The 70,757-nt window shown below is 48.0% G+C and overlaps 1 protein-coding gene and 1 long non-coding RNA gene across 9 annotated transcripts; one reads left to right on the top strand and one right to left on the bottom strand.

Moving 5' to 3' along the window:
* Nucleotides 1-29,091: 29,091 nt before the first annotated feature.
* On the top strand, nucleotides 29,092-51,864 carry TFAP2A (transcription factor AP-2 alpha). Of its 7 annotated transcripts, XM_027128331.1 has the most exons (9): nucleotides 34,334-36,013; nucleotides 38,272-38,325; nucleotides 38,469-38,706; nucleotides 41,798-41,849; nucleotides 43,948-44,179; nucleotides 46,033-46,151; nucleotides 48,071-48,212; nucleotides 49,750-49,803; nucleotides 50,083-50,200. In XM_027128331.1, exons 1-8 carry the CDS (start codon nucleotides 35,340-35,342, stop codon nucleotides 49,781-49,783), a joined length of 1,545 nt encoding a protein of 514 aa, XP_026984132.1. In that variant the 5' UTR covers nucleotides 34,334-35,339; the 3' UTR covers nucleotides 49,784-49,803; nucleotides 50,083-50,200. The 7 variants fall into 7 exon arrangements, with proteins under 7 accessions (XP_026984137.1, XP_026984136.1, XP_026984132.1 ...); XM_027128330.1 differs by lacking the exon at nucleotides 49,750-49,803 and having other exon boundaries at nucleotides 50,083-51,864; XM_027128336.1 differs by lacking the exons at nucleotides 34,334-36,013; nucleotides 49,750-49,803 and adding an exon at nucleotides 29,092-29,219 and having other exon boundaries at nucleotides 38,272-38,706; nucleotides 50,083-51,864.
* On the bottom strand, nucleotides 32,731-34,339 carry LOC113631735 (uncharacterized). Of its 2 annotated transcripts, XR_003437542.1 has the most exons (3): nucleotides 33,559-34,339; nucleotides 33,309-33,388; nucleotides 32,731-32,983 (listed from the first exon to the last, which is right to left on the bottom strand). It is a non-coding gene; the product is annotated as an uncharacterized LOC113631735 (long non-coding RNA). The 2 variants fall into 2 exon arrangements; XR_003437541.1 differs by having other exon boundaries at nucleotides 32,731-33,388.
* Nucleotides 51,865-70,757: the final 18,893 nt, after the last annotated feature.

Below are 70,757 nucleotides of genomic sequence, written 5' to 3'. Positions count from 1 at the left end.
GCAAAGAAATTCTCGCCCACAGCACTACTGACAAGTTTCTTATCAAGGTCACCAATGACCTCCACATTGTTCATTTCAATTGTTATTTCTAGCAACTCTCGGTAGCATTTGAAACAGTTGATCTCTCTCTCTCTCCTCTACCCCCCCTTAAAAATCATACCTTACTTGGTTTCCAGAACATCCTATTTACCTGGCTTTTTGTCTACCTTTCTGGAGGCTCCTTCTCAGTCTCCTTTGCTGGTTCCTCCTCGTATCCCTGATCTCTAGACGCTGGAGTACCCAGGGGTTCACATTTTGGAGTTCTCTCTTCTATCTACGTTTACTCCATCGGCCATCTCATCCATTCTTATGACTTTTAAGTTCCAAAACTAAGGGGGCATTTATTGAGCACTCCGTTAGTGAGAGGGGACTAAACTAGGGTGTGGGCACCAGGAGGGAAGGAACAGTGGGGACCGTGGGGTCACCTTGAGGTCAGCCCTCTGCGGTGCTACGAACACGGACAGCTTGTCCCCTGGGAGGTGTGATGAGAGTAAACAGAAGAGCGGCAAGTAAGTAGAATCACTCTTTCTAGATTGTTAAAGTGTTTTTCATGTTCCTATTTAGAATGTTATCTCCATGATGGCAGGTACTGTATCTTGTCCGCTGAATTCCCCGTTTCTATAGCAGGCCATTTGAAGGAGCTCAGTGCAAATTTATTGAATGAATAAGTGCTCAGAATGAATAAATGCTCAAAATCAAATGCTCAAAAAAGCTAAATCAACAATTAGTGCTTTATTATCCATTTCCATAGAGGAGAACAGAATCACCAATAATAGAAAACTACAAATAACCTATCTATATGAGTCAACATCACGGCTACAGTTTTGAAGAATGGTACAGTAACCATGGCGGAGCATCTGAGCTCCTCAGGGGTCTCCTTCACTGTTTCAGTTTCCTGGTTGTTACTGAAAACAGAGGAATCCAAAGACAGACAGAGTGCAACAATTGCAAGGTTTTTTTGTTTGTTTTGTTTTGTTAATCTTCTGTGACTGTTGGCAATGAGCATCACCAATTCGCCAGGTAACCATCAAATTTTTTTTTCTAATTGTTTTTTCCTTGTGATTTGGAAAATTTTTCAAAGCCTACAGAAAAGTTGGAGAAAGTGTACAATCAACACCCACATACCCTTGACTTAAATTTATCAAATAGCACTTGCAAATGCCAGGGTAGTTCATCCCTGAATACTTCAACATGCATCTTCCAAGATTAAGAAGATTTTCTGCTGTAAAAGAACATTATCACATCTAAAAGAATTACTGTTAATTTACTATCATATGATAAAATGGTCTATATTCATATTTCCCTAATAATTCAAAAAATGCCTTTACTAGTTATTTTTTTAAAATCCAGTATCTAATTAAGGATCAAGGGTTACATTGGGCTGTTATGTCTCTTCAGTGTCTTTCAACCTACAACAATCCCCTCAGATTTTTTTCTTGTATGGAAATATTTTGAAAAGTCCAGCAGTTGTTTTGTAAAATATCCCACATTCTGGATTTGTCTGATGGTTTCTACATGATTTAACTTTATTTTCTTTGTTAAGAGTACTGCATAGACAATGTCAAGTATCTCTTCCAAGTCAAGTTAAGAGTACTGCATAGACAATGTCAAGTATCACATCCGATAGCACATAATATTAAATTTTCCTGCTTTTGGTGATACTAAGTTTGACCACTTGTTTAAAGTAAATACTCAGGCTCTTTTAATATTAATGAAATATCCTTCCCTTCTATTCCCTCTCTTCCTTCTCTTTTCAGGGAATCTACAGACATAAATCACTGACTCTCTGGCAAATGAACATTTATCTTTTTACCTTCCTGGCATCTGACCCATCCAGTTTTTCCTGTCCTGGGCCCAGCTGACATTCCCCAGACTCAGGGGGGAAAAAATGATTGCATCTTGTAAATACTCTCCTCACCCCTTGGGCTCTTTGCTACAGGTGTTACCCCAAAACCCAGACGTTGCCTGAGTGCTGTAATTGGCATTACTGTCCTGGGTAGCGGTCATTGTCTTGGGCCTGGGGACCTCAGCACAAATTCTTTTCTTAATTAAAAAAAAATTTTTTTTTTACATTTTTTTGGCTGCCCCGCACAGCATGTGGGATCCCTAGTTCCCTGATCAGGGATCAAACCTGCGCCCCCTGTACTGGAAGCACGGAGTCTCAACCACTGGACCACCAGGGAAGTCCACGAATTCTTTTCTTAACCATATGCAAATGGTTGGCTTCCTAATAGCCCCTCAAAAGATATCTATGTCCCAACCACTGGAACCTGTGTATGTGTACTCATATAGCAAAAAAGGACTTTGCAGATCTAACTAAGGATTTTGAGATGGAGAGATTATCCTGAATGAAACAGATAGACCCTAAAATACAATTACAATGTCTTTACAAGATGGAAATTTTACAAGACAGAAGAGGAAGAGGCAAACTGACCTCAGACAGAGATTGGAGTGATGGAGCAATAGGCCAAAGAATGAGGGCAGCCACCAGACAGTGGAGGACGGAGGGATAGATTCTCCCCCAGAGCCTCAAGGGACCATGCTGACACCTTGATTTCGGCCCAGTGATACTGATTTCAGACTTCTGGTCTCCAGAACTTCAAGAGAATAAATTGTTGTGTGAAGCCACCAGGTTTGTGGTCATTTGTTACAGCAGCCCTAGGCAACTGATACAGCAAGTGAGTCATTTGAGATTTAGGATTAACTGTAATTGAGACTTGGGATTGAATGTTGATCTGTTACTTGCTAGCAGTGGGATTTGGGGCAAATTTCTTGATTTCACTCCCAGTTCTTGCTTTTGCAAGATGGCAATAATAATAACCATCATTTAGGGTTAATATCAATATTAAAAGACACAATAGAAATGTATATGTAAAACACCTGGTGAAAGACTTGGCCCATAGTAGGCACTCAATACCTGAGAGCTTTTAGTATCCATTATTTAATTGAACAAATATATATTAAGGGCCTACTATGTGCAATACTGCTACCATCAAGGAGCCTGCATTCCGGTGAGGGAGACACATGACAAACTAACAAACAATGAATATGGAACATGCCAGCTAGTAGTAAACGCTACAGAGAACAAACACGAGGCAAAGAGAATTAACTGGTTCTAGTTTAGGCTTAGGATACATTTGCGAAACACCTCATAGACTGCTTGTTACAACACATGATAATATTAATAATAGCTACTGCCTTTGAACACTTTATTTCATGGATTTCTCCTCACAATGCTTAAAGTAAGGATAAAATTATTTCTGTTCATTAATAAGGACTGAGGCTCAGAAAGTTTAATTAAGTTCATCCTTTTTTTTTTTTTTTTTTTGCGGTACACGGGCCTCTCACTGCTGTGGCCTCTCCCGTTGCGGAGCACAGGCTCCGGACGCGCAGGCTCAGCGGCCACGGCTCACGGGCGCAGCCGCTCCGCGGCATGTGGGATCTTCCCGGACCGGGGCACGAACCCGTGTCCCCTGCATCGGCAGGCGGACTCTCAACCACTGCACCACGGGGGCCAAAGGAAGGAGGTGGAAGGAGGTGAAATCAGGTTTCCTGGAGCTTACTCTAGCCCAGACATCTGGTCCTTTCCCAAGATAAATAACATAAGGCTTCTAAACTCTCTTCAGGAGAGTGGGAAAAACACAGGCTCCTTGGGGATCATATCCCCCAGTGGCACCCAAGACCCACCCAACGTTCTAAAGTTAGTTCATTCCACGAAAAGAGTTAAGAACCGTCAGTCATAGTCATCTTGATAGTACCTAGTTCGCTGCCTATAACTTAAGGAAAATGGGGAGAAGAACTTTAAAAAAATAAATTAAAATGTACAGCAATTCAGACTTGACAGTGCCAAAAATCAATGTTCTTAGAAGTCCTTCTAACACAAGGGCAGTTGTATATGAAAGTCATAGACATTTTTTTTTTTTTGGCCACACCGCGTGGCTTGTGGGATTTTAGTTTCCCAACCAGGGGACGAACCCGGGCCCTCGGCAGTGAGCGTGCAGAGCCTTAACCACTGGACCGCCAGGGAATTCCTGACATTTTTACTTTTAAATTCCTGACTCTGCAAAGGTTAGAGAAAAGGCACGAAGCAGCAAAGACAGGCTACAAGTCACCACCAAGGAAAAGGCAGAAAATGAAGAGCGAGCGGAAAACAACCCGCTGGAGAGTGACTTTTCCTTGGCTTTCAGGATTCATTGTCATCTGATGTCACCCAGACCAAAATCATCTGATGTCGTTTTCATCTGATGTCATCTGATGCCGCCTAGACCAGACTCCTGAAGGAAAGATGAGCTAGGTCTTGATCTCCACTCTTCACGCCTAACCCCTGCCTGTGACCTGCTATCTCTGTCCTTTCAACACCCCCAGCAGAGACATTTTATCTCAACCTCTTATGCTAGAATTGGCATCTTTTCTCCTCCCAATGCTTACCTTGGCCTAGAACTTTGGACTCTGTTTAGAATCCCCAGTTGCAGACGGGCCCAAAGATCCCTGACAGCGTTAGCCGAGCAGGTTATGAGGGCATTTCTGAGGCACGTGAGTCTATTTCATAATAACGTGCCATGAATGACATGGACAAGCCTGTCCAAACGGTGAAAATTACAGGTGAAGCAACTTTCTGAAACTGCTCTCATGCCTGGCTTCACTCAGTCATCTTCCTGGAAGGAGACCGTGTCCACTGTTGACTCTCCATCCGCCAAGGACCCAGCCAGCGCTGCCACTCCTTGTAAGGGCCCGAAAGGGCACCAGAACCACCCGCAGCAGGGAAACGGATCCAGGGCTGCTCCCAATTCAGGAGAGCCCCTTCCACGCCCACTCTGCCCCTCAGAGCAAATGCCTCGTTGTAAAACGGTAGGAGGAGGAACATAACAGCAAAGTGTATACGTTCCCAGAGATGTGATGCAAGGAATGTGGGAGGCATTGCACCTCTTGACTCGTGCTTAACCTTGGTTTTGAGAGAAAATACGCCTTGAAATGTGGCTGGCCTTGCCACTGAGGACACCCACGCCCAGGATTCGCCCACGGTGTGAGGGTGTCCTCCTGGCATTTCCCATGAATTTCGGCACAGTAAGGTGCAGTATTTTTTTTTTTTTAACTGATCTCTTTTGCCTGGTGAAAGGTTGCTTGAATGAACTTCTCTGTTACTTACACAAATATAGGCAGTCTAGGCACATACTGTCCTCGAGAACAGATGAACAAAAACTGTCTTAGTGCTTGGCATATGGGACCAGGTCCTGGAGGGGAGATGGGCCGTGCACAAAAGGAGACCAGGGCCTTTTGGGAGGGGAGGGGCCAGACACTCAACCTCTGTGTCTTAAGAGTCAACTTCAGGATCTCTGGCAAGAGGGCCCAGGAAAGCCCCAATTAAGACCTAAGTTCTGGGAAGGGCAACAGAATGACCAGAATAAAGCTACTCCAACGTGCAAGAGAAATGGGATAGGCCAGCCCTGGTGTTGAGGGGACCCTGGATGAGGAAGTGTGGCTTCCACAGTGTCAGCTGCACCAAAGTGAATTCTTCTGATCCCTCCTGGGGCTGGCCTGCAGGAAGGGAGGGGACCCATGCACAGCATGAAAGAGGTTTGTTTAAAAGAAATAAGACAGAACACATGGGCCTCCTGAGGCTACAAGTCCTCCCATCTGAAGCCCAGCCCACCAGCCCGGGATGCAGACTGCCCATGACTCTATCAACATCGAAACTTTTGATTGGATATTGCTAAACTTCCTTCCTCAAAGTTTCACCAACTTGTACTCTTACCAAAAGCGTATCAGTCTTTTAAATTTTTGCCAGCCTGGAAAGGGTGAAGGGTTCTATTGTTTAATTTGCATACATGTGATTACTACTAAGAACCAATATATTACCACAGGATTTTAGGCTCTATTTGTTTTTCTTGGCCCTAAAATTCAATTTCTAGGAATCTAATCTAAAGAAATTCTCCAACATCACCACAAAAATAGATGTTCCTGTGGCGCTGTTTGTAATAGAAACAAAAATGGAAACAACCTAAATGGCCATAAATAAAGCACTGGCTGTACAAGTGGTCATGTATCTATACTATGGATCCTGTATCTATACTATGATCGTGTATCTATACTCTCCGTAGTACTGAGGTTGTCCAAAATACATGGACAGGGACAGATATTAGAAACATGTAGATAAAGGAAAAGATATGTGTAATGTATAACATACATATCCCATTTGTGTTTATAAAACGTAGTTAAACGCATAGAGCTACGTCAATTCGTAGAAGAGAAACTAAAAGGAGAAGTGAAAGTAGTGATGGACGTTAACTCTGGTCAAAGAAGAAAGTGCTCTGTAGGTTTATGGATTGCCTGATTTTTGACAAAGAAAATGTATCATGTATCACGTGTGCAATAACAAGAAAAAGAAAAGAAAAAGGGGGTGCATATAAAGTAAGCTGGTTTCAACCTCTGTTTCTTAAAGCTGTCCATCCACTGGAAGAAGTGTTTGCCTCAGAAAACTTTGAGTATCACCCCAGAGATAACTACGGACATTTAAGAGTTTGTTTTAAAACAGCGCTTCTCAAATTTTACCATTCAAACAAAATACCTGCGGATCTCGTTAGAATCCAGATTCTGAATCAATAGGTTGCAGTGGGGCCTGAGATTCTGCCTTTATCACAAGTTTCCCAGGAGGTCAGTCCTGCTGGTCCCCAGAGCGTACTTTCGGTAACAAGGTTTTAAGAAAGCCACAGTTCTTGTATTTCCTGACAGTCCAGGACATCAGTTTCTCCTGCCTTCCCTCACAATCATGTGCATTTACAATTATAGGAGACTTTCTATCCCTAGGGAATCAGAATTCATGTCGTGGAAAATTGGCTGAGTTGCATCAGAATGCATTGGTTTGGCCTGCGACATGTTGCCTGAGTCTGTAACTGCATTTCGGTTCCAATAAACACACACATGCGGGTCTCAGGTAAACATATTGGTTTAAATGAAAATTCACTGGATGGGAAACAAAAATAGGATTGCAGTGAACACACATTGTATTAAGTATTCTACATAATTCCCGTAAACAGATGTGAGGAAATAGATGTTTTAGTTTCACGGCAGTTCATTGAATTCATTGACATGCTATTTGTTTTGCTGAATATGTATGAGTTTTGATGAAAATGCATTGCTTGAAAGAAATCAGTCAGGCTCTTCCCATACAGCCCAGTTAGAATGTCCTTCTTAATTTTATATTGCCATACCATCTTTGCTCTTTTTTATGGATACATATTATTTTTTAATATTTCATATTGCTTGTTGTGGCAGTAAATATAACAACTTTATTCGTTCCTTGAGTTTCTAATGTGGTGGATATATACACTGAATATTAAGGAATATAAATGTGACTAAAATCTGTGTTAGAGTAACCAGAAGATTTTTTTTTTTTAAGGGGAAGAGCTAAATTTTTTTTTTTGTGTGTGTGTGTGGTATGTGGGCCTCTCACTGCTGTGGCCTCTCCCGCTGCGGAGCACAGGCTCCGGACGCGCAGGCTCAGCGGCCATGGCTCACAGGCCCAGCCACTCCGCGGCATGTGGGATCTTCCCGGACCGGGGCACGAACCCGTGTCCCCTGCATCGGCAGGCGGACTCTCAACCACTGTGCCACCAGGGAAGCCCAGAGCTAAATATTTTGGTGGAGTTTTGTCATTTTTATTTATTTATTTATTTAACATCTTTATTGGAGTATAATTGCTTTACAATGGTAGAAGATATTTTTTATCTCAAAATATTATTTCTCCTGAACCACTTTTTATAGTGAAACATGCATTCTAAAAAATGTTGGACTAAATCTAGAACCAATTTTGAAATCATAATACTGTACAGCCCGAAATATTTCTGTACTAAACAGAAATATTGGCAATATTTCATCAAGTAGATATTATAATTACAGTCACACTGCATTGAAAAGCAGTGTATTGAACTGAGGAATTATAATTTGTATCAAATCAATGCTCTGACAAGAACCTACATCAAACAGAGTGCTCATAAGTATATTGCTAATCCCTCTCGTGAACCAAGATATAAAGGCGAGGAAAGGGAAAGAAGCAAAGAAGATTTTTTTATATTGTGACAGTGTCCCAATACAGTACATTAGATACTCAAATGGGTGAAAAATACAGCACGTGCTCAGCCAACTGTGCAACATTATTCTTGATTCAATGTCAGAGTTTAAAGGGCGGTGGGTGGGGACAGGCAGGGAGTATAAGCTACAGAGCTACAGCTAGTTAGACGTATTTATTTTACTCCCCAAATACGGCTTGACAAGGCACTCTCAAACCTGAACATGCTTTCCCCAGAAATGAGCTAAATGTTACTCCTGGGCTTTAGGAATATGAGTGCCATTTTCTTGGGCCAGTTATAAAATCCAAGTCCAGGTCAAAACTGCAGGCTCCATGGCTTCCTGAACTCCAACCTCTCTTCCCCTTGTAATTCGATGCCCAGAATACAGTCAGTGTCTCTCAATGACCCAGTCTAGCTAAAAAAAAAAAAAAAGAAAGAAAAAAAAATCACTTTTTCTCTTCTCAAAATCTAACCGTTATGTATTTGTTTCAGGAGATGCGTTCTGAAGTATATTGGGATGATGTATCATGGTGTCTTCAGTTTACTTTCAAACAGCTTAGGGAAAAATGTGTACCTACCTTCTCTCTCTCATATCATCTATCATCTATGTATCTATCTTTATTATCTGTCTATCTATCTATCGAGAGATAAGCAAAAGTGGCAAAATAATAACACTGTTAAATCCATACGAGGGGTATTTGGATGTTTGTGTTCCATTTTCCCATCTTTTCTGATGATTTGAGTTTATTATTAGTAAAAAGTTGGGGGGAAAATACAAGGCCTTGATTGAGTGTGAGGTTAGAGAAGAAAGGGCTGAGTCTGTCTTGTTTCCTGATGTATCACAGTGCCTGACATAAGGTCAATGCTAATAAATAATTTTTAAACTTAACAATTTCCTTTATTTGTCAAGAAGGAGAGAAATAAAGAAAAGAAGGGAGGGAGGGAAAGAGAGAAAGAAAGAGAGAAGGAGTTCCTAACAGTGTAATTTGACTTGTGGAATGTCAAATTTGGACCAGAAATCGGTTAAAATAAAGAAAAAACTGAGACTTCTGGGAAGGAGGAATGTCTCGCCTTGATTTTCCATCCATGGGTACAGCTCCCACCTTAGTAAAGGGTGTCACCCTAGTTCCCCAAGATCTCTTATACAGTAGAATTCTCTCCTGTTATTAAAGAAGCAAGACTAGGGCTTCCCTGGTGGCGCAGTGGTTGAGAGTCCACCTGCCGATGCAGGGGATGTAGGTTCGTGCCCCAGTCCGGGAAGATCCCACATGCCGCGGAGCGGCTGGGCCCGTGAGCCATGGCCGCTGAGCCTGCGCGTCCGGAGCCTGTGCTCCGCAACGGGAGAGGCCACAGCAGTGAGAGGCCTGCGTACGGCAAAACCAAAAAAACAAAAAACAAAAAACCCAAAGAAGCAAGCCTAAGCTATTGCAAAACCAGGAAAGAAAACAACCTTAAGTGCTCAAGATGCTGAACGATTAAAGAGCTTTAACTGTATGACAGTCTTCATGTTACTTATATAGAAACCTACCAAAATAATAGGCCATCAAGTTTTTGTGAAGTAATGCATTTGGGGGAATGTAATGCTTGTTTACTTCATCCTCTGGGGGATAACACACTTTTTCTTCTAGATGCTCCCCAGCGTTAATGTAAAGATTTTGGTGGTGATACAAACGTGGCATAGATACGTTCTCCTGCCAAATGATGGGGGCATACATTCTTAAACTGGTACCCCAGCGGGAACGGATATTCCTCTGGGAATGGATTGCAGTTCTATTTCTCCTTTGCATGGCCACCTTTCCTCTTGTACGCCTCTTGGCCCTGGGCCACAGAAGTTTTCTCCTTAAAAGAGTATCTTTGTATCTCAGGGCCTGGCGCTGTGAGAATGCCCTACGTTGCGCTGTCTACACTCCCAGCTCCCTTTCTCTCTCAGTGGCGACAGCAGGATGCTGACTACCTCCCGTCAGCCTCTCTGGTATTCTACACGCGCCATTTCAGCCCCGTTTTCAGGGTCTTACCCTCAGATTTTAAGGTTTATCTCTAAATTGCGGAATGAGAGGGTTTATCTCCTGGTAAGGAATTTCAGGCATCGGCAAACAGGTTGGGGGCCAGTCCAGGCACGGTGCATAGCCTGGCTGTCACTCACTCATGTGACCCACTCATCCACGGGGTCACCCTTGGTTGAAGACCTTCCTCTTACTGAGCTGATACACAGGACAAACCTCTGAAGCTCCCTAAATCTTCCTTTTGGAGGAAAGAAAATTGAAGCGTTCTGATGTGCTCAGCTGATTTGGGCATTTTGTCCAGGTTGTCTGACTCCAATATTTGAATGTGTATTTTTCATTTGTGAATATATTGGTAACTGTGTCAGAGGGCAGGCACATAATAAGTTACCAATGCTGAAGAATAAATATTTCATTTTATCTCGCAGAGTTTTTCTTTTTCCTTCATGCTTGCAAACTCTCCTCAAATCTTATCTCTGCTGAGAAGCATGTCCTGGAGGCTCACAGTCATGGGAAAGGCCTGTGGGTCAGCCTGAAACCAGAACTCCAACTCCCTGCTTCCCAGTGGTCATAATGAAAACACAACTCACATTTCTCCAGGTCTTTTCTTCCACTGAAGGGACTTCACCTCTCCTCTCTACTTTATTTCCTCTAGGAACTTCTAGCTAACTAAGCAGGTTTAAGGTGTATCATCTCAAATTCGAATGTTTGCTTTTTGAAATATTATTGACACATAACATTGTGTCAGTTTCAGGCGTCCAGTGTGTTGGTTTGAGATTTTATATACTGTATTGTAATACAATTACTATAGTAGTGTTAGCTAATAACTTTTTTTTTTTTTTTTTGCGGTACGCAGGCCTCTCACTGTCACGGCCTCTCCCGTTACGGATCACAGGCTCCGGACGCGCAGGCCCAGCGGCCATGACTCACGGGCCCAGCCGCTCCGCGGCATGTGGGATCTTCCGGGACTGGGGCACGAACCTACGTCCCCTGCATCAGCAGGTGGACTCTCAACCACTGCGCCACCAGGGAAGCCCTGGATTTTGTTTTTTTAATTGGCACGAGAAAAAGCTTAAGCCGCTCTTATGAGGTTACTGACTCTTGCAGCAAAAGACAATTCCTAACAGATGTGTATTTCCTTTTTTTAAAATTTATTTTATTTATTTATTTTTGGCTGTGTTGGGTCTTCACTGCTGCACGCGGACTTTCTCTAGCTGTGGTGAGCGGGGGCTACTCTTCGTTGAGGTGCCCGGGCTTTTCACTGCGGTGGCTTCTCTTGCTGTGGAGCACAGGCTCTCGGCACGTGGGCTTCAGTAGTTGTGGCTCGCGGGCTCTAGAGCACAGGCTCAATAGTTGTGATGCTCGGGTTGGGTTGCGCCATGGCATATGGGATCTTCCTGGACCAGGGCTCGAACCCGTGTTCCCTGCCTTGGCAGACGGATTCTTAACCACTGCGCCACCAGGGAAGCCCAGATGTGTATTTCTTAGAATACTTTTAGTGAGGCTAAATTGAGAACAAAATCATCTGCTTTTATACTCATTAAAAAGAGAAAAACAAGCATGGTAGCGTGTAAGAATTGACAAAGGGCAGCACAAAAGAGCTTTGAACAAAATTCCAGTAGATGGCAGTATTGGCCAACTTTTTCCTGAAAATGAACGTTCCTTTTCAAGATGTTAATTAAAATTTGTTGAGCAAGTTAGATATATTTTTAATTTTCTAAACACAAACTGAATGTGTATACTCAGCCATAAAAAAGAATGAGATTCTTCCATTTACAACAACGTGGATGGACCTAGAGTGTGTTACGTTTAGTGAAATAAGTCACACAAAGACAACTACTCCATGGTATCACTTATATGTGGAATCTGAAAAATAAAACAAACAAATGCATGTAACAAAACAGAAACAGACTCACAGATATAGAGAACAAACTAGTTCTACGAGTGGTTACCAGTGGGGTGAGGGAAGGCGGAAATGGGATAGGGGATTAAGAGATGTAAAGTACTATGTATAAAATAAGTAAGCAACAAGGATATATTGCACAGCACAGGGAAACACAGCCATTATTTTGTAACAACTTTAAATGGGTATAACCTATAAAAACACTGAATCACTATGTTGTACATCTGAAGCAAATATTATATTGTAAATCAACTATACTTCAATTAAAAGAAGAATTGAATGTGTATTTATATTATGCTCTAAATTGTAAAACTAAAAAACCTTCAAGAGGTAATTACATAAGCAACAATCATATAGTAATTGCGGACTTAATTAACATTTCTGAGCGCTAACAAGGGCTAAGGGATTTGTCATGGACTGAATTGTGTCCTCCACCCCGTTCACATGTTGAAGTCAGGGTGACTTCCTTTGGAGACAGGGTCTTTAGGGAGATAATTAAGGTTAAATCATGGCAGGGGGTGGAGCGTAGGGAAGGCAGCTAACCTACTAGGACTGGTGTTCCTGTAAGGAGAGGAAGAGACACCAGAGGTCTCTCTCTCAGTGGGCACACGGAGGAAAGGTCATGTGAGGACACAGCAAGAAAGCAGGAGTCTATAAGCCAGGAAGAGAGCTGTCACCAGAAATCAACCCTGACGGCACCTTGATCTTGGACTTCTAGACTCCAGAACTGTGAGAAAGTAAATCTGTGTTATTTAAGCTGCCCAGCCTGTGGTATTTTGTATGGCAGCCCGAGCTGACTCATACAGGCTTCCCTAACATTATCTCTTTAATTCTCACCACCTGGATGTAGGAATTATTATACCTGTTTTACCAAGGAGAGCCCTGAAGGTCAAAGGGAGACGTAGACTGCTTAACAGAATCCAGGCTTTTCATGTGGTGAATCTGGCGAAAACTGTAGGGCTCCCTGATCTCAATGTCCCTGCTGGTTCCACCACGGTGACCTCCACGTGGCTGCAGCCACGTGTCTACTTTCTGTCTTCACTGAGCTCAACCTATCAGCCGTGTTTGACTCAGCTGTTCGCTCCCTTTTCTGGAAATGTGGCTTCCAGAGTCCATACTCAATGGGTTTCCTCCTACTTCTTTGGTTGTTCCTTTCTCAGCTGTGCTTTGTTGGTGTCCCTGGATCTCCTTGACGCTGAATATTGGAGGACCCGAGGGTTTAAGTCTCGGGCCTCTTCCCTGTTTACCTGTAAGCAGTCCCAGGTGATGTCAACCAGCCTCCTGCTAATTGCTGCAGCCTCCAAACTGGTTTTCTTGCCTCCACGCTTGAGCGCCCACTGTGACACGGCAGCCAAGGCATCCCTGTTAAAACGTGAGTCAGATCGTGTCATTTTTGGGCTCAAACGCCTCCAGTGGCTCTCCTCTACCTCACAGGAAAAGCAAAAGTCTTGATAATGGCTCATGAGGTCCTTCACTCTGTGCACCTCTACCCCCCTGCCCCTACCATTTCTCAATTTCTCTCTGGGCTGATCTGTTTTCCATCTTTCCTTTGCTCAAGTACCCCAACCACATCAGCCAGTCCTGTTTCTGCCTCAGGGCCTTTGCACTTGTTGACTTCTCTGCCTGGAATATTTTCTTGAGCTGAGGGGCTTTGGAGTCACCTTATCCTTTGCGACATCCCTATCTAAGTTGTAAATCTCAGGTCTCCCAATACTTCTTAACTCCCTTCTTCATTTAGGTTTCTTTTTAGCCCACACCACTACCTGACATACTATATATTTTACTTACCTTGTTTATAGTATGTTTCCTTCCTCTACAATATAAACTCCACGAAGGTAGAGATTTTTGTCCTTTATTTTCACTGTTCTAGCCCCCAAATCTGGAACAGTGCGTGGCACATTGGAAGATACTCAATGAGTATAGGTCGAATCATTGAAAGAAACATACCATGTTGCCTCACCTAGACATAGTTACTAAGAATAAGCACGGTTATTGTGCAAAGAATTCCCAGCAGCTGCCTACGTCTCACACAGAGAAAAACAAGAGAAGTTAGATGTAAACCACTACATGAAGGATTAGATGAAATAAAAACAATGATCGGACGTTGAGGATTCTTAAGCATTGCCATAAGCTAAAGAAAAACAATCAAACCTCTGGAGACATTGGAAAATAGGATAAATTGTAAATTTATTGGTTTTTACCATTGCAGTGTGGAGAGACAAAAGGAAGGACGGGTCAGCTTCCTGTGGTCTTCCTGGTCCAGGTATCCCTGGCTGAAGTAAATGTATTGTTTATCTGACTTTTGTGCATGTAAATATCCAAATGCAATCTTCTTACATGCTTAGAGGATTTTGTAGACAATGAATAGCATTGTAAGACTAATCCTCTTTTTAAAAAAATACAACACAACAAAAAAAAAAAAAAAAAAAATAAAAAAAAAATACAACAGCAGACTTGCCTGTAAAGATTATCGTATAGAATACACTCATAGTATAAAAAAATAAAATAAAATTCAAAAATTCAAAAAAAAAGAATCCACTCATAGGCTTGTATGAATCAGTTCCCTTAAGGAAAAGTCACAACTTTTATGATATCCCTGCACCATTATTGGCCTGTGTTTATATAGCTGTCTTCAATGAAGACAATAATGTGATTAAGTGGCATATCATCTCCATGTCAGGCGGAAGTTACCCAGATTTTATGTTCGGATATAGAGTGAAATACAAAGAGATGAAAAGGTTTTGCTTAATAATGATGACTCTGAAATAGGATTGAGTCTCTTACATACCAAATTGTTTACTTACCTAGAGTCCATCTGAAGGTGGCGAAATACATTGGACAATGTCTTCTAGTGCTGTGACTTAAGGTTTCTTAGCTGTATGTTTCATTTTTAGAAGCATCGTTTCCAGGCTGTGTTGTTTTGGAACTCATCTGACAGATACATGAATCTGACTCCAGGGGCTTTTAGAGCTGGAAGGGGCCTCAGATAATCGGAGCCACACTCCTGCTTTACAAGTCGGGAAATGTGACCTGGAGACATGAAGCAACTTGCCCAAGGATGTTACAGGTAGCTTGTGGCGAAACTGACACTAGAATCCCATTCTTCCAATTCCAGTCTCGATCTCTTTCCTTTATCCCATGCTACTCAGAAACCCCACCAACATTCCAAAACACTGTAAATTGAGCATTGCCTTACCTGTGACAGTAGCGATTTTTAGAGGGATATATGTATTGTATTTAAACGGATCATATGGCTTTGGGAAAGAATGGTCACAGCATGAGAATGGGGACTGACATCTGAGAATCATTGTAGAAACGACAAAACCCTCATAACGAAAAATGGATCGCATATAGTCCTGGCACCTTAATCCTCCACCAAATTGCACTGTGACTCTGAAGGTGATTACTTCATGCCTGTCACTCTGCATCTGGCTCTAAGGACACATATCTGTGGCTCTCACCCCACATTTCTGATTATAGTTGGTAAAAATGTTTATAAATTTCATTGGTTTCTTGGTACACAGAAAAAGTTGAATAACAGAACTCTTAGTACTTAGGTAAGGACACATGAATATTTTCTACAGCCTAAATCTGTTTTCTACTCAGCTAGATATTAGGCCATCTGGTAATGGAAAAAGTGTTTGGAAATCCACCTAAGTTAACCTTAAGTGTTGCATTGCCTGCCTTTGGGGTTTGAATTTTTAAGTTTCATATTGTAATAGATAGTGATAAGGCTGAAAGTAATAACTCCTATATATCTATCTATCTATCTATCTATCTATATATATATCTCCACGTAAGTGAGTGTACACATGCATATAATTCGCATAGTAAGGCACATGTGGTACTAACAAGAATGGTAGACTCAAGTTCCTCCAAGCAACTAGGGATACATGTTGTTTTATCAGGCATAGTGTGCTAGCATGTTAATATTCTAGCACTAATATATGATATTCAAAGTAGAGTTCAGAAATCTGAGTATGACTCAGAATCCTGTGCGTTAGATGCATAACTATTGCATTGATGTTTCATGTGTGCAAAGAATAAGATACAAAGGAAAAGAGTTAAAAGGGTTTCACAGTACATCAAGTGGGAATGCGTACACTAATGATGAAAATGATAACAAAAGCTAAAGTGCAAAAGAAGGCCTCAAAAGCACCTCTTTAAAAGAAAAACAGATTTCAGCAGAGTTTTCGAGCATTTCGACCACTAAAGCTAAACAGTTCTTAAGAAACAGTCAAGAAACTTTGACTTGATAGTAAAACCTTAATGATTTATATGTTCAAGGCAAGTGGTAATAAAGTTTGTATCACTAAAAATCACACAGAAGATACTGGTAGTAAAAAAATATATAACAATTGTACATATTAGGACAGTTTGGGAATTACGTTTGTATGAGTTGTAAGAAAAAACTCTTTCCTTTTTAGGTTTAATTTTACTCAGGTCAAATAAGAAAATTCCCACTTGTTGGTTATCTCTGCCCCAGTCCTTGTTTGATATTTACAAACAAACGAACTGCTTTAGTTTGAAGATTAAAGTGAAAGAAATAATGTTCTGAAATTATATTCTCACACATTTTACCATGTAAACATATACACATCCGTACAAAATCCTACTTACAAAATGTCCCTGTAGAATATTAGCAAAACTCCATGGGATCTTGCAGGTTCCAAGGATGTGGTTTGAAGAACCCAGTTTAAGATATGTGTGCCTCCTTTTTTCATAACTATCAGTGTATCGGTTAAGATGATTAGGGTTCAACTAAACAAAATGTCTTTTACTCACATGCTCAGATAAGTTCTGAGGTAGGATGCTACAGAGTCAGTTAATTTAGCAGTTTAAAAAAAAACCATTAAAGACTTAGAATTCTTTCCTTCTTTCCATTCTGCTATACCTTACTTGTGGTAGCTTCCTTCATGGTTACAAGGTGGCTGCAGCAGCTCCAGACATCACATCCCTCATATCCCCCAGGGTGACACCCAAAACCTAGAAGAGAAGTTAAGGGCATAACCTTATTTTCTGTTCCTTTCTAAGAGTGAAGAAAACTATCCCAAACACCCCACTCCCAATCGGATTGTTCCTTATAAGACCGAAATTTGCATCATGTGCTCATTCCTAAACCAGTCACCAAAGAAAGAAGTAGACTGATCATAGCTGGCTTAAATAAGTGATTCTCAACCCAGGCTGCACACTAGCATCACTTGGAGAGTTTTCAAAAACTGTCAAACTCTAGACCAATCAGTGAGAATCTCCGGAGGTGGGCCTGGGCATCAGTATTTTCAAAAAGCTCTCCAGAAGATTCTGATGAACAGAGGGGTGATCACGCCTGTTAGAATGGCTACTATTGAAAAGAGAAAAAATAACACATGTTGGCGAGGACGTGGAGAAAAGGGAACCTTTGCGCCTTGTTGGTGGGAATATAAATTGGTGCAGCTGCTATGGAAAACAGTCTGAAGGTCCCTCAAAAAATTAAAAATATAACTACCATGTGATCCAGTAATTCCTTGTCTGGGTATTTATTCAAAGAAATCTAAAACACTAACTTGAAAAGATATATGCACCCTCATGTTCATTACAGCGTTATTTATAATAGCCAAGATATGGAAATGACCTAAGTGTCCATCACTTGATGAAAGGATAAAGCAAATGTGAGATATATATAAATAGATATTATTCATTTATTTATTCATGTATTATTATAAATACAATATTATTCATCCATAAAAAAGGAAATCCTTCCATTTGCAACAACATGGATGGACCTTGAGGGCATTATGCTAAGTGTAATCAGACAAAGAAAGACAACTACTCTATGATCTCACTTATAAGTGGAATCTAAAAAACTAAGAAACAAACAAACAAACAAAGAGCTCACAGATACAGAGAACAGATAGACGGTTTCCAGAGTGGGAGATGGGGGTGAGCAAAACGGGTGGAGGGGGGCAGAAGGTACAAAATTCCAGTTATAAAATGAATAAGTCCTGGGGATATAATGCACAATATGGCGACTAGAGCTAATAACACTGAACTGCATATTTGAAAGTTGCTAAGAGTGAAGATCTTCAAAGTTCTCATCACAAGAAAAAAAATGTGTAACTGTGCATGGTGATGGGTGTTAACTAAACTTATTATGATGATCACTTCACAATATAGACAAATATCAAATCATTATGTTGTACACCTGAAACGAATATAATATTGTATGTCAATTATACCTCAATAATAATTTAAAAAATAGTAATAATAAAACAAAAACTTCTGAATAAAAGAAAATAGTGCAGAGTGAGAAGCAGTGAATAGTGTAACTCTTAGATGAATCAAGATTCATCCCCTTGGGTAAGGGAGGGACCAGCCTCCCTTCTTGAGACATGTTTGGGTTGTCTGATAACTGAACAAAACTGGGGCTCTGTTAACAAGGAAGTAAGGAGAGAATGGCTTTGCCAGGTTGATCGTGGTATTATGGACAAGATTTAAGAACTAGTCAGAGTTTTAGAAGCACCTCTCACTGATACAATATTATAAACACTGAAGATGATTTTCATTTTTGAAGTCACATCAGTCTACGGCATAATCATTGGCCATGAGAGAAAATGAATTCCTTCCTGTTTCTTGGGCTCAGAGTGACTCAGACATTGAGAAGCAGGTTTGTCAAGATGACAGAGGACCAAGGTAATGCATTTCAATGATGAAACAGGAAATTCATTCATGAGTATTGGGCATACCTCCAAAGTGACTGCTTAGCCAGAAATGGGATAGCTAGTTTTTCCTACTTCTGTTTTATTATCCTCAATGAGAATGACCAAATATGAGATTACAGAGGAACTTAGAGAAAATCTGGCTCCTACACTCCCCCCATCCTGCCAACCTGCCACCCATTTTAATATTAGAAGAGACCGGGGCACAGAGAAGTTACACAATTACTGGAGATTACATCAGGAGTCTGTGGCGAAAGTAAGACCTTTTCTCCTGCCCTGCACTTAGTGCTCGTTCTTACAATAATTAGAGAGTTTCTCTGTTGTAGTTCTGTCTATCTAAACTGCATAGGAGGGGCTAAATAAACATGATTTAGGTTTAAGACTCAGTTTTCTAAAGGGACACATGGGGGCAGCAAATGTTTAGAAAAGAAATTACACTTCTAACGTGCAGGCTGTGAATATATATTGAGAAAATGTTTGGAAATGGGATATTTCGGGGGGGGTGGTTTGTTTATATGATGGTATTGACATTGCTTGTGAGCCATATGTTACAACGTGGTATTGGGGATTTCAGAGAAAGTGGTAGTCACCATGATTCAGTTTTGCTTCCAAATGTGCCCCTGCTAAGAGATTATGAAAAGCACTGTTTATCACTAGAAAGCGTGTCTTCGGAATGTTTATTAATATTGAGCCACACCTTCCTCATAGAAGTTAATGAGATTTTGTGTCACACGGACTGGAGTAAGTATAGAAGAACTTACTGGTGAAGATTTCCTTTAGCTACTGTAATAACCCATTTTCATTGCTATGATTACTGATGAATAAAACGTTTTCTTTTTGCGGTTACTTCTATTTTTTATTTCCCCACTCATTTGTCATTTTCTTTCTTATCATCAGTTGTTTATTACTCTCAGTAACGCCCAAATAGTGATTTCTGAGGAATTATTCCTGTTCTCGTTCTATCACTCGTTATTCAAAGTGAAATTATCATATTGGAATTTTGTGCCATCACATACCAGGCATGTGTCTAGATAATGTTCAAGAGACATTAAACAAACAGGTAACTGCAGGCATATTCAGACCAGAAGTTTACATTTTCCGGTTTTCTTGTGATTTCAGTGGAGGTGGCACTCATTCATGGCAAAGAGTCACCAAGGAAAAGTCAACATTAGACTCAAGAGCCATTTCTCCAACGTCTTCCAGAATCAAGGCTTTGGAGGTCATTTCTATCAACACTGGTTGTTTCCCATCTGCACTTAACAATGGACACAAAGGTCATATTTAATCCCAACCCCTTTAAGGCAGACTGGACGCTTGAGTTTACAAAGATTTAGTCCAAAAGGTATCTTAAATCAGGCCTTTAATCCTGAACACAAACAGGACACAGTGTCATGGACTAAGTTAGTTGGGAACAGATGTGATGAAGAGAAGAGCTCCAGCCTGGACACCTAGCTCTTCTGACCCCTTTGGCCGTTAACAAGCTGAATGGTGCTGGCCTCCGTATACACACCTGTACTGGGCTCAGAAGACGTATATTTGTGGTGAAGAGCATTATGGTGAGAGCGCTAAGCCTCTAAAATTCTGTGATTCTGATTGTTTCTTTCTCAGTATACAGCTGTGGAAAGATACTGAGTTTTCTCTCTTTGGGAGGTTTGAGTCTGGTTGCCCTTGACTATCACAAGTCAGATTTTCTCTGTCTAGTGCTGGCATTGGGACACACCAGACCTGCCAAGGCCAGGAAATCCTATTGTTTGAAGAAGTTTTGCTTTGTGAGCTTCTCTTTCTAGTAGTAAAAGCAAAAGCAAAAAAAAAAAAAAAGTATTTAAAATCTTGTCAATATCCTGGGTTGTTTTTTTTTTGGTATAAATATTTGAATGCAATAATGTAAAATGGATATGTATTTTTTACCTATTTTACTTAACATGGATTTTATACAATGGTTGCTAGAATGCTCCAACAATGAAAAGAGAAGAATATGTATTTGGACAGTCTTTAGATATTTCTCCTTTATTCAGTACACTTGAGAGGATCATTCAAGTTGTAGTTTTTAAATTAAAAAAAAATGAAGATAACTGGAAATTAAAAGCAGTCAAATGCTATTATCATCTGAGTCTTGGTTCAACTAAGTGTCTCGACAACTTCGCCTTTAGAAGTTCCTGAGGCAAATGAAAACCAGTTTTTCAAAATTAGAAATAAAATATTTAAACCAAAGACCACAGTTAACTTAATACCCTGTAACTTTGGTAGTTTAACTAGTAATTCTCAAAAGGAAGAGTCAGGTCAGAAACAGAACTGTGTGTGTAAATTGTCAGGTTCTGGTGTTTGTTTTCAATCACTTCTCAAGGGAAAACTTCCTTTTCATTCTTCTCAGCACCACCCTTCAGAGAAAAATTCTATAATTCTCATATCCACAATGTCGGGACTGAAATGGTCTAATTAGAAAGGCTGTTCATACAATTTATGTTGTAAGATTCAGAAAGAATACATTTTGAGTTTGAAAACAGATGAAATGTACCACGTCCATTTTTTAGAAAAAACTTATATATTTGACCTGGCCTTGTTTTAAATTGTCAACTTAAATTTCGAAAGCAACTTGCAATGTTGAAAGGAGTACAGAAAAATACAATGCCATTTGAACAATGCCTCTCGAAGATTCCAGAGCCACGTTAAGTACTGTTTTATTTTGAAAAAATAATGATTTCCAAAAAACCAAAAAAACCAAAACCAAACACCTCGCTAGACTCAAGAAGAAAGATACCCGCACCTTTGACTGTTGAGTATGTAACTGGAAATCCAGAGGAGGCTGGCCTGTTATTTTGAGCTACTTGATAAAAAGTCTTGCACAAAACGCTCACAGCAGAGCACTTTCATGCAGCCAGCCTTTCGGCATCATGTGCAAAAGCAGTGAGGCTGCATTATTAGGAAATCACAAGACTTTAAGACACGGAAGTCTGGCAGGTTTTAATGGCAACCGACGTTTGCTCTTTTAAAGTCTGTGGTCGCGTGTAAAAGCAGTGGGGTTTGGTGTCTGCGGGTCCCGTGGAGCGCATCTTCGGGAGCTTCCTTCGGGAAAAGGCAAAGCGACTGTCTCCACTTTTTAAAGGAAGGCCTTACCTCGTACAGTCTTTCTAAATTAAACTGACAGATCCTGGAGAAAATCTCAGAGCACGCATTTCAGCCTGTTCCGCCAACAGGCAACTAAGACAAACTGAAAGTAAACAGAGCCTCGTCTGAGTCGATCCAAGACCCGGGACCGCTCCGGGCAGCGGGCGACGGGGCGAACTTGAAGGACCTGCACGAAGGGAACCGGGACTGAGCCCTCGGCGCTGCCCGGCTCTGCACGGCAGAAAGTTCGAGGCTCTGTTCCCAGACTTGTAGGAGACTTGCATCAGCTGAGGAGACTCTCTCCACCGGCCGCTAAATTCTGAGTGGGGATGAGCCCCATCGGCTCCCCGCCCCCGACCCGCCCGGGTTTGGCGCCAGAGCGCCCTCCCGACCGAGGGCCGCGCGTCGCGGGGACCGTCCTGCCGGCCGGGCGCCCCTCATCCCCGGACCTGGGAGCTCACCCGGGCGGCCGCGCTGAGAGGCGGCGGCGGCGGCGTTGCGATCCTGAGCGCGCGGCTCGCCAGCGGCCACCGCGCGTCCCCTCGCGCTGCCCACCTGTTTGCCCAGATGTGTTTCCAAGAAAGGCCACTTGTATGTAGCCAGAAGGGTGACCAGGCCCCACTCGGGCACACACCCTCCTCTAGATGTCATGGCCCGAGGGACAGCTGCGGGTGAAGCCCCGAGGGCCGGGCGCGCTCGCCGGGATGCGAGCCTGCAGCCAGTACCGTCCGGGAGCCGCTCCCAGCCAGCTCGGCGCACTTTGGGTCCAACTACCGCGAACTTGCCCTCGGGGAAGCTGGGGGAGGCCCAAGGGCGCTGCGACGGAGTGCGCACCTGCTCGGCAAACTTAACCCGATGAGTCTGGGGGTAGGAGGGAGGGAAGGGCGGAGATGTCCCTCCGCAGACGCAGGAAGAAGTCGGCGGCGACTGCAGGATTCGCGGTTTTCGGACTTGAGATTCACAGGACTCGCACGTGGCCTGAGCGAGTGAGACTGACACGCCAAGTAGGGTTCGAGGAGTTGGAAGCGGGGAGAGAAGGGCTGGACGAGGGAAGACTCGGGAAGAAGAGGAAGCCCAGAGCTCAGAGTCCCATCTGACCCCAAGAAAAACCCAGGTGTGGTTCTAAACCTGTAACCGGCGGAAACAGCAGATGCCAGCCGAGAGAGGCGGGGGAACGCTGTCTCGTAGGCTCTTGTTTAGCGGCGACGTTGAACTTGTTCTCAAGTTGGTGAATTCTGATGCAAGTTGCTTGAGAGATTTACCCCTCACCATACCTAGGACTGAGACACGCCCTGTTTTCCCGAAGACCGGACAGCTAAAGGTGGGGTCTCAAGTCCTTCACAAGGCCGAAGATGAAGGATGGCTGCAGATTGGAAAGTCAGCCCCCGAACTCTGCCTCAGGTAGAGAGGCACACATTTCCCTAGGCCAGTAGTTCTCAAGTTTGAGCGTGCACGAGCATCGTTGGAAGCTACTGTGCTCCTGGCTGGGCCCCAACCCTCACAGTTTTCAGTAGAGCTAAAGTGACGCCTGAGAATTTGCCTTTCTAGTAAGTTCCTAGGTGATGCTGACCTTGCTGGTCCCTGGACGGCACTTTGAGAGCCACTGCCTAAGCCATTGGCTCTCAAATTTGACTGCACAGTGCAATCACCTGGAATACTTAAAAAAATATTTATGCTTGGGTCCTACCCTCAGAAGTTCTGATTCAACTGATTTGGGTGCCACTTGGGTATCAGGATTTTAAAACTCTACAGGTGATTCTAACATACAGCAAAGTTCGAACAGTACTACTGCCTTAAATCGTCCATCGCCCCAGACAACTTTTGTGGGGGGAGAGGGGACAGGGACCTTCTCCCAGCCTGCTCTTGGTGACTTTGCTGGCTTTGAAGCTAGCTTCCCAGTCTTTGGAAAGGAAAAGCCTTTGCCTTACACATGTTTTGCCACTGACACAAGCACGATGTTGAATGTCCGCTTTTATCAACCATACAGGAATTATAAAGGATGAAACAATTCTCCCCAAGGCCTTAAGGACACAATGATAATGTAACATTGATAATTCTGCCTGCACTGTACGGAAGCCCCTTCAGCCACCGGGGCTCAGGATCTCCCGTGAGGAGCCAGAGAGATCTCTCAGGGTTAGTGATGACAGACTTTTCAGTCTGGACCTATGGAGAACAAGAGTCCCAAATCCAGGCTGGGTCATAGGCACTGCATCCAAACTGGCCAAACGCTGACCTGCCCCGTTAACATTGGCTGTGGGGAAATCTCACTGGCCTCTGGCTGGAAGAGTGAGAGTGAGTGGGCGTGGTATTGGGTGTCCAGGATCGCTCGTGCGCGAACCCAAACTCCGGCCATACTGTGTTGAGTTACTGATACCAAGACTGAAGGGTGGGGATGAGGGTGGGAAAGCGCGTTCTCTTCACCTTTCAGAAGGGCCACGCGAGAGGCAGAGGCACCCGCGCCCCAGAGGATCCCCCCAGAGGCACCCCGCTGTGAATGGGTTTGGCTGCCTGGAGGGTTTCTCACCTCATTCTAGACCAACCAGGACAGGGATGGAGATAATAACCCAAGAGACTGGGTCCTCACAGGGATTATAACTTCCCAAGACTTCTGCCTTTCCTGGCCACTTGGCGGGTACTTAACCCTCCCCCCATCCAGAAGCAAGTGCACGGGGGTCACGTGGGGGGTAAGGGGAGCAGAATCCTCCCCCGCTAGTCAGGAACTCCGGGAGACTATCCTTTGGGCCGTGCAGTCCCCCTGTGGGAGAAAGAGATCAAAAGGGACCCTGGAGTTTCCCAGAACGCACTCTTTTCCCTCTCTGCCCGTCTATGGCGGTGCTGGGGGACGTGGCTTTGGAGCGTCTTGGAAGACACCAGGAAAGTAGACATTGGAGTGGAGGAGCTGCAGATGGGCGGATTCCACAGAGTCCAGAGGGCGATTCGGCGCTCTGCCGGGCGCAGTCCCAGCATGGGCTCCCCTGTCACACCGCCGCGCCAGCGTGCGGACTACCCTCTGCGTCCCTGGCCTGGAGGGTCACGGCGTGTCCAAGCGATTTTCCCTGGAAAAGAGTTGGGAGAGCTCCCCTTTCCTTTGCGCGCTCACCGTCCCCCCGCTTTCCGCCCCCCTCCCCCGCGCGAACACACACACACACACACACACACACACACACACACACACTTCGCGCGCTTCTTCGCTGGGGTTTCCCTGCAGGGCAGATTACTTTATGACAGGGTGTGATAAGTGGTGATTTTGTTCCTCTTTTGATGGTAGGATTGCTTTGTAAACAGAAGCGCAAACTCGTTCCGATAGTGGTTCCGCACCAGTGCGCGGCGGCAGCCCTGGTGCAGCGGGCGGCGGGGGCCGCGGCTGCACCTGTCGCCTGGGTCCGGGAGGGACCCGGGCCGCGCTGGGCGGGGGCGCGCCGCGCGATACTCTGGCCTCCAGGCCGTCTCGGTTTTCGGCCTCTGGGCCGCCGGGCTTGCAGTACATCCCAGGCCTGCTGTACCCACTGCTCCAAGAACTCCCAGCTGCAAGTGCGTGCCTGGAGGGGCCGCGGTGGGCGCACGTCAGCTCGCGGGGCCGCCCTTCTGCCCTCTCCCTGGCACCTATGGTAAGAGGTTTGGCTTCTTTCTTCTGTGGTTACTGGTAACCTTATTCCTTTGCCCTAGTCCAACTGGAGGTTTGAGGGGGCTTTTGTGAGCTGGAGGGAGGAATCGCTCAAGGTGAAGGCCTCAGGTCTTGGCGCGGCAGGACGCAGCTCAATTCCCCTCAAACTTTTCCCCTGAGTGGTCCAGCCCTCTCCTTCCCTGTTCAGCCTGGGTGCCAGTTTACCCTCGGAGGGACCCAGGAAAGACCCCACGTTGACTTAGGCTCTCTCAGGCCCAACGGGCGTGGAAGGTGAGCCTCTGCAGGAGGAGAGGCGCTACGCACAGCAGGTGATCACTCATTATTTCCCAGTAATCCCGACTCCTCTAAGGGGAAGGCGAAGCCGGCCACCGAAGGCCTGAACTTCCGAGTTAACCCATTGCTCAGGTCTAGATTTCCAAATCCCTTAAGGAGCCTCAAGTGGGGCCCTGGGGGTCTGGCACTTGAATGAAAAGATGGGAAGATTCCTGGAGGTTCTGGGGTGGAGTGAATGCACCTCCAGCAGAGCTTTTGCCCTGAGGGAAAGATTGTTCCCGGTGCAGCTTTGGGGGTGATGGAGCTGGGAGCGGGGGTTTACGGGTACAGAAGTAGATTCCAGCCAGCTATCCCGGCACACCAGGGGCCTCAGAAAACCTGAGCTCAGCATTATCTGAAGCCGGGAGCTCTCTGCAACCTGACACCAAGTCATGCCACTCCTTCCCGAAGCTCAGGGCGCCCGCACTGAGCACCGTACAAAAAGTTTTGAGATTGGGCTGAGAGAGTCCCAGGACCTGTTCGCTGCGGAACCTGCTCTTTGGTAGCAGCGCCGGGAGGGGGAAGGGGCCCGGTTAAAAAAAAAAGAAGAGAGCGAGAGAGAGACGAAAGGCAAAGTTTTCCCTGATTTGCAAGAGGCCTGAGGCCGAAGTTCTGGAGACTGCTTGGGTGCTGTGACAGTCACCCAGAGCAGTTAGTGGCCGTGGGCCTGCCCTGGCACTGGGCGCAGCTGGCACATTGGGGAGGCTGACTGGAGCCTGGGCGCTGGATGAAGCTGTGAGGTGTCCCCTCCCTCTCTTCGCCCCCCAGGGCTCCTTCCTGGAGGCGGCAGGATCGAGGTTCGGAGCTACGGAGGAGGTCGAGGTGGAGAAAGGCCCCGCGGGGCGAAGCAGGTGTCTGTGGAGCAAGGGGGAGGGCGCACACTCGGGAAGACGGGGGTTGCGAGGAGGCAGTCGCAGGAGGCGCCCTGAGCCACAGCGCCCGGCTGCGATGCGAAAAGGGAAGCAGCGATGGCGTTGACACGAACTAGACGTGAACCGGTCTCGGGTGCTCTGAGCGGGGGGACTGGAGCGGGGCAGCACGTCCCTGGGCAGGCTCCGCGGCCTCGGCGCACCACGCGCGTGCCGTGCTGAGCGCTTTGCGTCCATTCTCCTGGCCAAGTCTCACAACAAATTCCCCATTTTACAAGGGAGCCAACTGACTTCAGACGAGTTCAGTCACTTGCCCTAGATCACTCATCTGGTAAATGTCAACGACTAAGCTGAGTTTGGACCCCAAGTGGTCGTACTCCAGAGCTAGATTCTCGCTCCCGGCCGCTCCCGGATTCCTCGCGTCCCTCCCCGCTTCTCTCCCCTGCCGCCACTCTGGTCCCCGCGCCCGGCATCTGAGCGGACACCAGTGGCCCTCAGGCCCAAGGCCTGGGCTGCTTCACTTCCAAGTCGTCCTGTCCACGTCCATGCAACCCTGCACAGCGGCTTGGCTTCGCACCTAAGCACACTAGAGGCTTTGCCTCCCCTCCCCCCCGAAAAAGTACCGAAGTTGGAGTTGGCACTCTTCTTGCCCCACCCCGGCCCCAGTACCAGCCCTCCGGGCTCTCGCCCAGCCAGCCGTGTCCCAGGTCCCTCCGGCTCTCGCACCCGTAAGAGGGAGAAGCCAGGCTGCCGGGGCCTGAAACCGCGCTCGTTTCTAAGGCAGCACAGCACCTCCCGCCGGAGTCTCGCAGAGCTACAGGCGGGTCCTACGCGTGTGTCCGGCGCTCTGGAGAACTCGGCTTCCCCCAAACTATTTCGAGAGCTAGAAAAAGCCGGAGAAGTTAAATATAGGCAGGAATGGGTTAAAAACGCCATAATTTAAGGTATTTAAAATTCGCAAGGAAAAATACAAAACAAAACAAAACACCTGCAAACAAAACCCACACTTGTTGAGCAAGGTTCTAAGGCAGGTCCAAGAAAGTTTCCAATCAACCAGAGAATCGGCACCGGGACGAGAGTCCCACAGCCCAGGCACGATTAATATGCCCAGGCGACACAGGAACTCCGAGAGACACCACCACACCGCCCCTGAGAAGGCCGGGAGGGTGCAAGGCCATCTGGGCCGGCCACCAGGGATAGAGGCTCTTGCGCGGGATTAGAAAGGGGAGGCTTTGGTGCGGGGACAAGTCTTCTCCACTCCTCAGCGTGGAGCTGGCCTTTTGCACACATTTGCCTGAGGAGTCAGAGAACATGATTTGAAACCGGTTCTTTGTTCCTCTCGCAGTGCCCGTGACGGCAGCCTGGCAGAGTAACTGGGCCTGTCCCAGGAGTCCCTGGCCCAAGCCCTGGGCTGGTGGCTGCCGGACTGGGGCTGGCGCAGTTGCAGCGCCAGCGGGGTCCGAGGCTGAGCTCCTGACCCTCCCTTCCCTCCCGGCCAGGTGTGGCTCCTACGGAGGTGAGCTCCTCGGGAGCCCCAAGTCCGGTGGCTTCTCGTGAAGCTCCCTTCTAATTAGAGCAGCGGTGAAATCATTTAGGTGATTTCATCTGTAATGGGAAAGCAACCTCCACCCCCAGCCCAAACCTCAGCTGACCATCCCGGAGCCACCGATGCCCCTTTCTCCCTTTAAAAAGTTTTAGTGGAAAAGATACAGAGCCGGGAAGCCACAGAGGAATGGGGGCGGGGCGGGGAGTCGTGAAAGTGAGAAGAGAGGGCGGACCTTAAATAGAAGTGTGAGTGTATGCGTGTGCAAGTGTGTGTGCGCGTGTATGTGTGCACGCGTGTTTGACTCTCTGCGGAGGGAGGAGACGAAACCTAGAAGTCAGAAATGAAACAGAATCGTGAATGTCTTCACCTACTGGGAAACACTTTGATCTGAGATCCGACGCTGAAGCAGCCCTGGGGGTTGCAGACTCGAATCCGCGAGGTTGAACCTCGCAGGCCGGCGGGGAGGCCTGGACCGGAGATATGGCTTCACCGCATGCATCCAGGTGCGCGGCACCTATCGGTTCTGACCCAGTCTCCGGGCCTTGCCCTCCCCCCCCCCAAGGGCTGGAGATTCTCCCAGCCCCAAAGTTCCGAAGGGGAAGAGAGCCAAGGGAAGAGCGTGTAGATGCCCCCATGGCTCGAGTGCGAAAACACACCAAGTCACACTCGCGTCGCTCCCAGCACACTCCAGCAGGCAGTCTGCCTGGGTTCTTCGGCTAGGGATTGACCGGGAAAGCGGGTTGGGGCTGCTGGGAAAAGCTGGAGCTGATGGCGAGATTGCCGCGGCTATAAATCCATCACTTCCCAGGTCAGCTCTGCGAGGCGCTGGGACTAGGGCTGGCGGAGTGAATTCCTGGGCTAGCGCGCATGCGTCGGCAGGTAGCAACCCAGCTCTTTATGACCAGGTGAGATGTTGGTGAGCAGGTAAAAAAGGAGGATTTGCCTAAGCGATTCCAGGGAGCGGGCCCGGCCGAGCCCTACAGCCCATGCCCGGCGGGGACCCGTCGCCAGGAGCGCCGAGCCGCGATGTCCATACTTGCCAAAATGGGGGACTGGCAGGTACGGGGGTTTGCCTTGGCCGGGGCTGAGGTGGGCGGGGGTGGAGCGGGGGAGGGGGCCGGGCGGGGGGAGGCGGAGAGGAAGAGCTGCGGCCCAGGGCTGCAGCGTCGTAGGTGAGGCGCGCCTGGCAGCGCCCAGGAGCGTTCCCAGGAGAGAAAGAGGGCAGGAAAACGGGCGCAGGCGGCGGCCGCGGCGCTGGGGGCCACGCGCGCCACCGGCCTGCCCGGTGCTGGGGAGAGTCCGGCGCACGCTCCACAGGTGGCCCCGGGGGTCACCAGTGCTTTGCGCTACGGACGCCACCCCCCGCCCGCCGCCAGTAGAAACTGGGGTAGATGACTAATTCAGGCGGGGGCAGGGCGCAGGCGGGCGTGCGGTGCGCCGCCAGGAAGGTTCCCTGCTCGCTACGCCTCCGATCTCGCCCTAGACCCCAGGGCGGCGCGTGAGATGGGGTTCCAGTGCACCTGTCTCTCTCCGCGTCTCCACGTTTGGGGGACCACAAGGGAGCGTGGAGAATAGAAAGGGGTCCGGCTGGACGGGTCGCGCCGGCGAGCACGTTCTTTTGGGGAATGCTCAAAAGAGTTTGCGCAAAGTTGAGCTTCTCGCTCCGTCTTCTTCCCGAAGCCACTTTTCACCGCTTGGGCTACGGGTTGGGGTGCCTAGACGGGGGCGGTAAGTGGCGAGTGATGAGGCAGAAGGCCTAGAACTGGTCGAAACCAACGCCTCCCGAACTTGGCCCTGCTAGGCCGCGGGTACCGCAAGGCCAGCTAGGCTCCAGACACTGCTCTCCCCTGAGCCCCGGGCCCGACCCCGGCCGAGGGAACCTGCATCCAGCGCTCTCTCCTTTTACGTTCCGGACGTTTCCCCTAAGGGAACCAGGGCGGCTCTGGCCAGGTTGGTGAGCATAGCAGCCTCTCCCCTGTCGCCGATTTCATAATGGGAACCGCGGGGCCTTCTTTTCGCCCTAGCCAAGCGGAGGCCTGGTTAGGGCGAGAGTCTATGTGCCTAAAAGCCCGCAGGCCGATTTGAACCAAACCCCCGATCCTCTCAAAGAAAATTTGAGGCCCTGCTCTTTCCGGGGCGAGTTCTTCGGCTTGTTTCAGATTTCGGCCATCAGAAGTAAAGTTCAGAGAAGTCCCGTCTTCCCTACATTCTCTGGAGTTGGGGAAAGGAAGTCATCTTGCAGTATTTATTTCTTTCATTGCACTTATTCTTTTAATCAGCCATGAGCTCTTTTAGACCTCTCCTCCCAATTAAACCTAAATAAATGCAATTTCATCTCCAGAGTTAGACTTTGTGGTTTAAGGGTGCAAACCCCACACCAAACTCAAATCTGGGGCATTCACACCTTTCCCTCCCTTGCCCCGGTGGATCTCAGGGCCCTTCTTCATTCTCTTCTCTGGAGGGGAAGACTAGGGGACTCCTTGACGGAGGGCTTTTGGTTTTCCCCTCAAGCCGGGAGAACTTGGCTGCAGAATTCCTCAGCGTGAGAAAACGCCCGCAGTGCAGGCTCGGCCAGGGTCTGGGCCTCCAGTGGGTTCGACTGAAGTTCGGAAGCAGCAAGATTCCAGCCTGAAGAGGACAGGAGTGAAGTCTGGGCCTGGCTCCCGTGGGTTCACAGTTTGGCTAGCGGTGGGAAGCCGGGATCTCGGGTGGGGCACGCGGATTTGGGGCCTGGAGAGGCCGGCTCCTCCGGCTTTTGCCTGTTGGGCTCCTGGGCCCACTGGGTGGCAACAGCTGGTGAAAATGGAGTCTTTCTCCTTCCCTCGTTGTCTCTCTGTCTCTCTCGGTGTCTCTGTCTCTCACACAGATACTCACTCTTCTCCCAACGCCCTCTCCACGCCCCCCTATCAGGCCTGGACCCCCGACTCCTGCCCCCAGGCCTGGCGCTGCTGTCCTGGGGTCCCGGCGAGGCCGGAGCATTGACATGCAATGAAGCGACTTGTCGTGGTAATGACGCTCACACACTACCGCGGCTCCGCTGGCTCCAGGGGCGACCGGGGCGCTTGCTCGGGCCTTTCTTCGGCGCTCCTAACGCGGGCTGCGGCGCGGAGCCCGCAAGCCCCAATCTGCACCTCAAAGGCGCCCTCGGCGGGAAAACAACAACAGTTTAGCAGCCCTGGCGGGTGTGGAGCCGGAGATCTGCGGGGTTCGGGTCAGCAAGGGGGGAAGGTGGAAAGGATGAAGGCCCTGAAATGCCTTCCCCAGCCCACAGATAGAAAGAAAGCGAAACCTAGATTTCCCCCAAGCACACCGTGGCGACGTTTTGGGGGTGTAAGATCCCCTGCTCCCGGGCCTAGGCTTTGGCCTACAGATCGCGCTCTGGGGCTGCGGCCGCGGCTGGGAGGGTGTCGGTCCCCCGGGCGGCCCACCCCCCGAATTCCAGCCGCCGCGTTGGGCGGCGGCCCCAGGCCAGCCCGCAGGGTGCGTGGCGCTCGCGCTGGAAGTTGACCATTTTTGCGGGCGGAGCGCGGCGCCGAGCCTGGAGCTGGGTTCAGCCAGGGGCCTGTGCCGCCTTGCGCAGGCGGGGACCGGGCGTGCAGGGGAGCGCCCAGGGCGTCGGAGGGAGCCCCTCCGGCTCTCTACCCCCCTTGCGGCTCTGGTCTTCTCCCTAACTTTCGGAGGGGGGGGCTTCTGGCCTACTCTGCCGGGCTTGGGGAATTGGCTGCGGTCGTCTGGAGGGAGAGTTGCCCTTCGGCGGCTGGGGGCGGGGGGGGGGAGCGAGTCCCCCTCCTCTCGCCTTCCTTCCACCTGTTAGGCAACGCTCGCATTCGCGACAGCCTCTACCCTCACGGCGAGGACGCACCGTGAGACCCGGGAGGCTGGGAGATTTGCAAGCAACAGGCCCAGATGGCATCAGAGGTCGTTCCTAGAGCAACTCTGAGGCGAGACCTACTGTTGTTGGGGGATTTGCCGCATTCGAGAGGGAGAAAGGAGGGTTTGACCTAGGACAAACGAGGAAGCTCGGCCAGATAAATTAATTACTCTGTATTTCCAAGGATCGCATCACGTCTTTTTTTTTTTTGGTCTCTCTTTCTTTAAAAGAAAACCTCTGTTTCACAGAAGAAAAAATTACAGAGCCCCGGTGGGGCGAGCAGGCCCCCGTGTGGACCGGGAGAGCCGAGACTGGCGGACCTGGACGACGGGGGTGGCTCCCGGGCCTCCGGGTTCCGCGCCAGCCGGGCACTGAGCCGCGAAAGCGCCCGCGTTAGTAACAGCACCAAATCATGAAGGAACTCTCCCTGCTTTAATTAAAAAGGGGAATCTTGGGAAAACTGGAGCAGATTAGCACAGCGAAGGGTTGGTTCCCTGCGATTTATTTTGATGCATGCATGACACGGCGCACACATGTCGGTATTTCGGCTCAACTCCAGAAGCGACTGTGAGTCTCTATAGGAGTTCCGTATTCCCGTCCACACTGCACCCAGGAAGCCCGTAGCCCAAATACCACGCTGAATTATCAGTCGGCCCTAGCTTCATACAAATGAGAGGAAAATCATTTAACCCCTGCAGCTGTCAAGTAACCTCTTCAGGGTACACTTTTTATTTTACACGCGGCAATTAAAGGATCCCAAACCCCAGCCGGGCGACTGAAGCCGTCTGGCAAAATCTCCAACCTGGGGGGGTGGGGTGGGCTGGGAAGCGCGAAGCCAGTAAAAGTCCCAGGGCGCCGCGGCCGGAGGTGTCAGCTGCCGGGGAGCGGAGGCGATCTCTTGTTGGGCAAAAATCCTGACGTGACTTCGCCGGTCTTCGTTTGGTGGTTACATCTGATTGCGAAAGGGATAGTAATTTCTAATAAGATTGGACGGAGCCGAAAGGACAGAGCCGCTGGTGGAGGCAGGGATGAGGGAGAGGTGCCGAAAGCTGGGCCCCGGCGCGGTCGCTCGGACCCTGCGCGGTGCCGGGCTTTTGCCGGGTCGTCTCCGGCGAGGAGGAGACGGAGAAGAGAGCAGAGGAGAGGAGAGAGAAGAGTGGCATGGGGGCGGGGGCGCCGGGGCAGGGCCGCGCGGCGGGGCTCAAGGGAGATTTCGTGGGATCCCCGGCAGGAGCGCGCTCTAGGAGCAGGTTTGCGGCTTGGAGAGGCCTTTATACCTGGGTCGGAGCGGCCGGCGGCAGATTGTGGTGCTGGCGAGCAATTGGACTATTGTTGATATGCTAATGAGGCGATTAGGCTGTTGGTAAAGAGCAGGAAAAGGGAAAAGTTTCTACCATTAGAGGGAGATCTCCGAGCGCACACGGGAGCTCTTTCCCTTCTCGCCGCCTCCTCTGCGCCCTCCTCCCCTCTTCCTCGCCCTCCTCCTCCTCCGGCGCTCGCCGCCCGCAGCCGGCACTTTGGGCTTACCCAGAGAGTAGCTCCACTTGGGTGCGAGGCGGAGAGGGGGCAAATCCATTCACGCCGATCCATGAAAATGCTTTGGAAACTGACGGATAATATCAAGTACGAGGACTGCGAGGTAAGCGCGGCGCTAGCTCAGTTGTCCTCGCGGCCGCAGGCGCGGAGCTGTACTTCCCGCGTCTCCTCCCCTCCTCGAAGCCCGCTGCGAGGTGCGGGTGAGACAAACTTTCCCCAGCGCAGCGCCCGCCTCTCCGATTCGCCCAAAGAGAGCAGGGGAGAGGCTGCAGAGGGAGGATGAGGACGTTCCCTTCTTTCATTTCCCTCCATCGGAGCCCCTGTCCCACTTCCCCCTTTTCCTCCTGACCGGTTTTGACTGTGCCTAAGAGTAGAGCGAAGAGAGACAAGCTGGGTTTTCGAAGCAATTGCTGGCAATTGGGCACGCGTCCGTGCACTCTGCGTGTCTCTCCAACGAGATTCTGAGGGCCCAAGTCACCAGGAAAAGAAAGGAACGAGAAAACCCTTTCCCCTCTTTAACTTTGTCTCTGATCTTTAATATTCCTTCTTTTATGTATTCATTCTTTCCTTCCTTCCTACCATCCCCCCACCCGACTTTTCTCGAAAGGCTCTTTTCTATTTGGAGAAGGGGCCCCCCCGCGCACTTCGCTCTCAGCTGGGCTGCACCTCCCAGTGAGCGGGTTCAGTTTGGGAACACTCATCTCCCAAAGTGCTGCGGGGCTCCTCCAGGTACACTATGTTATTCAGGAAGTTCTAGGCAGTTTCTCTCTCTGAGCTACTTGGTGGGCGCAGCCCTGGGGTGGGGATGGGAGGCGGCACCGGGCGGAGCCGGCTGGCCGCCGGCTCCCTACACAACCGCCGGGCACTCGGCTGCGTGACCGTGGGAATCCTGGCGGGGCTGCCGCAGCCTCCGGTGCGGGGAGCCCGCCCGGCCGGTAGAGCGCGCCGCACTGGAGCCCATTTTAAAAGCCACGATTCCCGGAGCTCGCCTTCTTGGGGCAGCCGGGGAAGCCCCAGGACTACCGGCCGGCCGGCGGGAGGCGCTGGGAAAGGGCCTGGCGGCCGCTGTCCCAACCCCCTTGCAACTCCCCGCTAAAAAGAGCCGATGAGTCACGGGAGGGGGAGGGGAGGGGGCCGCGACCGGAGAGATTACCTAAGTAAATAATAAGTGGCAGTCCCGGCTTTTGCTAGTTTTTCTTTCCTCTTTTCTTTCTTTCTTTCTTTTTGGCATGTGGAGCTGGGAATGTCAAGCTGTCTGTGTGGGCGCAGCGGCGGGGTCTTCACTTGAAATCAGAACCTGGGCTATGTGAACGATGTGTCACCCGTCCCCTTCCTCCTCTCCTTTCTGTAGACTATTTTAAATCTTTCCCGTTTCCCGGGTCCTCCTTTTTCCCCTCCCCCCTCCCCCGGGGCACGAGGTGACTTCCCAAGGGGACGGGTGCTTATCTGGGGACTCGTGTCGTGCGCGGTGCGGGCGCAGAGACTCCATGTCGGGCCAGTCGCTTTGTTTTCAGGGCTGGGGGGCCCTTTCCGAGCTGGTCAGGGTGACACTGAGCCCCTAAGCCTCCCAGGGTGGATTGTCGTATCCGGGCTGTGGCCTTGGGCTCGGGCAATCACCTTCTCGGAGGCCGAAACCCCCGGCGGGCGGGGTCCGAAGCTCCGCGCGGCGCGAGCTGCCCGTGGGACCCAGGTGGGAGGCGATGCACTTGTACCCCCAGAGAGGGACCCTGTGGGGCCGCGTGTGCATGTGCGTGTGAGTGAGACAAAAACAGATGAGAAGCGAGAGGAGGGAGAGGAGGATAAATAGAGCGAAGGCTGTTTCAACAACTTTGCGGTGGGCGAGCGCCGGAGCAGGGATTTCGGGTTTCCGAGCCGGCTTGGGGCTGTCTAATTATGTCGGGCTCTGCAGGGACACGCAGGAGGCGAGGTGCCGCTTGTTCCGACACCCCGGCGGGCAGACTGGCAGCGGCGGCTGGGGGATAGCGAGCCGTGTCATCCGGGGGGGCGGGGGGCCTCGGGCGGGAGTGGCCCAGCCAGTCAGACGGGTTTGCGCCGGGAGCCGGGAGCCGGTGCCAGCGGCGCCCGGGCTGGGCCGTCTTGCGCCTCTGCGCGCCCCGGGCGGCGTCCCGGCTCCCCCTCCGCGAGCCCCGGCCCCGGAGAGCCGAGGGCAGGGCCCCCGCCGCCGCGGAGTGTCCAGCCCCGGGAGTCCGCGGGAAGCTCGAGCGGCGGCCCGGGCGAGGGCCGGGCCCGGGCGGGGTGCCGGGCCATGGAAGAGCGGCGCGGGGGCGGCCGGCCGAACCCCGAGCCCCAGGCCCGGCTGCGGAGCGGAGAAGCCCGCGGCCGGAGGCGCCCGGGAAGCAGCTCGGGCGCCGAGAGCCAGACGAACGCCCGGACGCGGGCCCCGGCAGCTCCCGGCCGCGACGCGCGGCCCCCGCGGCATCCCGAGGTCTGCCCCAGCCTTTTAGGTCTGATTGTCCTCGCTCGCTTCCTCTCCCCTCCCCCTCCCCCGCGGCCTCCCCCTCCGTGCGCGCCGGTTCGGCCTCCTCCCCCTCCCCCCTCCCTTCCTCCTCTAGGGCTCTCCCTCCTTCCCGCCCTCCCCTCTCCCCACTCCGTGCTCCTCTCTCGCGCCCACACTTTCTTTCTCACACACGCACGCAGACACATTCTCCCTTTCTGCGCGCTCGCCCTCGGTCTCCCTCTCTCCCTCTTTCTCTTTCACTTTTGCTTGCCCTGCAACCTTTTAAAATGTTGCCCCTTCCCTGTGATTCGCCAGCCGCCGCGCCGCGGCCCCCCGCGCGCTCGCCCGCTCCCTCTCTCGCCCGCTTTTTGTCTCTCGCGCTCCCTCTCCCCTCCTCCGATTTGCTACACTGAAGCTCCCGTCAATGGACTGCATTGAGAGCCGGCTCCGGCGCGAGTTGCCTCTCCGCTTCACGCTCGATTTCCAGGCATTCTTCCCTTATTAAGTATTCGTGTAATATTAATAGTCATGAATATCTGCTATTAGCAGGCTCCAGGAACGCTGCCCAGCGCGGTTATTAGAAGCTCAAGCGAAGCCGCCGCTAAGAAAAGAGGGGGAGACACGGATTAAGGAACACGCGCGCGCGCGCGCACACACAGACACACACACAGACACACACACACACACTTCTTGCTTTTTGCCTTTTTGAGGTTTTTCATTTTTTAAGGAACTTTGAATCCTACCCGCTCACGGCAGGATAGAGACCGTGGGTTCGACCAGCTGAAGGCGCCGCTCGAATCGGTGGTTCAAGTTCGGATGGACCAGAGCGGGGCTCCAGCGCTCGGGGGAGCGGCGGCGCCGTGACCGGAGTCCCGGGTGGCGCGGGGCTCTCGGCGCCTTTTGTGTGGGGCGCGCTCGGGCAGCGGGGCAGCCGGGCTCTCCGGGCTTGCTTGTTGTTTTCCACCCTGACTCGTTACCCCAGACTCTTCGCAGATGTTAGTTCACAGTTTTTCAGCTATGGTGAGTCCCATCCCCACCCCCATCCCTGTTTCCTTAGGAATTTTACTCTGGAGAACCTGGGGCTGCGGAGCGGCCCGTCCTCCTCGCCCGGCTTTCCTTCAGGGCACCCCCTTTCCGTTTGCATTGCCCTCGCTCCTCGTATCTCTCCCTCTCTTCCATCCTTCAGCCGAATGCGGTACCCCCCATCCCCCCTCGACCTCTCCCGGCGCGCAGCCCTACCTCGCTGCTACTTCCCAAGGCGTGTTTCTTGCCACGTTTGTCTTTATTTCCTCGCCTCTTCACGTATTCCCGAGATGTTCTCAACATTTGATGCTTAATCCGGCTACAGGAAAAATGCTGCCCGGTGTGCCCCTTCTTCCCCTCGGGGTCCGGGGCTGTACCTCCGAGGGCTCACATTGCCTGCAATCAACTCTGTTCGCTTGTTTTGCAAGCGAATTGCAATAGAGGAACCCAAGTCAGGCGTTTCTTCTGCCCTTTGGGGCTGGGGTGGAAGGGGCGGGGGCCTCCGCCCCGGGGTGCACCTCTCTCTTTTAAACCCAAGACAAGGCTGGATCTTTCCATTTTAAACCTTGGCTTGACGTCCCTCTCTCCCCGTCTCTATCACAAATCGACCCTGTCCAGAAAAAGGCTCCTAACTGAGGAAGCGGATAAGACAGACCCCCATCCCGCAGCTAAGACCTTCTTTAAGCTGGTAACTTAAACGTGGGCTTTCCTTACAGCCCTCTACGAAATATGCTCTATTTAAATAGTCATGAAATGGTAATAGCCTTTGAATGGGTTTGACTGTTTTCCTCCACATAAATGGAACAGGGTAAACAATAACGCAGTGGCAGGCAGGTTCAAATGCAGGGACAGAGAAAAGGCCGCTTCTGCTGTTTAATATTTAGTAGGAATTTTAATTTTGCGTAAGGGAGGTTCCACTCCGCAGCTTAACGGGCTGTGTTCCGGGAGGCCCTTTTTCGCCTTTTCCCCCCTTTGAAAGAAACGCCTAAGGAGAGTCTCTTATGCCCCCTCACTGGCACAGTCGAATTGCCTGCGTTTGGGGAAGGGCCCTTTTCACTCCCGGAGTATTTTCTGAAAAGAACCGCCTAGGGCTTCTTTCTCGCGGCGGCCTACGGACGGGGACGGGCCGTTTCCCACGCAGCCCTGAGCCGTGCACTCAGTGTGGCAGCTGTAACTCGACGCCTGATTTCTTGTTCTCTGCCCTTGCCCTCGCTCTCTTCCAGGACCGTCACGACGGCACCAGCAACGGGACGGCACGGTTGCCCCAACTGGGCACTGTAGGTCAATCTCCCTACACGAGCGCCCCGCCGCTGTCCCACACCCCCAATGCCGACTTCCAGCCCCCCTACTTCCCCCCGCCCTACCAGCCTATCTACCCCCAGTCGCAAGACCCTTACTCCCACGTCAACGACCCCTACAGCCTGAACCCACTGCACGCCCAGCCGCAGCCGCAGCACCCGGGCTGGCCCGGCCAGAGGCAGAGCCAGGAGTCTGGGCTCCTGCACGCGCACCGGGGGCTGCCCCACCAGCTGTCGGGCCTGGATCCCCGCAGGGACTACCGGCGGCACGAGGACCTCCTGCACGGCCCCCATGGGCTTGGCTCAGGACTCGGAGACCTCCCGATCCACTCCTTACCTCACGCCATCGAGGACGTTCCGGTAAGAGGCCCCGCGGGCGGCGGGAGAGAAAACGCAGACCCTCCTCACCCACCCGCGAGAAAACGCCCGGAACGTGCAGCCCGGGGGGCCCGGGCTTTCCTGCCCGGCGTTTACTTTCTCGAAATCTCCTTTTGGTTTTTCGGGTGGACACTTAAGGACCCACCGAGACAGCCGCCTTAAAAAAATGGAAAAGAATTGTACTTGAGGGTCCTGCCCCTAGAAAACAATGGCTCCTGGAGCTCCTTCAAACAATGCCTGCATATTACCATTGAGAAATTAGACGAATGTCACCGTTGACGGTACCTTCCCCTCTCGACGACAGTAAACTGTTTCGACGGGGAGAGGATCTAATTCCACCACTGTGTCTGTCGTGGGGATTTCTCCCTGTCCTGAAAAACATGTTAGAGTCAACCAAAAGCGCTCATTGAAATGCCCTGGCCATTTAAAAGAAAGTGTGAAAGACACACTAGGAAAATAATTTTTACCGGATTTTATGAGTGCTAGTGATATCTGAAAGTTATGTGTATACCCTACCCTGATTAAAGAATAGTAAGTAGCAAGTCCGAGGAGGAGGACATTGAATGCAGCCTTTTTCTCTTCCTAGGGGTGCTAAGTGCTGACCTCATAAATCATTAACTGGGTTCCCAACGCCTTTCAGAACCCGCTACACCCCCATATTAAATGAATGTTTTGAGACTATCGGGCAATGCATTCTTTGAGTTCTAATTCAGTTATCAATAAATGCAGTTTGAAATGATTTCTAAATAAGCATGGTATTAGCGCATTTACTGTTTACAATGCAAACCAGGCTACTGATAATTTGAAAATACTTTATGAAATTAAATTTAAACCAGCATCTCTTGCTTCAATTCTACATATTTATGGTTTGCTCACAACCTTCCTGAAATGGAATTAGAGCAAGCCAATAATTTTATTAAAGCTGTAAAGGCTCTGTTAATGCTGCTTTTCTTTGGAGAGGAAATGTATCTGGATGTGATTTTTGCTAAAATGCTATTTCAAATTACTGCATCAAATATTGCAGCAATATGTCCGTTGACAGTTTAATGATTACTGCATTAGATTGCAAAGGAAATGGTCAGATGAACTTACCTGCTTGCTCGGTGAATTTAAAACATTATTTAAGTTACATAGGAAAATAGAAAATTTATTACATCTCTCATTTGGCCTAGTTAATCACTGAAATTTGTTGGTTATGTTTAGCAGCGTAACATGGAAAGCAGGAAAGTAGGCAGTTGATCCAATGTGGGGTTTAGTAAGCATTGTGTGTGTGTGTGTGTGTGTGTGTGTTTTCATACATGTTTTTAGAAACTGATACTGAACAGTGCATTTCTTGGAAAGTGAAATGAGAGGAGCAATAGCTGAGAAAAGGGCCATTAAAAAACAAACCTGGAAGTTGTGATCATTTTAGTTCCCCTTCCCAAAGATTCTCTGAATCCTTATCCTAGTCTGCTCCTTGGAAATATCTGAATCGCAAAATAACGTTGCGAGCTTTTGGAACTACTGTGAATTAGAATTGCTCTACTTTGCAAAAATTCCGAAGTGGCTGGTGTGAATTCTTGACACCGGTATAGTCACTCTTCGTGGTGAGATTGGCCTATAGGAGAAATTAATCAAAAGATCAAATAAAAACAAGGAAACCCAGTTGCTGCTCTTCCCCTTTCCCTCCCCCACCTTTTAAGAAAAAAAATTCTTTCAAAGGAATTTGGGTCAGGAAAAGGGTTGTTTTCAATTTTCCCATTGCTGCAACAGTTAACCTTTAATAAGAACGACTGCCAAATATTTAAGAAAATCAAATCGATGGTGAAAATTATTTAATCATTAATATCTCAGTGGGGTTTTAAACTTAACAGTCTGCCCTGTATGGACAAGGTCTAGAAATAACACAAATAAAAGTATTATGCCACATTACATTTACTTTATGGGTTTAGGGTGCGTGCATAAAGGGATCATATTTCCCCATATAGTTAAAACACAAGAACTGCAGCAGTAGTCATTTCTGAACATTTCTCAATTTAATTATACTTAAATCCAGAAGCACTTTAGGCAAGTTACAAATGAGAGCATTGAGTATAATAAAACCTGTAATAAAGCAACTTAGTGCCATCCACCCGGAATCATTGCGATCAGGCACAATTAACAGGAGCATAAATCCAAGACAGAATGGAAAATGTTCGAATCAGTATTATTGTTGGACAAAGACTAGAGAAGGAAGTAATAGTTTTTTTAATGGTAATGCCTGTGTTTGGTAACGATTGTGAAATCTTCTATCTCAGCAGCCCTGGTGCTAATTTGTAAACACAGGCAGACATTATATTGCCTGTCAGTTTCTGCATTAGAAAACACGATTTCATTTTACTTTCTAATCACGTTTTCACTCTAGCACACACGTATACCCATCCATCTGTAGAAAAAAAAAAAGGAAAAAAGAAACCCACACTAACAAATCCAAATCTGCTACTGGACACAGGAAAACCTCAAAGGATTTTTGTTTGTTTGTTTCTCTTTTTATCATTTTCATATCCCTATCTGATATCCAATTTAGACAGTAGTCCTTTTTAAATTTTTTTCATTTATCCATAAGTGAAGGTGTGTATATACGTTTGCTCTTTATCACATCACCTAAAACGTTTCCAATACTCCCCTGTTACTCCCGACTGTCATTTCTATTGTTTCTCTGGCTTTTGCTGCCTGCACGCTGGAATTGCTGAAGTCCGAAGCCGCTGAGGCGCCAAACTAAAGCTAGGTGTATTTTTAAAGGTTGAACTGACTGTGAGAAAGATCAAAACTCGGTTTAATTTCCAAAGAAAGTTTTATTCCCCACCCCCAGCTCCTTCAAATGTGGATTATTTGCTGGGGAACGAGAAATTGGCCGTGGGTGTACAGTGAAACCTCTTGAGCTGCAAAACCCCCAATTCCAATGAGCCAAGATGAGATGTTTATATATAAATGTCACTAGATGGGAGGGGGGAATTTTGAGTCTACACCTTCCCCTCCCCCTGTCTTGCACGAAATATTCATTTCCTTTTGTTTTGATTATACACTTACATCCATGTGTATCCTTTTGTTGCAGCATGTAGAAGACCCGGGTATTAACATCCCAGATCAAACTGTAATTAAGAAAGGTAAGCCATTTCCTTCTGCATTCCAAGCATGTCCTTACAGGCACAGTGCTATTTAAAAGAACTTGCAGAGCTGTGTTTATTTTTTTCCAAGTAGGATTTCCTAAAGGCTCAGAATTAGCGAATAGATAGGCATAGAATAGCAATGCTTAAATGATCGGCTTTCAGTATGTTAGTAATGGCAACAGGCTAGCTTTGTTCTGATTCATGACTTGAACATTTAATTTAGTTTAATGATATCTGGACAAACACATGAAATGTGTAATAGTTGAACAGATTTGGAAGTGGCATTTCAATTTTGGAACGGTTTTAACAGTTCAGTTAATCCATTGCGTGAGTGGCCATGAGTGTTAAGAAGTGTATAATGCTAAAAGCAGTGCAAGTAATTTAATATTAATATAGGAGCAGATGATAAAAAGACATAGCACTCCTTAGCAGAGGGGGAAAAAGTCTTTCATGTTCTTTAATTTCTCATTAGCTGTTAAGGGTTTTTTAAACTTTGTGAATTAGGTTAACAAAATTTGGCTTTTGGTTAAAATTAGCTTTTTGAAGATGTCAGGTTTATTAGCATAAATGTTTGGAGCAGAAATTGTTTTTAAAAAGTGTCAAGTGATTTGGATGGATTTGTAATTTGTGTTGTGTTTAGTGAGTAGAAATAAAGTTTACCGGATTAAATGCTATTCACAGCAGCTTTTTTTTTTTTTTGTTATGGTGGCAATGTTACATTTCAGGATTCTAGGCACCACCAGAGGACGATGCTATATAAAACTGTTCCCATTTCTAACCCCAATCAGTATATTGTTAGCGAGTTTAAAGTTTCATTTTTGCATCTGTGAAGTCTTTGTCACGTCAAATTAGATGTGCAAGGGATAAATCTTAAGAGATGCTCTTTCCAAGTCGACATGATAATTGGCTCTTTTATTAGTAATCTCTCAAGAGTTCGTTTAACTCCTATTGTCTCTATTAGCCTCCCCAGAGCTATTAATGTCACAAGTGATCTATCCAAAACCTAGAGCCCCCCCCACCTCCCTATACATCTAAAATATCCCCATTCAAGAGGGAGGAGTACTGTATACATGTATTATTATGCATACATGTATTATTATGTCTCCATGTGGAATTTTAAGATACAAATGCATACTGTACTTAAATGGTTATGAATGCATCTGAATTATATTGGTGTTAGAAATGTAACATGTTAGTACACTTTCTGCTGGCCTTGAATTTTCTTCTAAGTATGGTGGATCCAACGATGAAGAGCTTATGATTTTAACTAACAAGAACATATCCTCCCCTTCCCCTCTTCCCAAAGAAGACGCTTAAGCATAAGACTATTAACTCTTTGCTCATCAAAAGAACACACTGCTAGTTTTCCATGGTAGGCCTGTTTATCCTTCTTTCTCCCAGTTCAAAACGGGGCTTGGAATGGATTTCCAAAACTCGAGTCTTTTTCACAGATAAACATAGGAAAGGGCCTATTTATCAAAAGGACGGGGTGTGACAACAGAATCCACCACTTCCTGGCTTGGTGCCTTGAATGAAGTGCTCATTTACAGGCCGCTTTAGCCATCTAAACTCTCGGCTGATTTTAATTGTAGGTCTGTGAAGCAGTTTTTCCCCAACGCTAAACCCCTCGCCCCACGAAAACTCCCGAGCCTACATAGCTTGCTCTCGGTTTACAAACGTCACCCCCTCCGCTGCACCCCAAGCCCGTGCTCCAGCACCCCGTCTGGGGGCCACTTCCCTCGGATGCTGAGAGCCGGGAGAGTCACGAGTTCACCACCATCTCTAGGCAGCGCGCCCCAGCGGTTCAATGGCAAGGGTCCAGGGAGAAGCACAGGGCTGGCTGGCGGGGCTGGGCCGCCCCCCGGCCGCCGGTGAGACGCGCCGAGGGGCACAGGCTCCATCCCCGGTACCGGGATGGAGCAGGGACTAGGGCAGGAGATGGGGAAGGAGCCACGGAATTGTCAGGGCTGGAAGAAAAGCGGCGGTTGCGGCGCAAGCCTGGGAGCCGGCCCGGGCCGGGACGAGGGCCGGGGTCGGGCAGGGCTCGGGAGGGATCCTCGGCGCCCACACGCGGCCTCCCCGTCTGTCTCCGCAGGCCCCGTGTCCCTGTCCAAGTCCAACAGCAACGCCGTCTCCGCCATCCCCATCAACAAGGACAACCTCTTCGGCGGCGTCGTGAACCCCAACGAAGTCTTTTGTTCAGTTCCGGGTCGTCTCTCACTCCTCAGCTCCACCTCGAAGTACAAGGTCACGGTGGCGGAAGTACAGCGGCGCCTCTCACCGCCGGAGTGTCTCAACGCTTCCCTGCTGGGCGGAGTGCTGCGGAGGTGAGGCCCGAGCGAGGCCCTGCCCGCCAAGCATTGCGCCTGCGCCGGGCCGGCGACGCGGACGGGCCTCGCGCCAGGGCCCTCCCTTCGCGGGAAAAGAAAGGGGCGGGGAGAAGAGCGTAGAACCCGGTGGGTGGGAGCTGGGGGCGGGGTGAGGCGGCGGGCGCCTGCGCACTCCGCCGCGTTCCCGCGCGCTCCGTCGTTCCGGGGGCGCGCCCGGGTCGGCCGGCGCAGCGCGCTCAATGGGACCTCTGCCTCCTCCCACCCCCTCCCCGCGCGCACGCGCAGTTCGCCCCGCCGCGGGCTCAGTCCCGGCCGCTGCAGCCGCGGGGCGCCGCGCGCCCGCCTTTTCCCTACTCGCTCACACCTTGCAAGCCTAGGAAAACTTCCTCTCAGGCGCCTCACTTTGCCTTACCTCCATATAGGGTCTCCGATTGCAGCCCGCCGTCCCTTGAATAGGGTTTAAGTAGAAGACAATGGTTTTCTCTAAAGTCTCCGTGCCACGCCCCCGGGTCACCAGAAGCAGACCCTCCCGCGCGAGGTGCTCGCACTAATGGTTCCGATGTACCGCGTCCCCGTGTGTGCCAGGCAGCGTGCGAGGCACGTTTACGTGCATTATGTGTGGTCGCTACCGACGATTGCATGTTGCATATGTGGCCAGGGATTCTTGTCTCACCCACGCGAGGTCGGAATGATTCATTTCGTAGATGAGATTTTGTAAGGGTCGGCGAGGTGAAGCACCTTCCCTCAGGGCAGGTTTGTCCCTCCTCTGGGCCTTTTGCTCCTAGGGTTCCACCCAGCTTTGTGTGTGGTGGGTCTTGCGTTGAACTTTCCCAGATAATATTTTCTACTTTTTCTCCTTTTTAATGAGAAAGTGGACCAAAACTTCATTCTTTTGACATTTATTCATATATCTGTTTATAGACCCAGAGTTCTGCTGTGATGGGTATATCCCATACAAAGGCTACAGAGTTTAACATCAGCTATTCCACTCTTTCCTTCCTCCTTCACGGTCATTTGCTGTCCCTTTGTAATCTTTCACTGACACAGATCTGAATCCGCCCTCTGCCTTTTTCTCCCCCTTCCCCCCTCCCCAATATTGGAGACTGTTTACCTAGGGGAGTATAATCTAATCCACACAATTAAAGAGCACTTGAGTAGGGAATAAAATCTGAAATTAATTAATTTGCTGTTTTATTTAAACAATTTATCTTAACCACCTTCTGATTATGGGAGTCTATTTAGACATCTATTTAGAACCACCTCCATCGTCTCTGAAATCAGGGAAATTTTTAAAGGCTGATATCAACTTTTGACTTTTCTAGTTAGGCTGGTGACATGGCATGTAAACAGTTGGTGAAATGAATTTCCCACTGGGGCTAAAGCCAGAGAAACAAACGTAAGAGTGATGATAACTTTGGTTACTCTGAATAACCTCACAGCAGATCTTGCAAAGACAATTTAAAGACCCCATTGGGATTTGTGTGATTGTAACAACAGGGAAAATATACAGTCATCAGTTGAACTCAAAAATACTTCACACCCTAGAGATGAGAGCTGTGTTTATTTGTTTGTGGTTCTTCTTCAGAGAGTTGGGAAATCAGAACCTTCCAACCTGCCACAATAGTTGCAGTAATAACTGAACACAGGGGGTGCTTTAAAGTTTAACAAGCATTTATCGCCTATGTTCTTTCTGTACCATTCCTTCCTAGGTTTCCCTTCCTTACATATCTCGGGGCCAGGATCCTTAATTTTTAAAAGTACATTTTACGAAGTTGTCAAAATGACTACAGTGTGATGCAGAGCAACCAAATGTTTTCTGAATCCCTTTCTCACATGTATTTGTGAAACAGGGCGAAGTCTAAAAATGGAGGAAGATCTTTAAGAGAAAAACTGGACAAGATAGGATTAAATCTGCCAGCAGGGAGGCGTAAAGCTGCCAATGTCACCCTGCTTACATCACTAGTGGAGGGTAAGTGAGTTCCCTTGCTAAAGAGAAGGGAAGTTTCTTCTGAGAAAATGGCTAATATTCAGTGGCCAGATGTTTGGCTGTATTTTGTCAGTTGGGCAGTTTCATTTCTCCAGAAAACATAACCAGAAGTGAACGGAGTTCGTGTTAAAAAACTATTTGCATTTATTCCTGTCCTCCTTTCCTCTTCCCCTCTGCCACAAAATTACACCTCCCTAGCCCAATTCTGACCTAAACAATGTGAAAACTTAAGAACTGCATATTCCTCAAGTTCCAGTCTCCTTTATAGAGCTCAGCAGTAAATCACTTAAGCTATTCTGACATCTGCGTTTGAGAAATGCGTGACCATTACTTCCTGAATTAATTTGGGAATCTTTGACCTGCATCCTGATTTAAGACCATCCTGAAAGCTCAGGGTTATATGCCCTTTTAGGTTTTTGTTTTCCAAACATATGCTCCCTTATCTCTCATTTAATTGTGTTTCTCTACTGGAGAGGAAGAAAAGTGAGCAATTTTAGACTTTGAGTTATTTGGATAGGAAAAGAAAAAAGAAATATAAGCATTGCAGAAAGTGTCTCATGTCAGCTTTTTACACACACACACACACACACACACACACACACACACACACTCGCTTCTAAACCCCTCAAAACAAAGGCTCACCCTGTCCTCACTCGCTGTTCTAGATACATCAGAATCCAGTCACAGCAGTCACATCCCTACTTCCTCTAGATCCCTGTTAAGTTTGTCCGATACTAAATTGGCTTAAGTTTGGGTGTGTTGGAATGAATGTATCGTTCTTTTGCATTTTCCTTTGTGCTCCGTTGGAAATGTCTTATGCCTACAGGAAAAAGAGAGGCACTTAAGTTATGGCGCAGATTTCAAAACTACCATTTATATTTAAAGAAGGCACTTAATCTTATTTATATCTTGTATTTGAGGAGACATAGTATAATTGAACTCAAGTTCTAGCTTTGTAAATAATTTTTAAAATATTTAAAAACATAAAATTGAGGAAACCCTATGAACCATTCGTTAATGGTGCCCAAAATGATACTAATGTGACTGTTAAGTCATAAGCAATTGTTCAGTGCCAGAAACTCAGCTACAGTAGCATTATATTAAAAATAATACCAGTACATTGGGAACCCACCGTTCAGACCCCGAAACAATTATACGCAGAGAAAATGGTAGTAGCGGCTTTGGGTGTAGTGTGAGAGTGTGCATGGTTTTGGGGTTGAGTCCTGTAGCAGGGAAGCAGTTTCTGGAGAACTGTTATTGTTTGTGATCCGCTCCATTTTATGGAAACAAGCTCAGCGGAGAGGGCTTTGATGCTCTAATTGGCGCATGCGTTCTTCCGGAGCTGGAGCTAATGGCAGGAAGCCCTGCAGTAAAAACCAACTGGTTCAGGAAATTAAAACCAAAGATTCGAAAATCAACAACACAGGCAGACTCAGTGGAGTGACCCTCGAATCCTCTTGGTTAATCGGTTTGGATGAACAGATAATTATATGCGATAAAGTTAAAATGTAAACCCTTAGTCGTTCCCTTGCAGAAAAGCTCAAGGAGTAATTATGAATATCATTTATGAATGTGTTGATAGGTGTGAGGTTGGAATACAAGAAACATTTTGAAAGAGAAGGTGGGGGAATGTCATCGGGGTGGGGATGAGGCTGGAGGGGAGTTGATGGGATTTTATATTTTCCAATCGCCTGGGCCTTCTAGGCTAAGTGGCCATTTTCCCTGGGAAGCGCAGCCACCAGATCCTACAGAGAAGGAAAGAAAATGCCTGAAATGGGAAAACAAGTAGTGTGTGTTTCCTACAACATCTGGGTTAAGAAAATAAGGGAGCTGGGAGGCAGTTTTGATCCCAACTTTTTTCATTCTCTTGCCCTCGCCCCCCTCCTCTCACCTCTTGCCAGGAGAGGCCGTCCACCTCGCCAGGGACTTTGGGTATGTGTGCGAAACTGAATTTCCTGCCAAAGCAGTAGCTGAATTTCTCAACCGACAACATTCCGATCCCAATGAGCAAGTGACAAGAAAAAACATGCTCCTGGCTACAAAGTAAGACATTACCTCTTCGGGGTCTCTGTGTCTCACTGTCAAGAGAAACAAAAATCAAAATCATTTTTGCTCTCATTTTTGGCCTCTTTTCCTTTTGTGTTAATCAGCTCTGTTGTAAATATTGAAGTTACAACACAATCTAATAAACCATAATTGATTTTAAAGGGGCAATACAAGGAAGATTGTGAGTGCGTATTTCCCACTTTCCCCTCTCTTTCACCCCACGTTCTCATTTTTTTAAAAAAAATTAACGTGTATGGGGGTGGGGTATAGTAGGGATTTGATGGAAGCTGAGTGTGGATTTGCCACTATTTCTGGTCAGAAAGACCAGAATCAGGTTCTTTTTTTTTTTTTTAACCTTGTATTTTATATTGGAGTATAGTTGGTTAACAATGTTGTGATAGTTTCAGGTGTACAGCAAAGTGATTCAGCTGTACACATACATGTATCTATTCTTTTCAAATTCTCAGAACCAAGTTCTTAAAGGAGTGACACACTTGCCTGTATCAGTTTTTGCCTCTTATCAATATATTCTCCAAGGGCAAGGATTAAGCAGTGGCCTGCAAAATGTTCAAGCCAGAAGCTGTCCTAGTTCCAACCCTAATCCCTTCTCCCATTTCTTGCCTTCCTTTCCATCCTCCTCAAAAGTGCTGTGTACACACACACACACACACCCCCCACAAGTTCTAGCCTACAGGAGAGATGTCAAATAGGTTTCAAAATGGCCCAAGTTATATTCCCATTGGTGCCTGGGCTGAATAGCCTTCTGCAGGTGGTGTGTGAAAAGAAAATGACTGTTTTGATATGTTTTCTGGAAATTAAAAGGCTTGTTTGGAAGCCCTTAATTATCAAAGTCGATGTCACAGGAGGGCATGGAAGCAGGGGCAGCGGCCTCAGGCAGGGCAGTTTCTGGCCTGGGGACACCAGCTGGCCTTGGAGGAGGTAGCCTGCCACTGCTTCCTGTTCTCCATCCTCCCTTCACAGCCCCCCACCCAAAGGCTGCTGCTGCCTCAGGAAGGCCCACCTAGTCCTTGCTTCCCAGATTCAGAGACTGAGCTTCCCCTGTGCAGGCTGCATCGCCCATATTTCAACTTTTCCCTCTTCTCTTAGCTTCCTAAACACACCCATATTCACAATTTCCCTAGACAGTTTTTTTTGGTGTATGGGAAAAGAGGTGGAATGGGCGATTGAAATGTCTGTTTCTTCTTCCCCAAACCACTCTGACTTATCCCCAAGGAACATTTTTTTTTTTCTGGTGACTTTTATTTTTAAAGGCAAAAGAATCCCAAGAAAAGTTTTGCCTTTCTTGTGCACATCCACCCTGATCTGAAGGTGAATGAGTGGAGAGTTCATCCCCCCAAACCGCTGCCGAGGTCTCTAGAAGATTAGGGAAGAGGGGGCTCCTTAGTGTTTTGAGCAGGACAGCTGCTGGGTGCATGCTACTGGCTGTTGAAGAGATGCTTGCGTTTCTGACTCCTTGCCCCTCTGACTCACCTTTGTCTCTCTCCTAACGTGTGAAATGTTTTCTTGCGTCTAGGATGCTTGGTGTGAGCGAGAGAGGAGGGGGTTAGAAGTTTGGTGCAGCTGAGAGGTGAGAGAGAGACACACACACACACACAGAAAGACAAGAGAGAGGCATGTGTGGAAGTGTTTAAAGAGCAGGAGATGTTTAGGCGGACTCTGACAGGTGGCTGGGTCTCCCAACATGTGCCCCTCCCCCCCAGTCTGTCTCTGGGGCTCTGGGTCAGGTCAGGTGTCGGCGTGATCCAGGCAGAGGTAACGGCAGGGAGCAAGGTTTTCTCTTTGCTGCGGATGCTGCTGGCTGCCCAGCCTCATCTCTCTCTCTCTCTCCGCTCCACTTGTGCTGCAGACAGATATGCAAGGAGTTCACCGACCTGCTGGCTCAGGACCGATCTCCCCTGGGGAACTCGAGGCCCAACCCCATCCTGGAGCCGGGCATCCAGAGCTGCTTGACCCACTTCAACCTCATCTCCCACGGCTTCGGAAGCCCGGCGGTGTGCGCCGCGGTCACGGCCCTGCAGAACTATCTCACCGAGGCCCTCAAGGCCATGGACAAAATGTACCTCAGCAACAACCCGAACAGCCACACGGACAGCAGCGCCAAAAGCAGTGACAAAGAGGAGAAACACAGAAAGTGAGGCGCTCTTCCTGCCCCACCCCCTGCCCGCGCCGCCTCCCCGGCCCAGGCCCCGGCGCGCCCACCCACTACATCTCCATCTCCATCGCCATCATCTCCATCATCTCCATCATCGCCATCATCGCCATCTCCATCTCCATCACCGCCCCTCCCCCACCACCGATCACCACCGGCAGGTGACAGCTCCGGGATCAGCAACCCCCCACTGCTGCTACTGCTGCTGCTGCTGCCGCCGCTGCCGCCACCGCCTTCGGTCCGGAGTCTCGGGGTGCCGGGGACAGCGCTCCACTGTGAGCGGGGCGACCCCGCAGTCTCAGGCCCCGGACCCGGCCCCGGCCCCGACTTCCTCCATCAGCACCAACTCCCCTTTGCCCTCGTGTGGAGCCTAAGAGAACAGAACAGGCCGTGAAGCCAGCAAAGAAAAGTTCTGTCCGAGTTTGTGAACCCTTTTTTTTTTTTTTAAACTAACAAATCAACAACGACAACGAAAAAAATTTAAAACTTTTTTTTTTAGAAAAAAGAACGTAAAAATTAAAAAAAAATTATATGAGCTTCATGGGACGGAATCACCACCTTCTCTTACATACTTCAGATTGTAGCCATACTAAAAAAAAAAAAAAGAAAGAAAAAAATGGCAAAAAAGGCTAATGACATTTTTATCAGTATTGTGAATAAACTTGAACACAGATACTCGAAGTTCCATGTCTTGTCTTCAGTTCTAGAAGTTTTCCCTCTTCAAGGTAAAGCGACCAACTTGAACTCTCTCTGGCAACACGATTCACAGTTCTATAAGGGAATCAGTGTTCACGTCTCTGTATATATTTATTTATGTGTAATTTAATGGGAATTGTAAATATGGTGAGTCTGTTTTAAGCCTTTTTTTTTTTTAATTTATCTGGTGATCTCGTTTACCTCTTGTTTAGTGGGTTTTGAATCTTCCCTATTAGTTCTTCATGTGGTTCATGGTACTTATTTAGGAATCCAAGGTTTGGGGGATTTTTTTTTTTTCCTCTGGTATTCATGAATTTAGCCCTGTTGTAGCATGTTAAAGACGACAATGAAACAGCTGAACAAATAAAAAAAGTAAAATAAAATTTTATAAATAATTAGTATTACATTTAGCTTTTCATTGAACTGAAAGAAAAAAGTGATATTGGACCCTGGAAAGATTTTTAACTTGAGTGGTTTGATAACCGTTCTATGTATTGTGGGGAGAAAAAAGAAAAGTTTATTTTATTCCACTGTCCTCCCTTAAAAGCATCATTTGAGCAATAAATGAGTATTGTCTTTAAACCGAGGGTTAGGGATTCCCCCCCCCCTTTTTGTTCAAAGAACTTCAAACATTTGGGACCACCTGGTATTCTGTATTTTCACTGGCCATTTTGGAAGCAGTTCTAGCTGTATTGTACTGAGTTGTGCTGGCAGTAGTTTCCATGCCTGTCAATGTATCATAGTCCTTTGTTGCCCAGATAAATAAATATTTGATACGCTTTATGTCGATTTTTTTTATTCAGTGGCTGTCTTTACCCAGGCGTATTTTTGTTCTTGGCAGTATTTTTTATTCAGTATGGTTACAGTAATTGAGTTTAACTCTCCCTTGGCAATTGCTCCTTGCAATAAGCAGCTGAACCCATTGTTTCCCTCAAGTATAATAAAAACTTACTTTCAACTTGGAGTTCAGAGCAGGGTATCATTTAGATATTCCACTGAGTCTGTATTCAGACAAATGACACAATAAAACCCAATGTATTCTTTTGGATAAAAGATTGTTTGTACTGCTAAAGGAATGACATACTATCTTTTCCTTACTAGAAACATTAATTTTATTATTAAAAATAAAGTTTTATTTATGTTGATCCTTTAGGTTTTCATTTGTGTTTTGAAAACCAAAATATAAAACCTTCAGAGCCAAACATTAAGGATGACAAGGAAGATGGAGAGCAGACAGAAGAACCTCTCGCTCGCCCTCCATAGCTACTTTGGAATCTGTCTCGGAGGATAACTGAAATTTAAACTGTTAGTTCATTAACACAAAGGAAATACCCACTGCAAAATTCACTTACTTGCTCTGGCTTCTCAGTGGCTAAGCCATGCAAATGAGTGAAAACTAGCTCTAGTTTTCTGGGAAGAGTGGCAGAAATGTACATGGAGCAGGGACAGAGAGGACACATCGTCTCCCACGTATTTTAATATTTCATTTAGAGATGAATTCATTACTGTGCTGTTCGTAGTAGCTCTTGAGGTAGCAGAGGGGACTGGGAAACTCTGTTGGTTCCCAGAATCTTTTCTGCCTGTCCCCTAAATGCGCACCCACCGCTTTCCCTCACCACAGGGCTCCTCCTAGGACCTTTTAGAAATACAAAAGCGTCTCTGAGGTGGGGCGGGGAGGGAGGGGGAGGGCTGCGGATCCCGCCCCCCGCAGGCCCGTCCTAGCGCTTAGCCCTCACAGAAGGAAGGACTTCCTGTACATAAAAATGGCGAATTCAGAGCTTTTGTAAACTGATTTGGAAAGTCTTTGCTTTGGGAGTGAGGAGGATTTTTAATGGTTTAAAAGAAGAAAGTGGAGGTTGTTAACTGGAAGGTTCACAGGAAAGGTCATAGGGAAAGTATCTAGGCATACATACCGGAGGAGATTCAACATTTGTTCTTCCGGTTTGACATTCTGAAGGACTAAAGAAGCAAAGCATTAGACAGTGTCCATTTTGCAGACTTTTGCTTTCTAATCTCCTTATGGAAGCCGGTGTAAAATCAATCTCGACAGACGAACGAGAGTTGGTGGACTCTAAATTCTATTTTCCGAAGCCAGAGAATTCATAACAATGGTGGGTTTAAAAAAAAAATTGCAGATGGAAAGTGTACTCTCAGAACGCGATGCGGCAATTGTTTTTTAAAGCGGTTATTTATTATTTCCTAGAGAGACTGGTTAACTGTAACGTAGATGTAACAAAATAATGAGGCGAATGAACCCTAACTGTACATACTCTTGACAGAAATGAAATGCACACAGCACCGTAGCAGGTGAAGTGAAGCATTGTCTATCAAGGCTGTTTTTCTTGGCTGCATCTCAGATTGTGTGAGGATCCTAACCTCAGGCACAATAGCATTCATAAACAGCCATACATTTGCTTCTCTTTCTCCAATGACACATAAATACTCATTTTAAAACGAAAACAATCGTATTAAATACGATTCATTCATATCTGGATTTACAGATGCTTGTTGTGTTGGAAAACCCGAACCCAGTATAATCCTTGCATCCTGAGAAGGATAGAAGGGAAATAGTGTGTTAGAACATTACAAGGTCACAATAAACAATGGTTTCCAAATGCACAGAATTAGTTGTTTTTATTCTGTAGTAGGACATGCGGAGGATCATGATATTGTCATTTTCTTTTTCTTTTTTTTTTAAACAAAACATTTAAAGAAACTATGCATATTTTTAAGGGGTGGGGCGATTGGAGGGGGTGTTATTAAAAATGACTTTTATGGCTATATGGATTTTGGCTTTCTCTGTTGTGACCAACGTGTATTTTCTAAAACACATGGTGATTACTTGACAGGTCAGGTACTTATATACTGACAATAGTGATTCTCTTTGGATTGACTCAAGTTAGGATACACAGTTGAATTATGAGGGTGCTTGCTAGGCTGTGCTAATTACCACGCCCAATTTTTACGGGAACACAATGTTCCTTCCAGTTTGGCAGTCATCATTACCCCTTCTATTCTCCAACACCCTTTAAAAATCACAATCCAATCCATTCCTCCCCCAAATCGAATATTAATATAATTTGAGTTCTTGACGGAACTACCATCAGGACTGCAATGCCCCGCAGCTGAAATAATATTTAAAATAGAAGGGATTTGACATTTGAGAAGTCAGTGGCTTGAAATACCCAGTTGTACTTAGCTAATTCAGTCCTTAACCTCTGGTTTCAAATAAATCAATTACAGTCGATTCCACTTCAGTTCAGAAGTGCACAGGGTTTTAGTTAATTGAATACATTGTATTCACTTGCTAGGAATATTCATTTATCAAAATTTCAAATTTAATGTACATTTCTTTACAACTCAGGTTATGTTGGATTGCACAATCAGATCAAATTTGCCCTGGTTTCCCCAAATGCTGCTTAAAATCTAAATTTCACCACTCTTTACAAAACAATGTCTCCCCATTCCTTTCTCAATCAAAAGTAAATTCATAATAATTCCAGGTCAGGCAGGAGAGCTGCTTTCTCCCCACAAAGAAAAAAAATCTCATATGTGGTCATCAGCCTTGTGTTAAGTTTAAATAGGTTAAGAACAGAACTGGATTAATTAAGTTTTTAAAAAAGTATTGACCTGAAATTTAAAAAAAAATTACGCATGGTTTCCATTAGAGCTTAACTTTGCTGCAGCTGACAGGTATGACAGCATTTTGTGGTCTTAAAGCTGCAGGCCCCTTTTCTTAACCCTCTCTCTTCCTCTGCTTCCCCCCTCTGGCTTTTGGAGAAGTGCTTGAATAAATAGCAAATTGTTAACTGAAAGCAGTGCGGTTAAACGTGCCCAAATGAAGTTGTGCTTTAAACAGATATTGATGTATGCAGTGTTTTATATTTATTGTTTGTAGCATCCTGCTGGCAGTAGTTTACTGTTTGGAAAGGAAAGGGGTTAATTAGCGTCATTATCAATCACTAATGCTTGCCTAACGTGTCCAAAGAATAATCAAGTTAGAGGATGGCATGAAGCCAACAGCTGCTTCATCCCAGTTACAGATCTCCTCCTAAGCCACTCAGTTCTGGGGTCGTGCGGGGGGTGGGGGGGCGGGGGGATGGGGAGGTGAAGTGAGGGGAAGAATCCTCATTACTTGGGTAAAAGGGCTATAAAAACAAGAGATCCAAGAGGCGGAAAGTACAACGTAAATAACCAGCACTTTCATTCTCTGAGTTACAGGTGCAGAGATGGCAGTGGTCCTGAGGCAAGAACTCGTTCTTTAATTTGTTTGATTATCCAAGTTGGGCATTTGAAGAAACACATCTATGTTTCCCTATGGCTTAGCGCTATGTGGTAAAAAGGCATCTAAAATGCGAGGAGAGAAGAAGAAATAACCCATACAGGCCACAGACAAACCCAAGTCAACTCCCAGCAATCACCCAACAGTCCATGTCAGAAGAATGAAACCACAGAACACACCAGGTAACAGCAGTTCTCACACCTCTTAGGATGCTTAGGGGTATTTTTCCTTGTGAATTTCAATGAACAATTCTTTTTCATGTTAAACTAGCCTGCTGCACAGGTATGCCATGTCAGCTTTCCATTGTTATTGCTACAATGATACTGTCCTCCTTGTGACACACCGTGGGAGAGAAACTGAAAAATTTGACCCTGTGATGGGTTTCTCCTAGAAGCTTGTCTTTAAAAACATTATTTGCCAAGTTAACCATGAGTTAAGAACTAAAGACTCCGTTAACAATCAGAGTTTACTCAACTGTTTTTCCGAGGGCAGGAATGAATTAGTCCAAGGTGGAGTATTTATTAACAGAGAACAATTGTATGATTGAAGAAAACTATGATTTCTGTCTACAAAAGCAGTAGCCCAAACTCATCTTTGCCCCTACGGACATAGATGAGAAACATTCTCAATCAAATCATGAACGTTAAGTCCTTCCCCGAAGAAGTAATTGCCGTTTCCCATGGAAGACAGCAGGGTGGCCGACAGAGTGGGGAGAGAAAAGGATGTTGGAATGGAAAACTGTGTAATTCACGTGTCTTGTGTTTAGGGAAGGGAAGGTCTTGTGTTTAAAAAATGTTCTTCTCCTTAGGATCATGACTGAGAAAAGGAAAGGAGGGAATAAAAGAGATCTGGCGCTGAACCTGGGAGCCCTCTAAGTGTTAATCATGTGTAAAACTGTATTTTTTTCATCTTTGATGCCTAAAAGGGCAGTGTTGAACCAACTTTGCTTTCACAGAGAGATTTATTTTTTAACAAAAGAGCAACGCAGCATACTGCTAGAGAAATCTAGTTAGAGAAGAAGGAAGCTCAGGGGAAGATGACCTTTCCACAGTAGATACTTATGGATACGTACATTTCTCTCCATCCTCCCTTCCTCCCTCCTTCCTTCCTTCCTTCCTTCCTTCCTTCCTTCCTTCCTTCCTCCCTCCCTTCCTCTCTTTCCACCCCCTTTCTTCCTTTTCTCTCTGTCTCTGTCTGTCTGTCTCTTTCTAACCCAAGAATAAGTTTAATGTCTTTGGGGAAAAGCTTTGGTAGAATTAGCTTGATTCTCCACGCTAACATCCATTTAGAAGTGGGAATATTTTCACCAGCAGGGCAGGGATTTTTCTCAGAGTGGCCCAATTCCATGCTATGCTTTTTTTGCACGTGATTTTTCTGTGGAAACAAAGATTATATCTGCTAAGTTTCAATAACAATCTTAAGCACAACCCCTCAAACTGAAGTTGGAGTCTCGCGGTCCACCGTCTGTCCACTCATGGCCCGCTGTTGGGTGTCCATCACAACTCTCGACTTTGGCAAGTTGCAAGGCCCAGGGCCCTTGATTTCTTCCGGACCCACACCTCTCCAGTCTCTCTCTTGAGTTGTTCTGCGCTCATCACCCTTCTAACATCCAGCCTATCTTGGGGAAATGTACACACATATGTATATACATTTACTTATATTTATATCTGAGGTGTTTGGTCAAACTAAATTTAACTAACATAGCTTGAAAGAATTTTTCCTGAGGCACTGAGTTAATGCTAGGATCAAATTTCCGTTTGCCTTGTCAGCTACCAAATCCTATTTCAGGATTCCCCCCCACACACACACACACCCTGTCTTTTCTGCAGCCCCGGGTCTGGGCTGCGCCTTTGTCCGCAGCATGGAGTCTGCCTCCAGTGCTTGATCCTGGGCTCCGGGCCCCAGGACCCCGCCCGGGAGGGGACAGCACAGTCCGTACCCCCGCGGCGCCGGCCCGGGAGCCTTCCTGGCTCAGTTTCCCTAAAACATCCCGCCGCGCGCCCCTTTGGATTGGAAGCTTGATTTTGATGGTCTGCAGTAGGAGGTTCGAGCCCAGCCTGGGGTGGGACGGCGGCGGGGCTGGGCGTGGGCGGCCCGGGGGGCGGCCGGCGGCACCCCTCCGGGTTAGACCCAATTAAGCTGCAATAAAAGCCTGAGGTCGAGGTTTGGGACTTGCCTCCTTCCCTTGGCGCGCTCGCCGGTGCAGGGAGCGAGAGCTGGGAGGCTCCAGGTCAGTTTTCCGGGCCCTTTCCACGGGAATGGCGCCCTAATTAATGAGTGGCGGCGGGAGCGGGGAGACTTTCTTGCTCCCTGACACCCAGGGCGGCGCGAAATTTCAGCATCCCTGGCCAGGGTCTCCAAGCAGGTAGAGCTGCGTGGGGCTTCGACTCCCGGCACCCGCATCCTTAATCTCCTACCAGGCCTCCTCGAGCTTTTCACTCTCAGCCCATTTCACCAGATATCTAACTGTCCGACGTCTTCCCCGAGGCTTCCCTTCCCCGGGACCCAAGGCACGGCCTGGACCCGCGCCGCCCGCCCAGCGCCTCGTGCCCACCGCAGGACAGTGACCATTAGCCACTTGAATCTTTGCAAACTCATTAAGACCTGGTTTTATTGCAACAGTTCTGTTGACCTTCCAGTACCCGTTTGGGCGAGCATCCCAGACAGGACTACCCTAGCAGTGGGAGATTCTGTGGAGTACCATTTATGTGACCCACTCTGGGTCTCCACACCCAACATGGGTCTCCACACCCAACGTGGATCTTCCGTTCGGATGACCCGAGATGAAGGCCTTGGGCGGTGATCCCCGCCAATCCCAGGCCCATTTGCACCTCTGGGTTTTCCCTCTCCCTCCCTCCCTGCCTCTCAGCCTCCCCGCTCCCTCCTCCCCCAATCCTTCTCCTCCCCCCGCCTCCCCCCACTCCTCTCTTTGTAAAAATGCGCTCTGACTTTTGGGGCGGGGCCGCCTGGGCTGGGCAGGGAAGGGGGGGCTTCGCAGATAGTTGATATTCCGGGTCCAGCCGCTCTCCGCGCTCCCATTCTCTAAGCTCAGCCGGGGGGAAGTGTCGCCCCGGGCCAAACATATGCTTCTTTCCAGCGCGCTAATCCACCTTCAGCGTGGAGGCATAATTGCTCGAGTGTCCATGGATTCGCGGCGCTTTGTCCCTCGCTGGCTCCCATCAGCCCTGGCACACGCCATTTCAATCAAATCTTTTCAGAAAACTGTCTCCTTTTATCAAGTCCCAGCCCCTGCGAACGACCGGGGCATTTAACAAAACACCCTCGGTGTTCCGCCCGCCTCCTTCGGCCCTGGCGGAGCAGGGAGCTGAGATATTGCAACAACTTTTCACTGAGTTCAGCCTCTGAGAAGGCAAAGCGACACACACACACACACACACACACACACACACACACACACACACCACACACACACAGAGGAGGGAGAGAGAGAGAAAGAGAGAGAGGGAGAGAGAGAGAGAGAGAGAGAGAGAGAAGAGAACAACAAAAAAGCAATATCTGCATCCTAGATCCAAATGGGTCTTTATCCAAAGCCCTTGGTGTCAGGTGTATTGGAAAGGAAAGGTCAGAGGTCACCCTCAAAGTGAAAACATGTTTCATCTCAGTTATTTTTTTCTTTGAAATTACAGAAATCAAGTGCCTCTGTGGAGTACTTGGGCAGTCCAGTGGGTTAAAAAGACAGGCAGAAACAAGCTTAGGAAAATGGGCAGAGAAGAGGGAAGAACCATGTCTGAAGGATGTTGTTGGTAGTCTCTTTCTCCAAAAGCTCTCACAAAAAAAATCCCCAGCGCTGAGTCCTCTGTAGTATCCAATTTCTTTCTTTTGTGGCCAGTGACAGGGATAAATGAAAGTTGAATCCGAAGATCTCTGTCTTATGATGATACCCTCTTGGTAAATATGGAAGTCTTACACTCTCCTGATTTAATATTTTGACTGGATTCCCAGCTTCAGGAGAAAAAGCTTTCACTGATTAGGAGAAAAAAGAAAGGGAGAACAAGAGATTGAAAACATGAATTTTGGACAAGACCTTAGAAGCAGATCTTAATATTTTTGACGCTGTAGAAAAAAGTAATGAAGCCAAATGCAAAAGACAAAACACGAGGTTTGATTTTGTGTAGCAATTATTATGCAAATGCACACAAACAGAAGAGATTGTAGTTCTATTATAGGAACACAGCTTTGCTTCTTGTTTATAAAATGAGAACGTCAGAATAATGAACAGTTTTCTTCAAATCCCAAATCACCCCATACTGAGAGCGATTTCAGGGACCTGGGTAGTTTTCCTTCTGCAACAATTTATTTCCTGATGATCGAGGAGGAGAAAGGCAATGTGAATGGACATGACCACTTGTTCTACGGTCTTCGAATGCAGCTGGTCTTTATGGTATGAAACTTCATGGGGCTTTTTGGTGACTCCCCTTACTCCTCACATGTCCAAGCTAAGGAGGAGTCTGAAAGGCTTGAAAGTGAGAAGTTCTTCCCTGCTCACATAGACCCTACAATGCCAACCCCAGGAGCCATGGTCCACCTCCAAAGTCAGATGAAATCCTTGAAGTCCCTTCCATTAACCAAGTGGATGAGCCAAGTTTGCTGTGAATGCCAAGGTCCAGGTGTTTAAGTGAGGCCTCCATGACTGCAGTTTAAATAGGTGATTGGAAATGTAATGCCTGAAGTCCTCTAAAAATGTTCAGGCTGGCGTGGGATGAGAAGGGATAAGACTTTTGGGGGAAGGCTGTCCCAATTCATCCTGGAAACCAGAAAATAAGACACATTTCTTAGCTAAGTAGCTTCATACCTTGAGAACTAGAAATTACTTTGTTATGATTATGAAACACTAAAGAATGGTTAAAATCGTTCACAATTTAAACCACGAGGATCATCAGAGGGAAAAGGAGAGTGATTTTTTAAGTTTTTATTCATTTGCTGATATTATGATCTTTTTGTAATTATTGAACAAAAGAAAGACATAGTAACACGAAGACCTCCTCCAACCCTCTTTTCATCCCTGCAGTCAGGTGGGGAGGGGAGGGGGGACAGGAGGGGAATTTAGAAGGAAGCAGTAATCTTGGGAAGGAGAGAGAAGTAAAGATCAGGATGGCAAGGACTCTAAGGACCCTCTAGTGGGGGATACCATGCTCAGGAAACACAGTTGTTACATATTCCCTCAAGTTCTCATCACACCCTCCATGGTCAGTTGAATGGAAGGACCCGGGAAAATGAGTTCCAAGAAAGGAATCTGTTTTCTGGAACATCAGGGAGCACAGAAGTGATGAGTTCTAACCTTGAGGATGTTTCTCCAAGGCAAAATGGTCTTGAAGATTCCCATTAAGTTCGGAGGTTAGGAACTGGGTGGGCGTCTCCTCTCGCATCATGAGACATAAGCGGGTGGCTCCTGAAACAAGGTGGGATGAGGGAGACGTTGTGAGGAGATGATGAATTGCAGGCGGCTTCTAACCATCCCTGGGTCTGTGCCTATAGAAGTTCCAGGAACAAGAGAATAGAGGAAAGCTCTGATGAGGTAAATCTAAAATTAAACCAGACCTTTCATAAGGAGATGCTACTTAGAGGGATTTTTCTTTTTTCAAACACTGGAAGAGATATTGATCTCTCCAAATACCACCGATACCATTGTTATCTAGCTCTGTTACAACGCTGAGAAGCATCTTGCTGGGTTGGTTCAGGAAAGCCACGGAGAGTGCTGACAGGGATTCCTGGACTGGCACTGCTCCTTTAGGCTCTAGAGAAACCATGTGTTCCTCAGTGACGTGGCTTGGAAGGGGGAGAATCCACCTGCTTGCTTCTGAAGGGGCCTTTTGCTACTAACTCCATCAAGAGGTCTGAGGGGAAGCATGGAGCAGGGAGGTGCCTCAGAGAATTGTGGGGTTGGAAAATTCCTCGCTATACCCTCTAATATAACTCCCAGCCCTTAGAAGTTCGTGGCACTTTAAGAGAATCAAGTCACTGGTCTGTGACTGTGCAAAGCTAGAGCTACTTAGGGAAACTATCTCAGTGGGTGTTAGTAAGTATGGAGAAAGTCCTAAGGAAAGGGAGCAAGAAGGAAACAAGAAGAAGAGTTCCTTCAGGAAGGAAACAAGAGTTCAGAGAATCCTCTTGAATCCCCATCCCTCCCTATCTTTCCCTCTCTCCCTGCTGAATATTTTGGTTGAACTTAGTGTTTCTTTGTATTTCCCTCCTTTGCTGAGAAAACCTTAAGAACCTTCTAGTAGGCTTAGATTTAACCACAGCCCTTACTGAATCTGGCTTATGAAAACCAGACTTCTCTAAGAGACGGGTCTTCTGGCGGCAATTAGCCTGACTTTTCTTAACAAAATTCTTTGTAATGCCATTCAGAAAACAGGTCGGTAGGAGCTTGTGTCAGGGAGTGTGCGTGTGGGTGGGAGTGGGATGGTGTTACAGAGGCCAATTTGTATGATTTGGTGGAAAAAGAATCCCAATGTTAGCACATTAACTTTGGGAGCTGTGAAATATTTAATTAGTGCACTGGTTGGGATCCTATTAAAACTGCCTCTATTTCTGAAGACTGCCCTGAAAAATCTGCTTGTTCCTTTCCTGGGTGCAGAGTGGAAAACAGCATTGCCATCGTTCCTTGGCACTGAATTATTTCACAGTTTACCAAAGCAATTTATCTTTAAAAGCAGGACTGCCTGGAACAAATGAAAGAAAAGATCCAATTAGTGAATAATCGAATGTAGAAGATTCTATGGGTGGCTATGAGAAGAGAGTGCTAGGATCAAGGAAACAATGGTCTGTCACCGTCCTAGCAGCAACTTCTCTGTTTCTCACTGGTGGGGCAGTTCCACAGTCCTAGAAATGCCCTCCTATTGGCCTCCTCCCCTACATGTATTTAAGAATCCAACCCTACAACACACACACACACACACACACACACACACACACACACACACACACACACAACAAACAAGAGACCTATTCATTGAGTCTGCAAAGCCACCTTTCCTCTCCTGGTTATGCAAATACTAAATTGAATCAACGGGCTATAGCGTTCAGCCCATTGCTGAAATACGATAGAAAAAAAAAAGTTGGGTATTCCAAGGAAATTGATTCCAACAGTTCATTTTCAGTCTGGGTGGATGTCTGTGTGTCTGAAAGTAGAGACACAAATCCATGTTGTTGAAGTTGTGGCTGCCACTGCTGCAGCTCACAGGTTTTGATCTCCGCCCTCTCCCGGCTCCTGGGGAGATAAGAATTTGAGCCATTTAAGATGCAATGCAGAAAACTCTGGGTAGCCCTTCGCGGGCGGTGGATGTGAGGTGGGGAAGGACTCTTCTCTGAACTCCCTCTCGTCACGGTTTCCTCGCCGCTGGCAGGACCCGAGGTCCAAAGTTGCGAGTCCACTCCAGACGGGAAGGCGGTCAGCTCCTGCCTGCAGTCTGCCGGGAGGAGGGAAGAACTGTGGGGACGGCCCGAAAGGCCTCGGAGAGCAAACGCTCGTTCCCTGTCCCCTGCAGACCTGGGGCGCAAGGACTTTCTTTAGACCATCGCGAGGACTGGGTCTTGTTCCCGAAAACCAGGGGACGCCCTGGTCGTCCCTTCCCCTCTCTAGGCCTCCCGAGCCGTTGACTCCGTTCACTTATGGGCAGCCAGGCTGCGTGCGAGACCTCAGTTTCCCTAATGCGCGGACCAAGCCAGGAAGTTTTCGAGCGGAGCGGGGACACTTGTTCTTCGGGAAATCAAAGTGGGGACCGGTAGGAGGAAGCGGGTCAGTCTTTCTCCCGTAGTCCAAGGCGGGGTTCTCGGCGTGGGACCCAGGGCAGGGCCCCAGTAATCCAACTCCAGCCCAGAACAATAAGGGCAGGACGCGGCTATGGTTCGCCTCCGCCATCTCCATCTTAAGCATCGTTAAAAAAAAAAAAAATTCCCATCTTTTTGCACACCCAATATATCATTTCAATAAGAATGACTTCACTTTAATAAAGATTTAATACGTTAAATCTGTCCTTGTCGCTGATTGATGCTTCTTTGTCTTGAAAACGATTTGGGTTTTCCTGATGGAGAATTCTGGGGGAAAGGCTGTAATTCGGAGTCGGGGTGGTTATTATTGTTTGATAACACTTCCCGAGGAGGAGAAACCCCGCGTGCGCACTGACACACACACGCACTCTCACACTCAGAGGCCCGCCTGCGTTTTCTCCTTGGGCTCTCCGGCGTGGAAACCTAGAAAGCTTTCTCCAACTGCCCGGGACCTGGGGGAAGGGGAGCCGCGAGGGGAGGGGGCGCCGGCCGGGCGGGGCGGGACGCGGAGCCGAGCGTCTGTCGGAGAATCATTTGCCCTGAATCACAAATTTCCACGGCCTAAAAAGAAAAGGTAAAGCTAATGTCTGGCTCAATTAATAAACATGGTAATTTCACACCCGGAGAAGGACATAATTTCATCCGAGCGCTATCGGCGCCATCACAAAGGGTCAGGGCGCAGCTGCGGCGAACCCGGGTCATTACGGAGTCGCCGAGCGGCTCCCGCGCCCCGGCCCAGCGCGCGCCTCGAGGCGGAGGATGGCTGCGGGCGAGGCCGGGCCGTCCCCCGATAAAGGACTTACCCGCCGTGCGGGAAATGGAGCCGCTTTCAGACGAGGAGTAATCAGCTCGCAGACGTAGCGCCCGCCCTGCCCACCCTCGCCCACACGTTTACTTTTCAAAAATAAAAGATAAAACAAGCAAACAGCCCCTCCCCATCATCTCAATCTTCTTCTCTTCTCCTGTCCTTTTATAACAAAACCACGACCAATACCACACAGAGACACACACATACATATTTTTATTTTTTAGAGGTTGTCTTTGATTCGTTGTCAATAGAAACCTATTGTATCTGTAAATTTCAGGACAGTTGCAGTTGACAAATTTCTCGTGTCAAGATTTGGGGCCAGGAGCTGGGAGACAAGATATTAGCTTCAATCTCATAATCTCTTAATCACATTACACTTTAAGTGAGCATGTGTAATTTCACCCATCAATGATTTATTTCAGCATTTGGAGCACAATTACTTGTCTCATACACAAATACTGACTGGAGCATTGTTTGCTAGAAAGAAACCCTGAGATTTAGGAAAAAAGAACGTATCTTTTCCGTTCCATTACGAGTCCCACCTCGGAATCAAAATTCATCTGAGGGCCCGCCTCCTCAAAGGAAGGGGCCCCGGAGGCAAATCCACCCGAACCACAAGGGGGGTGCCCCTCCCTCCTTCTCTGGGTTTAGATTTTTAAGCAGATCTTCAAAGCTAAAATTAATGCCCATTAAATAGCCACATGCAAATAGGATGGAGCCGGGCAGCTAAACACACAAAGCCTATCTCACATAAAACAAAAGCATGATTGATTGCAACCCTGATGCTCGTGTGTTTGGAAAAAAAATTATACTTGTCCAGTCTCCCAGGTGTCTAAATTATTGAAGAGCGATGTGCATATTTCAACGGGAGAAGGTGGCCAGAGGTTAGGGACCGGCGGTCGCCGCGGCGAATGCCACTACGTGGTATATTCGGGTCTGGGGAGACTCTCGTGCAAAGAATTTAAACGCATTCTTCTCTGGGCGGCCGAGGAGGCAGCGCTAACCTGACAGCTCTCGGGCAAATGGTTAGAGAAAATGGATCGCTCTCCTTGGCCGGGGACCCCCTTTCCCGGCCTCGGGCAGTCGGTCCCTCTGCAAGGCTGACGGCTGCGCTCCGCGTGCCAAGCGGGCCTCAGAGAGCGGCTGGCAGGGCCGGGCCGGGCGGGTCCGCGGTGCCCAGTCCAGCCGTGAGCTTCTGTCCGCGAAGTGGTCCGGGGCCTCCGCGGCAGAGCTTAGCCCGGAGGTGGGACTCTGCGAGCGGAGCCCAGGGAGGCGCTCGCGGCGTCAGTTCTTTGTTCTGGCACTTTCAGGGCCTCGGATTGAAGCACCTCTGGGGACGTGCGAGGGGTCGCCCGGTCCGATGGAGGGACCTGACCGTGGGGGCCTGGCTCTGAGCGGGAGGCAAGGAGGGGGGGACCCGGCAAGCCACTGGTGGTGGGGCTCCCGAAGCAGGGAGTGGTAAATAAGTGGGCAATGCAGAGAACTTTCCAGAATTTCATCTGAAGTCCAAGAAGGAAACATCTGAAAAATAAGCAAGCATCTCTGTGTATCTCCTACCTTCCCCCCCTTCCTCTCTACTCTCTTAACTCTCTAAATCAACCCCCCGTCCTGTCCTCAACCCTCCAGCCTGTCTCTCTCTTTCTCTCTTTTTCTATCTTCCTTTTCTCTCCCCCTTTCCTTCTTCCCTGCCTCTATCTTCCTCTTTATAAATATGCCGGAGAGAAAAAGAGCCTCGGCGATTCCTGTTCAGAGAGAGGGAGCTGCCGTTTGGGGATCGCCTTCGCGGCCTCGGGCCAGCGAGGGAACCCCAGGCGCCCTCTTCCTTGCTGGGTTGCTGGGGAGAAGAGGCGTGGGCCGAATGTCCTCTGCGTGGGGAGAAGCCAGTATTTCCCACGCATCGAATCCTAGCCCCAAACTTGAATCTATCTTGCTGTTCGAGTCCGGCTCGGCGGATTCATAATAGCGACGACAAAGAGTAATTACATATTAGAAAACAAAACAATAATTACACCACCAAGCCGACCCACAGCCGACAGCTGACTCAGCAAATCGGATAAGCTCCGGGACCCGGTCCACACCGGCCCAGGCGAACCACCTCTCCCGAGGCTGGACGGCGGGCCCGCCCCTGTCCGGGTCACCTGCAGACGGCTCTTAGAGGCCTCCTTTCACAAGATCTGATTTGGGAGCTGTCTGGTAAAAAAACGTCTCATGTACCAAATAACCAGTTTCTTGGAGAGCTGAGTGTTGTTTCTTAATCGAGGTAGACGCGCAGATTCTTGAGTTGGAACTGTTGCCGTACATTTTTACATCTAGCATAGAGGAAGGCGGTCCTCACGTGTTAATTTCCCCCAGCACCTGTCACCTGGCCCCTAAAGGTTGCTTTACTGCGCCCTCAGGCCTCGGCGTCTTCGGGTTTCCGCTTTATTCCCCCGAGCGTCAAGGCCGCCGAGACCTTTTTACTTCTTTCCCCGGGGCCCGGAGGCGGGTTATTGGGCCCAGCTTGGAACAGAGCGCGGCCCTAACCAAGGCCCCTCGCCCCAAACTCCCCAGTTCCCGGGCCCAGCCGTGGGGGGAGGCTCCTCTTGCGGCCGTGGCTCCCCCCCCGCCCCCCCCCCCCCGCCCGACCCGCCCTCTTCAGTGGCTCCACCGCGCCCGCTGGCTCGTCTCGGGGCCCAGGCCCGGAGGGTGGATGAGGGATCTGGGGGGCGGCTGGGGAGTGGAGTGGTCGCCTGCGGTCGGACGGAGCTTTGCGGGCGCACCGAGGCGGGCTCCGCCTGCAGTCCCGGGGGTGGCGGGGTCGGGGAGAAACGCAGTCTCTTTGGGCCGGGAGACCGTGGCTAGAAGATGCAACTAGGCTTGAAACACCGCGAAGGGTTTTAAAAAGACCGAGCCGGGGCCCCGGTCGGGTCTCTCCTCCCACTTTCCCAGGCCTGTGTTCCCGGGGTTGGAGCTGCGTTCAAAGGCGAGGGGATGGGGGAAGCCAGTGCACTCGTGCCAAGGGCAGCGTCGAAGGGCGAGAGCCGAGCTGGGGACTGTGCTCACCGGGCGCCGGGATGCTCAGCACCTCGGCCCCGGAGAAAATCCGGAGCATCCTCTTAGGCCCCAGGCGTGAACAGCATTTGGGCCCGGGGACCAGCCGCACGCTCTCCTTAGCCGGGCGACACCATCCGGCTCCTCTGTAGCGCAGGAGACAGGGGTGTCAGACCTGGCCAAGGAGGGACAAGGCCACAGAAACCCAGAGTGGCTACCAGGGACCTGGGGCGTACGAGCGGCCTGCGGGGAAAGCCGGGCGGAAGTGAGCGAGGAGCCCGCGCTCGGTCTAGCGCCCTCTATAGGTCCCACCAGCCCCGCCGAGCGTGGACCGCTCTCCTTTCATCCCCGCCACCCCCCCACCCCCCACCCCAGGCTCAGGGAAGGACAAAGGACCTATAAAAAACATCCAACAACAACAACAGCAAAGTATCAGCTTGACCCCCAAAAGAACACTGTTTAATGAGGTGGAAAATTTTTCCACACAAATTGCTTTTTCTACTACTTTGTGAGAGTTCATAAATGTTAATGAAATCCAGTTACCAAAAAGTAACATACATCATGGCAGCTGAAGGGAGGCAGAGGAAGGAAGGTGGTGGTTAACGTACAATCATCATAAAAGTAACAGCAGCAGCGGCAGCAACAGTACGGCCTATGGCTAATGTGGCTGGAGCCCCGTCCTGCGTCGCACCTTTAGATCCGATCTGGGTTGGCCGCTGGTGTTTCCCCGGAAAGGAGCGCCAACTACAGCGTGACTGCCGCAGCAACGACAGCCAAAAACGTAGAGGTGCAGCAGCTGGTGGATCAGAGTGAAAAGAAAAATGAAATGCTCCTCTGTCTCTTTTCTTTTGCAACAGAGTGCTTACTATTGACTAAAACGTCCTCAAAGTTCATGCTGTAAAAGCAGCCCAACGGAGACACCTGAAGAAAAAGAGGAGAGACTGGCAAGTTCGTTGGCTTCCACCGCTTCGGGACATCATTGCTTTTCCCTTCCTTTTTGCGCATCAGACCGTAAGCTCCTAGAGCAAGCCATCTTATTCTGCTATTTCTATCCTCAGCACCCAGCCCAGTGTTTGGTACACAGTAGGTGTTGACTAGTTGTGTGCTAAGCGAATGATTGAATGGACCAGTAACAGAAAGTTAAATAACTCAACGGACAATCTACTTGATGACATCTAACTGAGATGCTCAAGCACTCAATACCTTCAAGATTCAACACATTTTTTTTTTTTTTTTTTTGGATAACTTACTATGTGTGGAAGTGTTCTTGGCCCCGGGGACACAGCAAACAAACAAAACAGACAAAAATCCCTCACCTCATGAAGCTTAGCTTTTTGATTTGGGATGTTTTTGTAGATGTATTGTTTTACACGACTGGGCAAATGGCCTCCTAACTATGGAAAAATACTTCAATTTCCACCTTCTGGATTCCGCTTTATTAAATGGAGTTTTGGAGATGTGAGCTCAACTACTGAAATTCATTGTATAAAGAATATGCTTCCTCCCCCACCCCCTGCTTTATTGACATGTAATTGACAAATAGGAATGGTACGTATTTAAGGTGTACAACTTGATGTTTTTATATACATGTTCATTGTGAAATGATAACAATACTCAAGCTAATTAACATATCCATCACTTCACATAGTTATCTTTTTATTTTTCTTTTCGGTGACAATACTTAAGACCTACCCTCTTAGCAAATTTCAAGTATATAATTCAGTATGGTTAACTGTAGTCCCCATGCTGTACATTAGATCTCTAGAGTTTGCTCATCTTGCAAAATTGAAACTTTGTATCCTTTGACTATCTTCTCCCCATCCCCTCCCCCACAGCCCCTGGCAGCCAGCATTCTATCCTCTGCTTCTATGAGTTCAACTAATTTAGATTCCACATATAAGTGAGCTCATGCAGTATTTGTCTTTCTGTGTCTGGCTTATTTCGCTTAGCATCATGTCCTCCAGTTTCATCCATGTTGTCACAAATGGCAAGATTGCCTTCTTTTAATGCTGAATAATATTCACAACATTTTAAAAAGATATTTTTTGAAGGAAGATGCTTTATGTTCTTTAATGTGATCGTTTTGTCTTCTGGCTTTATTTCTGAAGGAGAAAAAAGATTTATTTATTTATTTTTGTAAATACTTAGGACAATTTGAGTATTTTCCTCTTGCCTTTGAGAGTTGCTGAAATCAAGTCATTTTGGCTTTGCACACGTTGCTTAACATTTCATGTCATCTAAATATGAGTACTAATACTAATAACTCTCATTTTTTTTAGCCCTTATCTTTTGCCAGTTACTGTGCTCAGTACCTTATAGGCGTTACCTCGTTCAAACCCTCAACAACCCTTTGAAATAAGTGCTACTGTTGGTATCTTTATTCTTTAAATGGGGAACCAAGGTTGCGAGAGTCTAAGTAGTGAATCTTAGGCCACCAGTGAGTAACTGACAATGCCCGATCTTGAACCCCTGGCACTAGAATGGAGAATGCACCATACGGCTTTCAGCCATTGTGATCTAGGGCAGGTCATTTGCCCTCAGCTTTCTTATCTATAAAATGCAACTAATACCTGTCTAGTCTCTATTGTTCACAGTGTGGTGAAGATAAAATTCAGAAACATTATGAAAATGTTAAGATGCTACATGAGTGTGCAACCGGTTTTTGTTATCACTGCTGTATGCTGTTCCTTATTCATAATTGCTACTACCTCCAATAACCTCCTCTGCAGCAGCGATCACCGGAATTGGCTGAACTTTGGCTGGGTGGCTGTTTTGGGATGCGGGTGGTGATGGATCTGGTGGGAATGAGGGAGTACATTTAATGTGCTGGTTAAGTGGAGAAAACGCTACTGAAGATGACTTGGCCCTTCCTGTTGAGTCTCCCTCCCTCCTGTGGGATCTCAGGGTCTGGCAGGAGTGGATCTGAGGCCCCCTGCCCACCCTCCACAGTCTTCCCTAGGGTAGCCTCCCTGTCAATTGCAGGGTGCTCTCTTCTGCCTTGCCTGGGCCATCAGCCCTGCTGCTGGCCGTCACTCATAGCAGCCAGTCCGGGCACAGTGGTGAGAAAGGTTAAGTGTTCATTTTGGTAAGTAGGTTTACAATGCTGCCTTGAGACAACATAATTACTACTTCCCGCACCTTATTGTGTCTGGTAGAGAAGTGGTCACAAAGACATCAAACAAGCATCAAGTCTCTGTCACCGCCTACTGCACCTGTCATTCTCCAAAAAGTGGGCAAGACCTTGTGGGTGTTTGAAAACCTTTAGTGCCTTTTCCTATGAGTCACTGTGTGGGGCGACACCTGGAGATGTCTTTAATGTTTGAAACTTGGGTCAGTTAGCCAAGGCATAAAGAAGCAGAGCTATTAAGGACATACTGGCTTCTTAATTGTTGTAGTAACCAGTCTTTTTTTTTTTTTTGCGGTATGCGGGCCTCTCACTGTTGTGGCCTCTCCCGTTGTGGAGCACAGTCTCCGGACACGCAGGCTCAGCGGCCATGGCTCACGGGCCCAGCCGCTCCGCGGCATGTGGGATCGTCCCGGACCGGGGCATGAACCTGTGTCCCCTGCATCAGCAGGCGGACTCTCAACCACTGCGCCACCAGGGAAGCCCGGTGAGGTAGGTTTTAATAGAAATTTATATGCACAGTATCGGGAGACCAGTTGATAATTTTGATATATGGAATTAGGCTAGAGCATGCATTCTCAGTTGGAGTGATGTTGGCCTCAAAAAGGCAAAAGTTGTTTCTTGGCGGGGCAAAAAATTCT

The sequence above is a fragment of the Aethalodelphis obliquidens genome, unplaced genomic scaffold (genome assembly GCF_003676395.1).
Source record: "Aethalodelphis obliquidens isolate GAN/ISIS:26980383/991018 unplaced genomic scaffold, ASM367639v1 scaffold34, whole genome shotgun sequence".
In the NCBI taxonomy this organism is placed as follows: Eukaryota; Metazoa; Chordata; class Mammalia; order Artiodactyla; family Delphinidae; genus Aethalodelphis; species Aethalodelphis obliquidens.
This window is presented reverse-complemented; position numbering and strand designations above follow the sequence as displayed.

Bases quoted from the DNA above. Each gene is read 5' to 3' on its own strand.
- TFAP2A (XM_027128330.1), top strand. From the start codon at position 35,340: ATGAGAAGCGAGAGGAGGGAGAGGAGGATAAATAGAGCGAAGGCTGTT. The intron at 36,014-38,271 runs GTCTGCCCCAGC...GCTCTCTTCCAG, and splicing joins GGCCCCCGCGGCATCCCGAG to GACCGTCACGACGGCACCAG. The intron at 44,180-46,032 runs GTGAGGCCCGAG...TTTGTGAAACAG, and splicing joins CTGGGCGGAGTGCTGCGGAG to GGCGAAGTCTAAAAATGGAG.